This window comes from Adiantum capillus-veneris, chromosome 17 (assembly GCF_014529385.1).
Source record: "Adiantum capillus-veneris isolate H3 chromosome 17, ASM1452938v2, whole genome shotgun sequence".
NCBI lineage: Eukaryota > Viridiplantae > Streptophyta > Polypodiopsida > Polypodiales > Pteridaceae > Adiantum > Adiantum capillus-veneris.
The window spans coordinates 33,385,052-33,457,140 of record NC_140947.1 but is presented as its reverse complement, the minus strand read 5'-3'; the positions used below and the strand labels follow the sequence as shown (position 1 = coordinate 33,457,140).

Below are 72,089 nucleotides of genomic sequence, written 5' to 3'. Positions count from 1 at the left end.
CTGCATATGCTTTTTAAGAGAATGCAATTACTGTGCCAATGTTGTTTGATTTTGCAGTGACTGAAGAAGGCTAAGGACATTCATCTCAAATGCTCTTCCACCTCGACGAACCAGCTTCAACTCAATAGCTTCCGAGGACGGAATCTACATCAGGAAGGGGGGCATGTTAACCCTCACGGCACACGGACACCTGATCACCTACGACGGACGTGTATTATGTATTTGGTAGAGTCAGGTACCGGGCTTGTCGGACCAATAGGGAAAGGTAGAGTGATCGCCGATGAGAGGCGCACTTTAACTTGGACATTCAAGGGATTAGTTGGTTAAGCATGGGCGCCCAAGTGTGAATGGGGTGAGCTCCTATAAAAGCCAACTAAACCTAATTTTTACTCATTCTCTCATTTGTGCAATTGAAGAGTGCTCTTGCTCCATCTCCATCTTCTTCTTCTTCACCTCCTTGTGTGTGTGTGTGAGAGAGAGAGAGAGAGGGAGAGTGTGTGTGCGATCGAGCATTACGAAGGCACGACGGCGGCGAAGCGGTTGAGCGCGGCACGACTGCAGCTTCTTCTTCATCGCGGCGAGGAATCCACCACGAAGGCGAGCGTAGAGCGGTGAGTGACACACCCTTTGTTTTCTTGAGCTTGCTAGTTTAGGCTTGTTGTGTGCTTGGAGCCGTTTGTGGCTCGCATACGGTGTATTGGCAAGTCCCTTGCTTCGACAGTGCGGCAAGGAGCGCACACTAGTCTTCTCCCTACCCGTATGACCCTACACCTCCCTAGTCTTCTTGCAACCATTTTGTTTTAAAGAAATGACCCGCATGACCCTACCCCTCCCTAGTCTTCTCCCTACCCTCATGACCCTTCCCCTCCCTGGGGGTTGGTTGCTGCAACCAGTTCGCGGCGGCGCGGACTGGTTGCAACAAACAGACCGCCAGTGTTCAAGAAAATTATGCCTCCGCTTAGTAAAGGCCTGGCTTCCCTAGTGTGCGTGTAGTATAAATAAAAAACCTCAAGGTTGGCTCTCTACGTTTGAGAGTTCGGGCACATGGACCTTGTTGCCCTTCGGGCCTTCTTTCCTCGAAAGTCAAAGGCAACCTGATCAAAGCCCAATGAACCCCAAAACTCCAACCAGCATGCCGTACTTGACTGGCCAATAAAATGGAACCCGAGACCTGCCTTGCCGCAGCTGTGCAACGTAGATGATTTTTAAAAAAAAACAAAAACCTGTTGGAACCATTCCGCGCCGGCGCGGACTGGTTTCGGCAGGTTTCACAAGGTGAATGTACTGCTCATGACACATGAATTATGATGCAATAATCTCCTCTTCTTGCATTTTGGTGCAACGGCTGATGTAGCCGATTTTGCAACCACGTTGGCCGACATGTCGACGACGTCATTGCCAGCTTTACAACGTACCGGGCCAGTATTTTTACGATCAAAGCCCAATGAACCCCAAAACTCCAACCAGCATGCCGTACTTGAGTGGCCAATAAAATGGAACCCGAGACCTGCCTTGCCGCAGCTGTGCAACGTAGATGATTTTTAAAAAAAAACAAAAACCTACTGGAACCATTCCACGCCGGCGCGGACTGGTTTCGGCAGGTTTAACAAGGTGAATGTACTGCTCATGACACATGAATTATGATGCAATAATCTCCTCTTCTTGCATTCTGGTGCAACTGCCGATGCAGCCGATTTCGCAACCACCTTGGCCGACATGTCGATGACGTCATTGACAGCTTTACGACCTACCGGGCCAGTATTTTTACGATCTCCATTGGATCTGGGACTGTGTGGCCCCCGAGGTTTGCCATTGCCATTCCAAGTGAACTCCTTGATGGGACAAGCTGTGTTATTGCAGGGATAGTGCGACTGGAGGGTGGTCGAGGAGGAGCAGTTGTTGGAAGTATCGAAATCGGGTGTCGGTGCTGAAGCAGCGGTTGCAGGGAATGGGAACGGTGAGCGCTTTGAAGAATGTGAGGGCAGATGCCTTGCTCATCATCTCAACCGAGCCCGAATCGGGTCTAAGAACTTGATATAAAAGCTTCTTATCATGATGACCTGTCGACCCTGCTGTACAAGATGAGGCTGAGGCACTAGAGGCAGAGGCTCTAGAAGCAGGCCATGGCGCAGCCCCGCAATTAGGTACTATTGATGTCCATGCTGGCGCAGTCAAGGAGGGCGGGGAGCTGGCTACCATCGACATGAGAAACTGGCTGTAGAGGTCCACGGCCATTGATCAGCAGGTAATTAGGGGAAATCCTTAATCAGTAGGTAGCAGTGCCATACTTGACTGGCCAATGAAATGGAGCCCGAGACGTGCCTTGCCGCAGCTGCGTAACGTAGAGGATTAAAAAAAAACAAAAACAAAAACCTGCTAGAACCATTCCGCGCCGGCGCGGACTGGTTTTGGCAGGTTTCATAAGAGCAGAGTCGACTCGACTGAGAGGCTAGCGAGATCAAAGGGATAGGCTAGCGAGATAAAAGGGACGGGCAATAGACGTTGAAGTGCGAGGAAGAGCGTGAAGATCTTGCGTACTGAAGGCTTCAGATCTTGCTGGGCTGTGTGAGCAGGTCCGAGCCTGGGTTGATGCGGATGAGCAATGACTTGAACTGAAGGCTATGATAGAAGAGTGAGGCGGCCAGACCATGCATGGAGGCCGTGCCAGAAGTCGCCCACCAGGGGCGGCCAATGGAAGGGTCCAGTTGTACTTTGACTATCGTGCTATATTGGATTGCTGCGTCACCACCAACAGATTTTCGCCTACCACTGCCATCTCGTGGGTCTCGCGTGCGTCAGGCATGGGGTACTCTCTCACCAATTTTGGCAGCTTGGCTAGCTGTAGCTACTGTCTCTGATCCAAGCTGGCGGCCAGCGGCGGCAGGTGCTAATTTAGCTTCTGTATATTGACGAGGCTCATGAAGATCAATTAATGCTTCCTCATGCTGCAGCTCAACATGCTGCAGCGGCGCATCCATCAACTTTGGACTCATGAGCACCTACTCCAAGGCTTGGGAGACGTAGTCCTTACGTGCATGAGGCTTCTTGCCATAAAGAGAGGACGTTGCAGGATTCATGGAGGCTGATGATCTCATTGCTAGCTGCGAGCTCATTTTGGCAATGATGTGAGTAAAAGATATGAGTGTGGATATTGGATTATATGCATAGCTAGCTAGAGAATATAGGTAGGTAGATCTACTGCGATGAGCTCTCCTAAGCCGGCCAACTCTACTTAAGTACGTTACACAACATCCCTTAATTGCTTTGCGAGCCTGCCAGATTGCCGTAAAGTGTGCTGCTGCTCAGAAATAAGCATAAAGGGTTAACGTCACCATTCACCTTATTAAAGAGTGCGGCCTGTCGATCATGGGACTCTTTTGTTTGCAATGCTTGCTTTATAATTTCCCTTGGGGAGACAAGTGCCAATTCGGTCAGAGGCTGATTTGTTACATCCTATATTGCGCTTTGTACCACCTTCATGATTGCAGGATAAGGCATGGCTCCTCCTGATTTGTTACATCCTATATGTTTTTAGTTTTTTTGCACCCTTCCACTAGTGATCGACTTTTCGATTTGAGTTGAGTTGGTTCCGCGTTGCCCCATGTTGGTTTTATTGATGTGTATTTAGCTTTGTTCATGAATTCATTGGCAGTGACAAGCTCATGGGGCCAGGGAGTCATTTTCTCATTAGAGGGATTTGAACTCACACACAAGATTGCAATGGTAATTCTCATAAGCAAACCAACCAAACCGCTTCTTGGCTCTTAGCTTCCAAATGTACATATAAGAAAAGAAAACTTCTCAAAGCAATTCAATAAAATGGTGATGGAGGGGAGGCAACACTATTGTGATCGGTGCCATCATGCATGGTGAAGGCCAACTTGGAGGAGCTTGTTTTTGTCAAGCGTGAAACAAGGAATCACGTACTCTTGCATCTTGCCAGAGTACTGCACCTAGTGTTTAGGGGTTCTCATGGGGATAAATTATCTCTCTACACAAGATGTCGGCATCTGCTCCCTAAACGTCGCACTGCCCACAAGGCCCCTGCGCCAATATAGGGGTCTACTGGGAAATTGTATCTTTGTTATGGGTAATACACCACACCAGGGCTTTCCAAGAACATTTTTTCTAACGAAAGAAAATAAAGGCACACGGTGGGCACACTTAATAATTCTTTTGGCTCATAGGTCAAATTTGAAGCATTTGCTGGTATTTATACTAAAAAATTTAATATTTTACTAGTTTTCTTGAAGACAAGCTCGGAATGTACTCAAAATTTTTGCAATTTTAGCCAGTAAAGATACACTAGACCACAGTTTTCTTCAAACGCTTCATTGCACTAGCCATTTGTGGCCCTCATGTATGGAAGCTAAGAGACAATTCACAAGGTTATTGATTTGCAAATGGCAGCAAAGCAATTTTAGTTTATTTGGTGTGAGAAACAACGAGAACATGAACATATGATTTTTTAGATTTTTAGAAAATACTATTTTTAACCAAAAAGAGAGCATGTAGACTACGCCATGTTTATCATTTTTATGGTTTCCCTCCCACTTCACGCTTAAGAGGTGGAGCGAAAAGGAAATAGTAAGCTTTGATATTTGCTCGGATTTTAGTTCGCTTGAGAAATCTCGCTCGGGGTATGGTAAGACTCCTTGACTTGACCCAGGCTTGTGATTGGCTAGGCTTGAGAGAGCCAATGAGCAAAAAGCATGAGCCAGAATGACGGGTCAACCCAAGCAACTAGGAGGCTTGCTTGCAGGGTATATTCTCCCACACAGAAACACACATACCCTCTCTCTCATTGTGTGAAGTGCAAAGTGTAAGAGATCCATCTCCTTCTCCAAGCTTGTTGAGAAGTTGAGAGCCTACACCAACACTCTTGGCTATGGAATGCAAATCCAACCAAGAGCCATGCTCCAATGCTTAAGCTTGCCATCTTCTCCATCTTCATTGCTATGCTATTATGTATGCTAAGCAAGAAGAGTGATGATAAGTGAGGAACTATTTCTTTCTCCTATGAATGTTTCTTCTTCCTCTTCCTCTTCCCTACCCTCATTCCCCGCTAGCTCTCTCCACCTTTGAAGGTGTTTGAGGCCTTGGGGCTGAGGCCGGGGATGGTTAATGCTTTTACAAAGTTTATGTTGTGCTCGTGATGCATGAAGCTCCATCTTCATTGCATCACCTAGGTCACAAGGAACACAAAGATTGTATTGTACCAAGTCTCTCTTGATGGGAAAATCTATAAGACAAAAGCCTATTGGAGGGGGGCTGCACAAATTCGGTCCTCAACTATTGCATCACCTAGGTCACAAGGAACACAAATATTGTATTGTACCAAGTCTCTCTTGATGGGAGAATCTATAATACAAAAGCCTATTGGAGGGGGGATGCACATAAATATGGTCCTTAACTATTGTTAAGTCTCTAACTCTCTCTCTTGCAAAAGTATTATTCGTGCCAAATTAATTAAGTATTATGGTTATGTTGCTACCGCTAATTAGGTTCACCCTCTATGTTCTCAAAGTAGTCTCACAAAAATGCTCACTCTAATTCTCTTAATTCCGCTAATCTCAAAGTTCATAGGCCATTTCCATTACTCTGTGTGTGTGTGTGTGTGTGTGTGTGTGTGTGTGTGTGTGTGTGTGTGTGTGTGGTGAACATTAGGTGTGTGTGGAAATAATTCATCTTCAAGATTTTATTTTAAGAGTGCACATGCTTGAAGTGGGATCCACCCCTCCCTAATAAAAGAAAAATATTTTGATTCATTTTGTCTATTTTGATTCGTTTGGTATAATCAACCAAGTTGACTTGTGAAGTTCTCTACAATTGGAGTGCCACCTTCATTGGGCACATGGATCAAACCTTCTATAGTCAAAGGGACCCACTCATTTGCCTCACAAGGCGCCAACTTCAACTGCCCCATCGACTCCCAAGTTGTCCCAACCCCAGCCCCTTCTACCTCTTCAGAGTCGCCATCATCATCGACCTCATGGGCTGCACACTCCAAGCCTTTGTTGCCAACTTGCCTAGGATCTCCACTACTTAATTTTGCTGCTCATAGCCCACATCTCGTCCTCATTCTCAATAACGTCAAATTGACATGGGCCTTACTCCTACAACACATCAACACACATCATTTTCCCTTTGACACTTACATCAACACCCCTGCAACACGTGATGCATCGTCCACCTCTCCTAAGTGAGCACCCACTGTCGAATTTGCTTCACCTTGCACGCCTCAACGTGGCTGCCTACCATTGTCGCCAACATGTTCGCTTGCCAATTTGCAGTGTTATCAGCTCTCCATGCTAGAGTTTTGCCCATAACCAAAGCTGCCACGACATCAACACGCCATGAGCATCGTTTACAACCCTTCTTCAATTGCATTGCATATGTTTCCCTTGCATACAAGCTCGACCTCACGACTCAACCTCTCCATTGCTTTGCATGCTCACACACGATAGGCTCCATTTGGAAAAAAAGGTTCAGGTATGCCCTTTATTTGGCCCCCCTTCCCACAGCCTCACTGGCCAAAACCCCTTTTGCCTTAGGCCCTTACTAGGGACATTTTCCCACTATCAACAGCATGATCCCATTCCCAAAAGACCTCAACATAAAGTCATATCCCACGAGCTCTTAGCTCCAAGGGCCTTAAAGCCATTCGAACACCAAGGATCCATCTTCAAGTACCGCATAACGTTATTCTTGATATGCATGATTTACCCAATCTCAAGATTGTGCACAAAGATTTTTGTAAAATGTATGTGACACATGTGCGTAGAGGCACCACACACATAAAGATAGGACTAGACACTACCAAATATGGTAATACCTTCCCAACGCACACACGCGAGCACACAAAATGTAATGTATGTGTGTTTTGCACCATTAGCCAAGAATGTTGCATCCTTAACATTTTGGACCAATGAAGATCAAGTCGACCATGACTTGAAGATGAAGAAAACAACGACATCAACGATATGAAGATTAAACAATTACATAAACAACGTGAAGATCAAGACCAAAATCAACATTGAAGAGGACACACATGACGACCTCTTCACACACAATGAATGAATGAATGAGATTTGTACTACCTACGACTACAAGTGAACCTACTAAGCCTCACTTGTGAACCATAGCGATGCATCCAATAGAGAACGGCTATGATGTATCATGGGACATTGAACCATGGTGATAAATCAGGTTGAACCAACATGATGTATCATGTAGATGAATCGGGTTAGCCTAGGAGTACACCATAAAATGAACACCTGAACCAATTAAAAACACATGAAGTCTTTGTAAAACCCCAAGTTTGGCTTAAGGGGGTGATTGTTAGGGTAAGCCCTACTTGTGGCACCATTGCGAAAGCCCTCTAGCCATCTACAAAAAGATAAATGATGACATGGTCCAATAGCAAGAGGATACAACCTCTCTAGCCAATGATAGTAAAGCACTAAGCCTACTTAAGAGTCTATTCTCTAATCAATCAATTGCACTTTTGAATTCTATCAATTGTGTCTATACTCTCTTCCTTTATGCTCTTGCCCTTGGCTTAGCCCTAACCTTAATTAGCATTGCTTCAATGCATGAGCTTGCACATATTTTACATCCCAACAAGCTTGCTCAGCCATAGGCAAAATAGCTCTAACAACAGCAATCCTTGCAGCAAGATCTGCAACATCCTCAACGTCGCCTGTATCCTCATAACCAGGACCTACATCAATGCCATGCACAATGTTCCAAACACCCTTTAACACAAGGACATGTTGCATCATATAAGCCCACATAGGGTAATTGTCCCCATCCAGTCTGTCCTAGCAGCAAACATCTTGAACACATCTTTGTTGTTGTCAACCATGGTATATGTTGCACATGATGTGAAAATTTCTCAAAAAGAGGAGAAGGAAAGCGGCAACAACACGTGCTATATAGCACCAACCATAGAAGACCGTAAGGGACCTGTTATGCAAAAAACGGCACTGACAAAAATTTTGCACAAAATTACGAAATAGCCTGCATAGTACTATCTGTAGTGTGGACAGAGGCCAAAATGAGCCCGAATAAAAAATCTGAGCAGACTGAGCTCTTCGAGTATACCCAAAATATCTGTCAACCTACGATTGCTCGCCAAAGCTCACAGAAATTGAAGAAAGTGAGCAGGTGTGTGCTGGAGCTTCTGGCAACTAAGCTCGAGAGGACGCAACCTACTCTGATACCAATTGTTGGAATTAGGGTTGCAAGAAAACTCACACATCTTGGAGAAGACGAAGAAAGCTCAAGGTACACAACAACTATTACTTAGTGTGCAATGGAAAGATAGATAGCCCTAGAATAATGGGCATTGCGTATATACAATGCACGGGGGGGAAAACCTCGTAGTGAGTGAAAAATGCATCGATGGTCCGAAGTGTGTTCACACACATCACTACCACATGTATATGGTAACACAAATTCCCATCTAACTTTAGTCATACCCTTTTTGGAGGGATCCCCCTTTCATAAAAAGTTCCTGCTAACTTTGTGGACCTGATGCAACATTGATTTTGGGGGTTTCCAACATGAGATATAAGATAGTAAGGATGACACTAAATAGTGGTTAATAACCAAGACCCTGCTTAGAAGATTATACATAAACCCTTCCCATCTTTTGAGTTTGGCTTCAAACTCATAACCCACATCCACCTTTGCTTTAGACTTACAACAAAGCCATCAAGATACCAAGCATAAGAAAAGACACTCCTTCCACTATTTCCTGACAACCTTGGTTTCTAAGTTTAGCTAGAATGTATTTGATAGAGGAGTAGAATCCCATCTTTAAGTGTTTGATTACTTAACCCAAAATGGTGAAAAGGAGATCTAGACATTTCCCCAACTGCGAGATGGATTGATCATTGTTGTGAATTAAACCAATAGTATTGGCAGCAAACATCTGTAGGTAGATGTGATCCTCTTCAAGAAGAAGTATCCCTTTTATTTTACCTTGGTGAATCCTATTTTGAATTAGACTATTTTAACCTTTTGTGTGACAATAGCAAAAAGGAGAGGTGCCAAAGGGTAGCCATATTTGATCAGTTAAGTCTCCATCGACACATACTTTGGAATTCGCATTGTGAAGAAGGGTTAGTATTCCCAAAATTAAGTAAGGGCCAAGTCCCATATCTTTCAATGATGGAACTATGAAATCCCATTCTATAGTAACATAGGCTTTGCCAGAATCATCTTTTGGGATCCTCCTTGACATACACTATGCCTTCCCATAGTGCAACAATAACTTCCCACAAGAATCTATATTTGATCAAACCTTTTTGCTCTTTTGTATCCTAGTTTGAAGATGGAATTGTAGCCTTAATGCAATAACCTTGGCAACGATTTTGTAAGCACACGCCAACAAAGTGATGGGGTGCCGACCACCTATGGGTGCCTTATCTTCCTTTTTGTGTAGGATTTTAGTGTTGTTGTCTGTGAAGCGCACTATTACTCCCCACATTCGTTCAACGAAATCTGCAAAATAGTCTTGGGATATTCTATCTTGTTTTTATGCAATTCGCAATGAGGCTAAAATTGCATTGCTGTTTAAAGAGCTGGAGTCGAAGATTATGCATGAGGAAGATGATATGGACACTTTCCTTGTTGGTGTCAAGGATACCAAGGAGCAACTTATTTTTGCAGGTGAAGTCATTTCAGACAGTTCCCTTGTGTAGAGTGTTCTTGATGCCTTGCCAGATTCTTACCAGCCTTTTGCTAGTACTTGGAGACTTATGACCCAAGGAAATCTTGAAGTTTTCAAGTTTGATGCATTATGCACATTGCTATTTCAAGAGTCGCTTTCCAAAAAAAGAAGGACTAGACAGCGTGCAGTTGAACATGCCTTTATTGCTGCTCAAAGAAAAGGTGGTAACAGCAATGCAACAACTTCTTATGTTTCTTCTGCAAGTGGAGAATCACCTATTCCTAATGCTTTTGCTAGCAATAATTCATCTGGGAATTCCGGTGAAAAGGACAAAAAGAAGATGCATTACCACTATTTTAAAGCTAATGATTGTTTGATCAAGCAGTGTCCTAAGTTGAAGGCCAAAGAGGCTAAGAAGAACCAGGCTGGTGTCACTACTATTGCTGGCTCCACTACAAATGCAGCTATTGTTGAGTCTTCTGTGAAAGGAGATTGTGATGCTGATGTTGATGCAGAATGGGCTTTTAGTGCATAGTGTACCTATAATCCTGATGTCCAGGATGCATTAATGCCAGTTTCTGCAGATTCACATGTGTGGTATTTTTATAGTGGTGCTACAAAGCACATTACCTCACATTGTGATTTGTTCACCTCTCTTGAGTCTGTCCCTCATGGGAATTCAGTTACTTGTCCCAACAATGCCTCTTATCCGATTCAGGGAGTTCTTTCACACTTGTTGATGCATTGTATGTACCCAATATCAAGAAGAATCTTTTGTTTATATTTGCACTTGCTAGACTTGGTCTTGTAGTCAAACTTGTGGATGACACATGTATAGGACATGATCTCAGTTTTGGTGATGAAATTGTTGCATCTGGCATTTTATGTCGTGGGTTGTATAAACTCACTTTAAATGACAATTGTGGGCAAAATTTTGCAAATGCAGTTGTGGATTCTAAGGCTATTTCAGATGCAAAACTTTGGCATGCACGTTTTGGACATTTGAATTTTGCTAGTTTGCTGCATTTGTAGAAATCTGATATGGTTGCTTCTTTGCTGCCTCTTGAAGCATCTGTCAAACATGTTTGTGAAGGCTATATTTTGGGTAATATGCAACATTCTAAGTTTCCAAAGGATGGTTCAATTAGGGCCACATGCAGGTTGCAGCTTGTGCATAGTGATGTAAACTTCGTCCTTGGGCAATTACCTTTACTTCGTGACTTTTATTGATGATTACTCCAGGCATGCATGGGTGTATCCGTTTAAGGCAAAGTGCAAAGTATTTATGTGCTTCAAACAATCTCTGGCTATGGCTGAAAATGTCTCGAAATGTACTGTGGGCACCCTCCGTTTCGATCGAGGGGGGGAGTATATGTCTCATGAATTTAATGCATTTCTGACTAGTCTTGGGATAAAATACCAATGTACAATGCCTTATACGCCTTAACAAAATGGCATTGCTGAGAGAAAAAATAGGTCACTTACAGAAATGGCTCGATGTATGGTCAAAATTTAAGGTTTGCCACATTTGTTTTGGCTTGAGGCCATCATGTGTGCCACTTATGTACTAAATAGGTGTCCTACGAAGCTTTGCACTCTATTACTCCATATGAAGCATGGCATGATAGAAAGACTTCTATTGAGCACGCATTTTGGTTGTTTGGCATATGATTTGGTGCCACAAACACAACGCTGAAAATTGGATGGTAAGGCTGTCAAATGTTTTTTTTTTGGTTATAGTGTTGAAAGCAAAGGTTACAGATTGTATCATCCGCAAACAAAGCGTATTTTGGTTTCACGGGATGTTGTGTTTGTGGAAGATTCTGTTCAGCCCTTGCTGTCATGTACTAAAGACAGTAATATAAGCTCACATGACATTTATGACACTTTGTTGCCTCTTTTCAATGGTGGAAATTCAAATGTAAATTCCAATGAGGAAAATGTACAGCCTATGGGGATTTCTAAAAATGTTGCAGATCAGCCTGTTACGGATGCAGATATACATGATGTACTTGATGAGGTCAGGGCTGAAAGTGAGCAGGCTAGAGGTATGCCAAAATGGATGATGCAAACTTTGCGTGGACAGCCTATGGGGGTTTCTAAAAATGTTACAGATCAGCCTATTACTGATGCAGATATACATGATGTACTTGATGAGGACAGGGCTGAAAGTGAGCAGGCTAGAGGTATGCCAAAATGGTTGGTGCAAACTTTGCGTGACAGTAAATTGGATGCACCTTTGTCTAGTCGTACTCGTTCAGGTTCTCACCATGCCTCTTATGCATCAGATTGTTATGCTTTGGTTGTGTCTAGCTTACATGATGTTGAGGAATCTCTGTCTTTTGATGAAGCACATAATTCAGAATAATGGCTGCCATGCAATCAGAGTATGATGCACTTATAGAAAATGACACATGGGCTTTATGTGATTTGCCTCCTAGCAAAATGCCATTTGTACGAAGTGGGTTTACAAGTTGAAACGCAAGTCGGATGGTGAGATTGATTGATATAAGGCTTGATTTGTTGCAAAAGGTTATGCACAACAAAAAGGCATAGATTATGAAGAGACTTTTTCTCCCACTTGTCGTATGACTAATGTACGTTTTCTATGTGCATTAGCAGCTCATTTTGGTTGGGATGTACATCAGTTAGACATTGTTACTACTTTCTTGAATGGTGATTATTTGAGGAAGTTTATGTAACACAGCCTCATAGTTTTGTCAAGAAAGGACAAGAGGATAAAGTGTGCAAATATAAGAAAGCTTTGTATGGGTTGAAGCAATCCCCCCGTGCTTGGTATGAGAAGGCTGACACTCATTTGGTCAAACGAGGCTTTCGTAACAGTCCAACAAAAAGCACATTGTATGTAAAGCATGAGGGTGATGTACTTCTCATTGAGGTTCTCTATATGTAGATGATTTGCTGATCACTGGACCAAATGAGAGACATATTGCTAAATCTAAGGCTGATTTGAATGCTAATTTCAAGATGAAAGATTTGGGATTGTTGCATCATTACTTGGGTATATAGTTTAAGCAGTGTGATGGTGGAATTTCCTTGTGTCAGAAAAGTTACATAGAGACATTGCCATGTAAGTTTGGACTTGAGGAAACTAGTTTGAAATTGAGTCTTCATGATGCCTATGATCATGCCGATGTCACTCTTTACCACAATGCTGTTGGTTGCCTCATTTATGTATGAAACACGAGGCGAGATATTCAATTTGCAACCTCACAGGTCAGCAGATTCATGCATAGCCTGGGGTCTAAGCATTGGCAGGATGTCAAGAGGATTTTTGGCTACTTGAGTGGCAGTTTCCATCTTGGCTTGTTTTATCCCAAAGGGGGGATCATTGCCGTCAAACTTACATGCTTTTTTGGACTCGGATTGGGCTGGTTGTTTTGACACGCGAGTATCCACAAGTGGTTTTTGTTTCATGCTTGTTAGTTCATGCATATCATGGTTGAGCAAGAAGCAACCTATTGTGGACACTTCTAGTTGTGAGGCTAAGTACATGGCAGTCTTCACAGCTACGGTTGATTGTGTATGACTCAAACGCCTTATGGCTGATTTGGGTGTTGGACAGGACACTACCAACACTATCTCCACTGACAGTCAGAGTGCATTGGCAGTTGCAAGGAACCTAGTTTTTCATGCTTGCACAAAGCACATTGAGGTGCATTACCACTATGTCAGGGAGAGGCTCTCAGTAGTTAGGAGAGATCACCTTGGCTTATGTGACAACACAGGACAACCTTGCAGATCTTTTCAGAAAGGCATTGTCTTGTGGGAAGTTCGAAGCTTTTTGCAAAGCTTTGGGCTTACTCCCCTTTGTGAACTGATCATGTCCTCAAGGCATGGCACTTCCCTTTACTCTATGTGCCAACTCCTATTCATTGCATCACTCCAAGAGGGATTTGTTACCATATACATGTGGTAGTGATGTGTGTGAACACACTTAGGACCGTCGGGGCATTATTTCCCTCACTAGGAGGTTTTTCCCCCCGTGCATTGTATATACACCCATCATTCTAGGGCTATCTATCTTTCCATTGCACACTAAGTAATACACTCTTTGTTGTGTGCCTTGAGATTCCTTCGTCTTCTCCAACCTGTGTGTGTTTTCTTGCAACCCTAATTCCAACAATTTGCATTTTCCCTCAACATCAAGGAGGTTTAGGGATCATGGATATTTCAGAATTGTAGATAAGCTTATAGCAAAATGGGTGGTGAGGTAATTTTTCTCCCCATAGTGCTTGGGCACAATTAATTCATAGAGGCGTTATGCAATTTCCTTTGTTCGAGCCCTATTGGAAAGATCTCCCTTTTTTGAGTTTTTTTACTAGTTTATTTCCTATTAAATGCAAAGGATCGGAGTGTCAAAGTTTATTGCATCTCAAGTGAATATCCCAATATTTATTTTGGATTTAGGTATTTATTTTAATTATTTGTAAAATCTTGGGTAAGGAAATTTACCAAGGTAAATATATAAGCAAATCTAGCCCCCACTATAAGACATACTAATTCATTGCCAAGGTTGGTTGGTTTAGAAGTCTCTCTCTCTCTCTCTCTCTCTCTCTCTCTCTCTCTCTCTCTCTCTCTCTCTCTCTCTCTCTCTCTCTCTCTCTCTCTCTCTCTCTCTCTCTCTCTCTCTCTCTCGCTCGCTTCTTTCCTTGGTTCATCACTTCCGCATCATCGACGTTGACATGGTATCAGGGACTTGAAGGAAACAAGCAAGTAGTGAGAAGAGAAGACACTCCTCTCCTCTCCGTCCGTGGCGCTCCTTTCTCCCCTTCTATGGCGGTGTTTTTAAATCTCACTCTTGTGGTGTTTGTTGCCCTTTACCCCTTGTTGCCTTTCCCCTGCTAAAATAGTGCGCACTGCACCCATTGACTACAACATTCTAAAACGCTAGTCCTGCGAGTGTTTGACGATAGCTTGAACGATGACTAGTCCCCCTTGTGTTTAAAAACAATGTGCCCAACACCTGCTTGACGACGACGACCTCTTAACCGCATGCCTTGTGGATGACCCCCCCCCCCCCCCCCCCCCCCCCCCTTTTTTTTTTTGACCTAGGGCTATAAGTAGTGGGTGGTGGGCGGTATAGGGCAGTGAAGAGGGTGAAATTTGGCAGAGCCTTGGTGGATTGGAAGGAAGGAATTCTAGAGCCCTTTTGTACATAATTTGGTGGAATGGCTTGGAAATCGTGTGGCATTTTGGAGTGCGAGAAGGAATAAATTTTTTATTTCCAGATCTTGTACTTGCAACAAGGCCTCCCCTTGCTCGAGCACCATTGACAAGCTGAACGACAATAATTAATTACACTCATTGGAATTTGATCATGCAACTATGGTTCGCACATGAGGAGTACAAAATGGTGTCTAGGACACTCGGTTATAAATCACGAAGGAAAGCTGGAATTTGATGATCTCAGCTCTTTTCTCATTGAGGAGGCATCCACGTTAATCATTGAAGGCAAAATTTGAGTTTTTGACAAAGGTGCTGAAGCACTTGCTACTTCGAATTCGAGAAAGAAGTCCAATAGTCGTTGTTACAATTATGGGAAGCATGGTCATTTGTCTAAAAATTGCAGATCCACAGGCAAAGGCAGAAGCTCTACAAAGAACAAAGGCAAAGGCAAGCATGATGAGGAAAGCGGTGATAATGACTCAAGGAAGGACAATAAGGAGTCTGCTGGTGTGACCACACTGGCAATGACTCCAACCTTCCAACCCCCTTCTAGCCAAGTGGATGCCGTTGCCACGACTAGCTTCAGCGAGAGAGAGAGAGGCTCGTGAGTGGTAGAGAGGGGCAAATAGTGTTCTTGTGACATGCAAACCTGGACGGATGAGAGGGTGGTCTAATGGCCGCAAGGTGTGTAAAGAAAGAGGATGCAAGAGAGCTACACAAGACAAGCACAAAGCACACAGAGATGGAAAGCTTCTTCTTCTTCTTACAGAAAAGAGAGTACAAAATGACTAAGTGCTAAAACTGAAAAGTAGCACATATGTACATGCAGTCACTAAGTGTGAACTCGCTAGAAGCGTACTAGGCTGGCACTATAAGTGTAGTCCAACTGTAGAATCACTGGCAGAGATCCTCCGTGTCGGTCACCTAACACGCCAGTGAGTAAATGTCGTAAGCGGCCAAGACCCATAGTGGATGCCAGCTCAAGATGTAGAGCTCGACATCTCAACACTCCCCCTCGAGCTCTGCACTCCCAAGTCCTCAAGTAATGTGCGTAGCCAAGCTACCTCACACGCCGCAACTGCTGCACCTCTGTACTCGGCCTCTGTGCTCGATAAAGCAACCGTAGGCTGCTTTTTGCTGCTCCAAGTAACAGCAACACTCCCAAAAGAGAACATGAAGCCACTCGTAGATCTCCTATCAACAATGCTACCTGCCCTATCTGCATATGTATACCCATACAATGCTAATGGCACATCTGCTGCATAGAACAATGCGTAGTCAAGAGTCCCTTGCACATACCGAAGTGTGCTTCGTACTCCATCCAAATGTGGCTTCCTCGGAAGCTGCATGAACTGACTCTCCAAGCCTACTGTGTAGCTCAAGTCTGGCCTCGTGATAGTCAAGTAGATTCGACTACCCACAATCTTCCTGTACATCTTGACATCCTCAACAACATCACCCTTCTCTGCACTCAGCTTTGCATTCACATTCAAGGGAATAGAAATTGGCTTACAATCAGCCATACCATACTTTGACAACATTTCCAAAGCATATTGTCTCTGTGACAGCCATACACCCTCTAGAGTCCTGATCACCTCAATGCCAGGAAAGTAGCACAACTCGCCCAAATCTTTCATTCAAACTCTTGTTTGAGAAGACCCTTCACATGGTCAATCTCCATAGCATTGTCACCCACAATAATAAGGTCATCTATATATATGGTAATGACCACAATCCCCACATCACTCTCACGTACATAGAGTGAATGATCAGCATGAGCTCTCCTAAAACCAATACTGACAAGATACGTGGCAATCCTGTCATACCATGCTCTAGAGCCATGCTTCAAACCATACAAAGCTTTGAGAAGTCTGCATACATAATCTGGGTAACCTGGATCGACATAACCAGGTGGCTGATCCATATACACTTCCTCTTGCAACTCACCATTCAAGAAGACATTATTTACATCCATTTGATGCATAATCCATCCTCTAGAAGCAGTCACTGTTATGACAGCTCTCACAGTCGTCATCTTTGCCACTGGAGCAAAGGTCTCCTCATAGTCTATGCCATACGTCTGTGCATAGCCCTTTGCGACCAGCCTTGCCTTGTGACGCTCAATGTTACCATCAGCCTTATGCTTGGTTTTATACACCCATTTACAGCCAATAGCTTTCTTGCCACTTGGCAATGGCACCAACTCCCATGTGTCGTTTGCTTCCAATGCAGCCATCTCTTCATTCATTGCATCATCCCAATGCACATTTCCAACTGCATCCTCAAAACATGTGGGCTCCACATCCTGTATCACCTTAGCCATGTAGGCTTGGTGATGCGCTAGATACCCATCATAAGTCAATTTCTGAACTGGATTTCTGACTCTGTTAGATCTGCACGGTCCTGGGTCACTCCTTTGCCCTCTAGCATCTTCTTGTACTTTCCTTACACCAGGTGTCCTGACAGCCGGAATTCCAAATTCCTCATCAAGACTTTGTTCAGAACCATTTGAATCCATGTCTACATGTGAAAAACCTGATGATGCATCAGCCATAAAGGGAGGTTCATCAACCTTTTCCTTTCCTTTTCGTGATACATTCCCTGTACCTGCTGGTGGAGTAACCTGCGTACGTAGTCTACCATTCCATGGCTTCTCAATAGAGCCACAAGAAGAGGACTCTTGTGGTCCACTCAAAACCTGTGACTGTGGCCTCACATTTTGTACAACCACATCATCTTTTACATCAGCCCCAATAGTGCCATGTGCATTACTGTATCAGTTGCTCATCTCATCAAAGACTACATCTCTGCTCACTTGTAATTCTCGTGTAGTAGGATTGTAGCACCTGTACCCCTTTTGTTCAAGGGAATATCCCACAAGAATACATTTCTCTGCTTTAGGATCCAATTTCCTACGCAATTCATCTGGTACATGCACATAAGCTATGCAGCCAAACACTTTCAAGTGTGCCAAATCAGGCTTTGTACCTGTAATCTTTTCCTCAGGCGTTACATCATGCACCACAGCTCTAGGTGTCCTGTTCATAATGTACACAGCTGTATTTACAGCTTCAGCCCAAAAATGATGAGACATGTTCTTCTCATTCATCAATGCACGTGCAACCTCTGCAATGTGCGTGTTTTTCCTTTCTGCGACCCCATTCTGCTGTGGAGTATATCTGCATGTAAACTGTCTGCGTATACCATGCATTCGCAGAAATCTAAAAAATCATTGGAGAAGTAATCTCCCCCTCCATCTGACCTCAATGTCTTGATTTGCATATCTGTCTCCTTCTCAATCATGACTTTGAAGTCTTGAAAGTGACCAAACACTTCACTTTTGTTACGCATGAAGTAGACCCATACTTTCCTTGTATGGTCATCAATGAAAGAGACGTAATACCTGCAACCATGTATACTTGCAGTATCGGTTGGACCCCAAACATCTATGTGCACCACCTCAAGTGGCTTTTTACATACATTGCGCTCATGTGGAAATGAGCCCTTTGACTGTTTTCCAAACTGGCATGTTGCACACACTTTATGCATACCATCCACCTTGAATTTGGGCAAACCTTTTACAATCTGTTTTGATTGTATGCTGCGCAATCTCTGCTCATTGACATGGCCAATGCGTTTGTGCCAAATGTCAACATCAGCCACAACACCTGTGCCCTGTGCAAATAATGCAGCTTTTACCTCAGGCATGTCTACATTTAGCGTAAACATTCTGCCCACACATTTGCCCGCTGTGATCAGCTTACAGCCATTCTGGAAATCTTCTACATAACAGCCATTGGGATTGAAGCGAACCTGCAAACCCTGCTCAACCATTTGTCCAACAGAAACAAGATTCTTTGTAATGTTTGGGACATGAAGTACATCTGCTAAGTACTTTGATTTCCCACTCTTCGTATTTAGAGGTATGTCCCCTACATGAGCAATGGAGTGAGCTGTGTCATCTCTTGTCTGCACATAGCCTGACACATCTGGTTTGCGCATATCTCTAAACCACTCTCCACGAGACATCATGTGATTAGAGGCACCTGAATCCACATACCAAACATCATCTTGGGTGGAATTCTCTGTAGTCATTGTATTCATTACATGTTGCATAACAAACATGCGCTCGTTTTTGCTGTCATCTGCATCTCTGCAAGTAGATGTATAGTTGCCATGTTCTCTCTTTCCACTTGCTTTTCCCTTTGGACAGTCACGTAACATGTGACCTCTTTCACCACAAGTCCAACATTCTCTGATATCTGCAGTATGTTGCTGCCTGCTTGATCCTGCACCACGACCTCTTTGACTCCCCCTGCCTTGAGACTGGTTTCCCCTACCACCTGTATTGTTTTGATTTGATTAACCTTCTTGAAATTGGCCCCTGCAACCCCTTGGGCCTCTACCACGACCTCTACCTCTACCTCTGTTGGAGTTACAATAGAAGGCCTGTTCAAAATTATTTCTGCCATGAGAAGAAGATGTGCCAAGGTTATTCTCCTCAAGAATAAGCATAGAAATCAAATCTTGGAACACGAGGATGTCGTCTCTTGTATTCATGGAAGACCTGAAATGTACATACTCATCTCCTAGACCATCCAAGCATGCACGGACAATGTCATCGTCTTCCACTGAGACTTTAATAGATCCAAGAGCCTCGATGATACTCTTGATCTTCAAAGCATAATCATTGATGGAGAGGTTGTTCCTCTTAACTTGATTTAGCTCCGAATTTAGTTGAAGCTTCCTGGCCTTGGTGTTCACCTCGAACACTCTGCCTAAGTTTTTTCATGCAATGGCGGGGGTTTCAGCATCCTGTAGATAGCCCATCATGCCATCTGTGATGCTCATAGAAAGCCAATACATCACTTTGCTCTGGCTTTGTTGCCAGTCCCTCAAGGCTTTCCTTTGTTCTACTGTAGCATTTGCCTCAGGAATCTCTGGTTCCTTTTCATTGTCTCCTTCTACATAGTCCCAATAACCTTTTCCTTTTAGGAAATTTGTTATTCTGAACTTCCATACAGGGTAGTTATTTTTCTCAAGCTTCTCAGTGACAATCTGACTGAAACCGTCAGACATCTTGAAGCACTAAGACAAAATAGCTGCAATCTGCAAAAACTTGCAAATCTGCTGAACCAGCTATCGTGGTACCTGTAACGCTTTCTACACTCAACGAGTGTCCACAATCAAGCGTACATACAACCAATGTACTTGTACCGTAAATCTCTGTGTACTACACTTTGGAGACCTGTTCAGAAACTTGTCGTGGATTGCGAACGAAGGGATTGTGATGCTCTTTCTCTCTTAGCCTCTCTTGCCTGCACCAGGCTCTAATACCATGTAAAGAAAGAGGATGCAAGAGAGCTACACAAGACAAGCACAAAGCACACAGAGATGGAAAGCTTCTTCTTCTTCTTACAGAAAAGAGAGTACAAAATGACTAAGTGCTAAAATTGAAAAGTAGCACATATGTACATGCGGTCACTAAGTGTGAACTCGCTAGAAGCGTACTACGCTGGCACTATAAGTGTAGTCCAGCTGTACAATCACTGGCAGAGATCCTCCGTGTCGGTCACCTAACGCGTCAGTGAGTAAATGTCGTAAGCGGCCAAGACACGTAGTGGATGCCAGCTCAAGATGTAGAGCTCGGCATCTCAACAAGGTGGAGTGCGCTCCGCCCTGCTGGCTCAATAGTTGATGATGTGGCATACACGTTTTTGCTGGCCACTTGCCAATGAAAGTCCACAACCCACCTCTTCTAGCCAGCGGGTGTAAAATTGGCTGTGCCAATGAATGCATTGCAACGCAACTCATTTTGTTGTGATCTGGTTCTCCTGCCAACGATGATGTGTTCCCTTCCTCATGTTCTCTCAATTTCAGCCAACCAGCAGGCAGCTTTCATTAGGCCCCTGTCACACTGGGACGGGCGTCCCTCGCTTTTTGCAGGGTGCCCGCCCTTGGCTGTTATCACACTAGACCTAGTACAAAAACCTACGTAGAGGGGCCTTGGCCAAGTGGTACAACGTGGCTTCCTTGCTGCTTGTCAGTGTTCAAACCCAGTCGTATGTGCTCGTACCATAGCTTTTGAAACTTGGCCGAGGTGGGAAGGCCGCCCCTCTGACAAACCCCAACGGCCATCTTTCACTTTTCAGAGAACCAATGAGAGCGCGCCATTTCAGCATGGCCATCCTCCCCCGTCCTAGTGCATGACACCAGCCTTAGCTCTCCGATCCGACGACCTTCCTCTAGCTATCTACAATTTATGAAAAATGAAAACTTGCCCTGCCAAATGCTCTCTCTTGCAGTGAGCACATCATTGAAAAGGCTCCGGCCGGCTTCATTTTTAATGACGTGGTAGGCCCTTTTATGTTGGCCGCTCGCCGAGAGGAGTTTGGCCTCTCCCACTCCAGCTAGCCAAACCAAATATGGTTGGCCAATCAAAAGCGTATAAGCGCAACGGCTTCTCATCCCTGTGCCGGCTAAAGCGCTCATATCCAGCAGCTGCGTTTCGGTCCTCCACACCTCTTGTAGGATTTTTGACAGCATCACGAGCTCGCTTCAGCCTTCATCCAATTAAAAAGGTGTCAAGGTATTTGATTTGAACCCCCCCCCCCCCCCCCAACACACGGAGCCACGCTTTGCTTGGGGATTACACACACACACACTTATGCTTTTCCAGAGAATGTCTTTTGTGCATTTCTTACACACACAATATTGCACCTCAAGCTTAATTGTTTAGTTTAAGAGTACTGTGTTATGCATTTCCAGAAGAAAAAAAAAGAACTAAATAGAGAGCATGTATTTCAATAGATTGTCTTTTGGTTTAGAGGAGGGTCTCCCAATAAGTGAAATGCATGTATTCCTTCTTGTGTCTATGAATGGATATTTGCAGGCCATCCAATGAGTCACTACAATGCACGCATCCCGAAGTGACCTAGGGGTGGTCAACGAATGGGTAGAGTTAATGAGGGAGGGTTAGACAGCCAAGAGAGTGTTCCTTCGAGAGAGACTAGTGGGTTGGGTGGTAACGAAACAATGTTTGAAACCCAAATGAACGAAGACCTAAGGTTTATGCAGTTGCTTCAAGAGGATGGTTGGGGGGGCTCATTGAGTGAGGGTCGGTCAATTGAGAACATAGGATTGAGCCAGCCGACCATCCCTTTCCAGCCGAGTGTTGTCCCGAGTGTTTCCTTCATATGCCCAAGACCCCAACCTACATTAGTTTCACCGTTGATTCCCCAAGGCTTCAGGCCTCCTCGCATGGGGGCTTCTATGACCATGCCCGTATTGAATGTTAGGCCTTCTCTTCTGTCCACTGTCCCATCTATTGTTCCATTGCGTCCTCCTGTGGCCTCATCTAGTGAGTCGACCAAGGGGGCTAAACGCCCTCATGTGGCGATACCAATGTGGGATGAGACCGCAACATCGACCTTGCTTAAACACTATGAAGATCGATGGTCTCATGTGAACAAAGGCAATTGAGACCGAAAGACTGGGACGAAGTTACATTGCAATTAAACAATGAGGTAACTGACACCTTTACAACAGAGCAGGTCAGGAACCGCATAGACACTCTTAGAAAAAATTATAAAAAAGAAAAATCTAAAACAATAACCATTGGGGGGGTAAGGTCCACATGGGAATACTTCGAGGTGGTCGACACTTTGTGGTCATCCACTCCACGATGTGTGGGGATTCCTGGAGCCTTTGATAGTGCTAGCTCGCAAAGCACTCATGCAGGGAGTCAGGGCACTCAACAGGGAGATGGCTGCAATGATGGAGAGGATGAGGGGGAGGGAGAGATTGGTGGGGAGACAGGGGGTGAGGGTCGAGGCGAGGGTGAGACTATTGTAGAGGAGACTGCGAGTGTGGTAGGTGCAGTGGATGCGGGGGATGCAACACGAATCCCTCAGGTCGATAACCTTCCTGGAGTTAAAGCACAAAAAGTGAAAGAGCCCAAACGCACATCGCTAGGATCTATTGCCAAAGTGCTCGAGGAGCGGATGAAAGGGATGGCTCAAACAATGAAAGACCGCGAGAAGGAGCGGGCTGCCCAAGAGGAAAGATTGTTGAAGCTCAGGATGGACGATGAGGCTCGACGAATGGAGATGTACATAAAATTTCAAATGGACCTCGCAAAGATTGTCACCAAACCCAAGGTACTTTACTAATCGCCGTAAATTATTTGGGATGGGAGATTCTACCATTAGAAAGTACACCAACCTTATCATTAGGGCACTCACCACTCAGGAGATGCTTGTCCGGACCCACTTAGAGACGCCTTCGGGAAGGCAATTAGCAAAGATCATAGAAGATTTTCAAGACATTACGAACCTACCGAACATGTGTGGTGCAGTTGATGGCACTCACATAAAGCTTGCACGTAAGCCTCATGGCGACTTTTTTCCTACACAGTATGTTAGTCGCCATGGATTCCACATCATTCTTCTTCAGGGCATTGTTGACTCCAGAAAAATATTTTGGAATGTGGTTTGTAGTGCACCAGGAGGCACACACGACTCCACAGTCTTCAAGGGGTTTGCAATATATGCTCAAATGAAGCGGAACGAGGTTTTGAATACGCCTCTTCTAGAAGTGAGCGGCTTGAGAGTGAGGCCGTATATTGTGGAGGATTCAGTGTATAAGCCATCGAGTTTTCTTGTCAAAGCTTATAAATCCAAAGGTGGACAAGACCTGCCACAAAAGAATGTTTTTGATAGACATATTGCGAAGGGTAGGATTAAGGTTGAGAATGCATTTGGTATATTAAAAAACCCATGGCGCATTCTCCGCGACCTCAATGTAAATCTTCCTTTGCTCCCTTGGTTATTAGCGCTTGTTGCGTATTGCATAATTTTGTGCAATTGAAGGGTGAACCAGAGCCGTTGGAGCAAATCGACCCACAGCCCAATGCGGAGGAGGCCTTGAGGTGGCGTGCGATGACGCGTCAGCGCGCAGCAGGCCTTAGAATGCGCACAACACTATATACGGATTTCAATAGGCGAATCGCGCAAACTTGAGAGCGCGAATCTTTATGTGTACATTGATTGGATGAATCAAACTGACTTGTTTTTTTGTGTGTTCTGTAGGAATAGTTGGATCTGACGGTACGCTTTTTTATTTTTGCATTGTTGCATGTTTCTACGTGTGTGCATACTGTATCATGTGCTTGATTCATATACTTGTTTTGCGTTGTTTTATGGCTTCATGTTTTTCACTGTTTGTTTGTGTGTGCTGTTTGATTGACGTATGCTTGCATGGCATTAAAAAAAAAAAAAGCATTATATCCTTGAAAGGCTTGGGCAACCTTCGAGGAGAATGTGTGCATGGCCTGTGGAGGGGCTAGGTTCAAATCCTAGGTGATTTTGACGGAATGGATTCCCCCGTAGCACGCGTCTACGCAACTACAAAAAAAAAAGAAACTCAATAAATATTTTTTAGGGAGATCAAGGGCTTATTGTCTCTGTACGGCCACTATCCATGTGTTCAAATCCTCCGACGGCCTGACGGTCGGCGCCCGTCGGCTATCATGTGCTCAATATCATCGGCCGGCCGGAGTATATTTTTGGAATAAAGGAGCCGTCGTACGGCAGCCGTCCGGCCTCATGTGCTAAGTCTATCTGTCTCTGTCCCCTCGGCAAGTCGGGCAGCAGCTGTTGCCACCTCTGTGCAGCTGAGGCTTGTTAAATTGTTTTGGCTGGGACGATGAACGGGCAAGAGGTATTAGATCATTTTGCGGAGAGGCTGATGAGGTTGGAGGCCAGCGGCGTGCTGCCTGCGGCTGAGGCCGTCCTGCGATTACCTTCGCCGCCCCTAGACCTCGATTCTTTCACCTCTTCTTACCAAGGGATTCCCGTCCTTTTTCCTGCTTCCTGGTCGCCTACCTTCTCTGACCTCTCTTCCACCCTCACAGATTGGCTTCGAGATAGCTTGCAGGTCGGTACTGTCTTTTTCGCACTACACACAGCGACCCACAGAGAGCTTTTGTAATGGATTGGGCTTTGTTTTTTGAGAATCAGTCAGGTTGAAGTTTTCAGGCTTCAATACAAGCAATGGGATGAGCCATGGCAGTTGGAAGAGAAGACGGACAAAACTGCTTTATGCAAAGGCTACACTTTACATCCAATACCAAAAAGCTACACAGAGATAATGGATTTCAATGCATTCATGTCAGAGTCTTCTTCTCTTTACACAGCCCATGAGAGCGAGCTCTTGTATTTAACTTGGAGATCTCTCCCAAAGCATGGTATTCCAAGCTCCATGCCAGAGGGATTTTGCCAATTTATTGATACCATTATTTGTCCTATAACAACACCCAGTTTCATTGCTACTGAGACCATAAAGCAGAGGAATGTGTGGATGGGCAGCCTTGTCACAAGTAGGATTCATTTTGATGCATTGGACAACCTGCATGTGTGCTTGTCAGGAAAAAAAATCGTGCATTTGTACCCTCCATCAGAGCTGCCAAACCTTTATCCAGAGCCGTGGAATAAAGGTTGGTTTCAACAGCACATTGTAAATTTTCTTGTGTTATTTTCTCTTTATCTCTAATATCTATGCTATCTGGGATTTTTGGAGGTTTGACGGAGGCTGTATTTTATATGGGTCATGCAACGTAGAATCTAGATGTCTATTCGACATGAAGCGAGTGTTTAGCACTTTTTCAAGGCCACCTGGCATCACACTTATATTGCAAGCATTTAAACCATCGTGGAGTATCTATTGAAGATAGTTTAGGTGGAGTGGGAATTATTTTTGCTAAATACAAGTTCGTGTTGCCTATAGGATAACATTTGCATACTTACAGCTTCCTTATTAATATGTTTACTGTGTTCACTCTTTTCTCTAATAAGATTATAGAAATCTAGGTTTCTTTAGCATGTTGCTGTTTATTTGGGACCTGGTGATAGGAAATCAGTATCAGATCGTCGTGCAAAAGTTTCGTCCTACAAATACTGATTGGATGATTATATGCATGGGCTTGGCCTTCCATGTGCAAAGGTGTAACTCTTCTAAAGCATGTAGAAGATTGCAAGTGATGGGATATTCACTTTATATATGCTTCTCAGTTTATCATTTCTCTTTCTATTGATTATCCCACTCTTAGAAGGTCTTTCTCTATGTATTCAGAAATGTAATGTGCAACGGAAGTAATCGATGGTGAATGCATAGGATTTTGCTAGTTGCATACTTAAGGTTCCTTTTACTGAATGAGAGAGTTCCTTTTACTTAATGAGATATGTGCAAAGACTAGAGAGAAAAGAGAGAATGATATTGTGAGTGAAGGTTCTGTGAGAGAGAGAGAGAGAGAGAGAGAGAGAGAGAGAGAGAGAGAGAGAGAGAGAGAAGACTGACAACAGATGGGGTTCCAAACCCCCCTCCAAGGTCCCCCCTCTCTATCGTTAGAGAGGTAATTGCTTTAGATTGCACAAATGTTGATACAATGGTTCTAGATGCTGAGATGCTTGACGGATACTGCGGTAAATGCTTGGAACTTGAGAGGCTAAGTGCAGAATGCTGAAAACGCTAGGGAATTTGACTTGATCTGCAATTTGCTGGCGATCATGGGGGCTGGAATCTGGGTTGCTGAAAATGGTGATGATTGGCGGCTGAAATGCTGATGATCGGTGGCTGGAAACACTGATGATGGGGTGCTGAAAACGCTGGAATGCTGACCTGATGCTGGAGCCTGGCAATGAGGGCTGAAAGTACTGGCTGAGGCTGAGGGTGGAAAAACAATGGCCAAGGCTGAGGCCAAGGGTACTGCTGAATTGCTGGCGCTGAAAAACGCTGGACTGATGGTGCTTCTGGTCCTGATACTGCGGTATCTGCAGAAGATACTGCTGCTGACCACTCCAAGGGAATGCATCAGAATTGAGCGTAAAGGCATAAACTAATGGTATCCGGATCATTTCCCAACTCTAAAGTGCTCCACCCTTGAGGAAAGTATCCGAAACTTGCACCTCCGGTTATATATCACATGCCAGAATCTCCAAGCTGCTACGAAAGTCCAAAGAATGGAACAACGGAGGCTACCTAGAAATTAACTGTCCCCGATGACAAAGAATCAAAGAACTGCACCAACCACCATAATGATGAACTGCAAACTATATCTAAAGAACTTCATCAGAACGGAGAAAAACTGCTACTGGATTTTATTTGTCTGGAACACTGTTCTAGAGAATATCACCCCACTTTGAGAGTGAATCGGGAACTAACATCCAACAGAAAAGAACGCAAATCAATATTGAGACTGACAAATACGGCAAGATCTAGAGAACCTGCACCCAAGCTCTGTAAGAGAAGAATAAGGTGCTATCAAAAGCTACCAAAGACTGTTAATCCTGTCCGCTACACATGGAACCCCTAAACTTGTAAGGAAGTAGTCCCATAAACTAACTTTACTGTTGGCTCCACATCACTCAAACCATGGATAATTGCCATAACACTCCAACAGTCTCTACCTGTGTAATTGGATCACCCAAGGACCAAGGTAGGTGAATTTGAAAGGAAATATACCCATGGAACCTGGAACCCAAATTTGGGAGAACGAAGAAGGTTGTCTACACACTGTAAAGAATGCCATGGCTAATTGTAACTGGTTTCTAGACCGAGAAGGACCATTATCCACCTATATAGTAGAACATGCCAATCTAGGGATTAGGGAAGTAGGTTCGTCGTGAATGCTATAGCCTTCGGGGATCAATTTGGCAGACGGGGCATAGGAACTACTGCCCGGAGGCACTATGAAGAGCAACCGTCACACCACATATCCGAAAGACGAAGCAACCATCGAAATGGCTAAAGAAGAACATCTCCAAGATACTAATTGCACTATGGGATGAAGCACAAGAATATGAGCCCTGAGTTATCTACATAAGCAATCCATATAAGGGAAAACAGAGCTTGGCTATCTGGTCTCTCCTGTAGCGTTGGGGTCCTGTTAAAGTTTGGAGCATCTCAAGTGAATAGCCCAATGTGATCCCATTTTGGCTTTAGGTATTTATTTTACTTATTTGTCACAGTGTGGGTAGGTAGCTATATAAGCACACTTAGCTCCCATTGTATTGTCATCGATTCATTGCCAAGGTTGGTTGGTTCAGGTGCTTCAAATTAACGACTTGCTAACTGTCCGCCGGCGTGCAAGGACTTGCCCATGCCTCCCACAAGGTGCTTGAAGATGGACCAATAAGGTGACCTCGAGGATGATGATATTTATGAAACCACACCTAAATTGAAAGCGACATTTAGGTGGAGGTGTCACGAAACGGGAGCGTACACGAGCACTTAGAAAATCTGAAAATTATAATTCTTTGAAAACATGAGAGAAGGGAGAAGATCGACACAGTATTGGGGACCAGAAGATGGGCTGGTCCCCCCCGGTTAAGAGTATTCTTTTATTCAGAGAGAATTCTTATACAAGCACGAGAACCCGAGGAAACCCCTCCGTTCTGTAATAACCCCTCCGTTCTGTAATCTTAGACCCGAAGGTCGTGCTTTCTCGTAAAGGGCTTGGGCACAAGGCCGTTCCTTCCCGTAAGGGACTTAGGCGCGAAGCCGTACTTTCCCGTAAGGGACTTAGGCGTGAAGCCGTACTTCCCGTGAAGGGCCTTACCGTAAGACGGGAGATTCCCGCAAAACAAACCACATACACGCGACAACAATTCGTATGGCGAATCCACAATAGATACCTGTCGCTCTTGTGCGGGAAAAGCGACTTCCGTGCTTCGTAGTCTCGCGATCTCTTGCGGCAGAGTCTTCTCTTGCTGATGTTGGTACCTCCCGTGAGTGAGGGCATGTGGTGCTTTTATAGCTCCCTGGCCACGGCACGAATAACTGCTCGCGTAGAGATCGCGGCCGTTTTTTTTTTAATTTATTTGCGCTATTCTACCCGAAATAGGGAGAGATAATTCGCTGGCTGGTTTTGTTGCTTTATCTTCTAAGTGGCTGCCCACTTATTAAGTGGGTGGCCGGCATATTTTAAAATTGGTCTGAACCTGCCCAAAAACTCAATAAAACCTTATAAGTTAAAATCAATGCATTTAACAACACTTCCCAGGCGTCCCTGGATGCAACCACATGCACGAATGCAATGCAAACATAGATTCCTCGCGGGAAAGCGTCTGCCTTCTCGCGATTGTTCCTGCTTTTCGTAAAAAGCTTCATTGAACCCATCTTTATTCTTGTGCTTGCGTTCTTACGCGTATTTTCTTACTCAGTTCGGATTTCCTCCTTAGCCTACGGGATGCCCCCTTACTGATGCACCCGTCACCCATCATGTGACGCATCAGGGGCACTCGTAACCCGGCCCTTTCCACCGAACTTACGGAAACTCCTTCGCGATGTTTACCGTCACCCATCAAATGACACATCAGAGTTGTCCGTTCTTGATGGCAGTTCCTATAGCTACAATCTTTTAACAGTTCTTAGTGCACATAATAAAATATCCTAAAAAAGAAATTAATCATTAAAAATAAGAAAATAGTCCAATTAGCAACAGGAGGATTCGAGAGAGCACACTATCTCCAGGTTCTGTCAGAGCAAACAAACTTTCTAGAGTCAAAGATGACTTAATGTATGAGAAGGTACAGTGGATGATTAAGCCGGAGTTGAGCCTTTTGAGGGGTGACATTGAAAAAGAGATGTATGCAAATGTAGAGACTTACAAAAAAGCTATGTATGCAGTATAGGAAAAGAGTTGGACAAAGAGATGCTTGGTAAGCGTTATCTAGCGCCCCCCTCCCTTCCCTATTTCTGCCGGCAAGGTGGCCTCTATTCTTGCTGGCTGCCAAGAACTTTAAAAAGCAGAATCTCTCTCTCTCTCTCTCTCTCTCTCTCTCTCTCTCTCTCTCAGTGCCCCCAGAAATCCCAGCGTTGGTAGCAAGGGGTGGAGGAAAAAGCTAGAGCTAGCTACAAGGAGATGCTGCTGCAGATTCTCAGCCCCACAGACCGCCGGTGATGCCCATGGCTGCCCCGCGTGTACTAGATGTCGCCAAGACTCAGTGCGCGAGTTCCATCGCGAAGAAGTGTCTACAGAGAATTTCCATCGCGACAAGTTGCTAATTTTCCTATGTTTTCAGCCCATAACCGTCGTAGACGGCGTCGTAGATGGGGCTGATTTACAAGAAGGAACCGGAGAGCCTCTTCTGTGTGTAGGATTGGAAGAGAGGATCCTATGTGCATGCAGAGATTGCTGTTTTTCGAGAACCAAGTTGCGTTCGAGCGTCAAGACTTCGAAGGTAAAGATTTTCATGATGTGATCTTTGAGTGTTTGTTTGTAGGTGTACTTCCTCTTCACGAGGGAGTAGGAGCAGAGGAAGGTATGAGCCTCTGCAGGAGAAAAAAGCGCTCTGAGAAACGAGAGCCAGATCAGCCCAAGGGTTTCGTACTCGTGTTTGAGAAGTAGATCCACGGGTCCGAGAGAGGTAAACTCTCGAGATGTGATTCGGAAGTTGAGATTCCCAAGGGAAGGACTTCGTGTCCAGGAAAGCCCATCTACATCAAGGATTGCACTAACTCCTATGGAGGCTTTGGATCAGATGTTTATGGAAAGGAAGTTAGAACGCGAAGCAAGAAATGTAGAAAGAATAACATAATTTGATCGTGAATGCAAAGAAAGAAAAGCAGAAATGGAATGCAGACACCTAGAAAGAAAAGCAGAAATGGATCGTAGGCACGCAAAAGACAAAGCAGAAAGAGAAGTAGACAGAAAAGCAATATAAGAACAGAGCGACCAACAAAACACAGAGTTCTGGCGACTCTATTCTCAAGTTCAAGCACAAATGCAAGAGATTTGGGGAAAGGAGACTCTCTCAGTCTCTTCTTCTCCAAAGCATGACACACAGGATTTGCATAATTGTGTGAAGCATGATGATGATTTGATTGACAATGATAAGCACAATGATTTGCATGATGATTTGGATGCCAATGACAAGCATGATGATTAGCATGATCAAGATATGATTTCTCACAAGCATGATGTTTTGCATGATCAAGATGTGATTTCTCACAAGCATGATGAGTTGCATGAAGAAGATGTGATTGTTCACAAGGATGATGTGTTAGTTGATGCTTTTTCTAGCAAAGCTAACCTTGTTGCAGATTCAATCAATCACGAAGAATCGATCTTGGCACTCGAGCCTAGGTTCAAAGAAGCATCACAGGAAGTATTATGTGTTCGCATGATTGATACGCACGCATTGTTCGAGTGTTTCATTCGTGACGGTTTCCTGTATTTTAGTCAACATCGTTATGTGATCCCTTTTCCTAGGCATGACATATTGTATGTTGAGCACGTTTCTCTCATGGATGAGCACGAATGTATGCGGATTTTTCGTGAAAAGCTGAAAAGTATGTATGTAAGGAAGTCACATTCCATGTCTCTTCCTTGGCATGACACAGTTTCCGAACGAGCACATGAAAGTGTGAGCACCAAGCATGGGCATTTCCGTTGTGAATTGCCACAGTTGATTGCTCTAGATCAAAAGAGAAAGATTCGATCTCATTGTTTGCATATGTTTGATAAACGGGTTGTCACTCCGTCTCTATGTTCATCTACATTGCATACACAGTCTTTAGCAAAGACAAGATTTTTTCCATTCACTTTACATGGAATGGGTATGTTCATGGTTTTGTGTTGGAAATGGTTTCAGGAATTTTCAGCCATGGAGATTCTTGAAGAAGAAAGAAGCATTACTCTAGACGAAGTTGAAGCATCGAAGGAGCCACAGAAGACTTTGTCGCTTTCGGCGCGGCCCAAAGAAGAAAGCGTTGCAGACCTTTATGAAGTTCAAGTACCGCACGACCCACACATCAGAGTGGGCCGGCGAAGAGTCCCTTCCAGGATTTCGGATGCTATTGGCGATCTCCCTCGACGCCATACAGTTCGGTACCAGTACCTCACTTTGAAAAGGAGGGGATGTCACGTGACACATCCAACCCTATGTCCGTGGACAAGCTACAGTATAACAGGGTTCAGTCAGTCCAGTCAGTCTAGATTAGAAGTGATATGGCACTTTTGTGAGTCTATTCGTAGATCGTGCATGCCGAGTCACTTGGTGTAGATGCATATTGTCACCAGCGTGTGACTACTATCTATCCTTTTTGTTGATTTCTTTCTTATTATTTATTTACTTTCACTTTTTGGAAACACCCCTCGGGAAATCTAACTGCCCTACATTGCATAGCTAGTGTGGAACTGCCCAGAGGGAGTCCAGGCCTGAGGGCAAGAGAGCACTAAGGTTGGACAAGGACTATGGTTAGCCAAAGTGGGGTCATTGACTAGCCAAAGTGGAATCCTTTGCTACAGAGGCTACATTTCAGTTTTGGGTGTGGCTGCAGTGTACAAAGGGGGTCAGATGACCTAGAAAGATACAATGGCAGCATCTCCTAAAATTTAGGGAACTGCTATTTTGGGACCTGAAAATGTGTTCGCGTCATTACCTCCGGTATGACTAGAGGAACATTTTATTGCTCTGCTGCAAAGTCAACTGATGCACCAGTTGAGATATTTTTAGCCGGGAATGCCCAAAGTCGGAAAGTGTGCCATGTGGCACTCTGTGAGCATTCTGCTACTCCTGGCTAGAGAGGGGGCGCCTAAAATGAGAGAGGAGGCTTATTTTCTCTCTGTCACTGGTTGAGAGCTTCAATGGAGTGCTTGCTTTCCCTCCTATGTACAGTGCGGTGCCAGGAGTGATGTCCTGCACGCTACGCACTGCCCTCTCTCTCCCCTATGGCAGTATGTTATGCCCCACTAGTGGGCTTTTCAATTGACCAATGTACAGTTGTGTGGGTTCATGCGCGATTGCCGAGGCAAGAGCCTCTTGCACAGGTACTGGATTAGCTAGCGGCTAATCCCCCCGCAGGTACAGGTGAATTCGGAGAGGTTTCACGCCAGAAATCTTGTCCGATTCAAAGGGCAAGTAGCCCTACAGGTGCGGGAGCTCGAGGACTTGCTATGGATGCGACCGGCACGCGAAACGGAGCCCGAAACAGTAAATTACAGCCTGCTGTGTATTTTTGCAGGTTTAGGGTTTTGGCCCTAAACGGTCCCTAATACCCCCAGGAGTTCAGGGACGCGAGGGGACCGTTGTACAGGTGATCTGGCGCATTTTCGGGGCTGAAAACAGAAAATTCAGCGTGCTGCAGATTCTCGCCAGGTTTTGCAAAGTGCCCGTATGCGTCGGGAAAGTCAGTCAATGCGTGGGAATACTGACTGTGAAGGGTCCTAGTACAGTTATGCTGCCAAAATCGGGCCGGAACAATTGAAATTCAGCCAAGTTTGTGCGGGGCAGCTTGTAGGGAACCACAACGTTTATTCCCTCTTTTGAACAATAAAGAAATACCAAAAGGGGCGCCTAAGTTAGGGGCCAATCTGGTGTCGGTCTACTCATACAGGTGCAATCTAGCAGCCTGTATCCCTCTCCCCTTTGTTGTGTTTTGAAAGTACAGGTAAAGTGGACGACAAATTAAATGGGTGAAAGCAAATAAGGTTTAAGTTTTTAAAGTCTACTGCCCTTTCTGGATTAAACAGGCCGGTTATACATATCCTCTGGTTGCACACAGCATGATCATAAGCATTCCCATCAGAATCCATCAGAATCAGTCAAGGGAATTTTTCAGTGCATTTAGCCTATTTTCCCTATTTTTGACATTTTTTCACTTATTAATTTAAGTGATTTCCCAACAAAAGTAGGCAGGGCAATTTTGCTAAGTTAATATATAAGCAAACCCAAGTTAGCACTTTCTGGCAGAAGAGGCAGCAGGAGCACATGCTCAACAGACACCTTCTCAGCAGAACCCCAGCAGGAACCCTTTGCGTTTTTGGTTCCCCCATCCTCGCCACACATCAGCCCAGCGTTTTTCCCTTGCAGTCATCGCCAGCAACTCCAGATCCCTGGCGTTTTTGCATCCCTTCAGCACCTTCACCATGCCTTGGTGTTTTCAGCCATGATCGCCAGCAGATCCCGGACAAGTAGCGTTTTTCACTAACGCTAGAGAGGCAGCCAGCGTTTTTGGTTTTCAGCCTTTTTCGCATCAGAACAGCAGCGTTTTCAGCATTATACACAGTAGCAGATTTAGCCTTGAAGCCTTGCAGAAGAACCCCATTTTCAGCCCTCGAAGACGCAGCCAAAACAGTCATTTTCAGCCACTGAAACAGTCCCGAATTTCAGCAGATAGAAGACCACAGATTTCAGCCCTAAAGTCGTCGTCGTCATCACCGTCGTCGTCATTGGCATAGTCCCAGGTTGCATCAGTCCATTGCATCGTCATTGTACCACTTTGTGCAATCAAAAAGTAGACCACTCTCGCCGACGAGAGTGGGGCCTTCGGAGGAGGGTTTTACGTCTCTGGTGTCGTATCTCTCTTCTGTCTATCTCTCAGTCTCTTACACTTGCACGCACAGTGTCCATTCACTTGGTTCGTGATCATAGCACTTTCCATTAAGAACGGAAGGTTCTCTCTTCCATAAGAACTAAAAGGAACCTTGAGCATAGTTCGGAGCATTCATCTTGAGCAAAGCGCAAACATTCATTCTGCTGCACCTAACACATATTGACCAGGGTGGTCTCGTACGGTCCCGTACGTTTTGTACGCGTACGATGATGTACGGTACTATTCGAACTAAATTTTTTTATGATCTACGATGACGTTATGTAAGTTCAAATTAAAAAAAACAAATAATTCTAAAGTCTAAGGATTAGGCCTTAAAGAAACCTGACATTTGTATAGATTACAAGTTACAATACTATAATGTAAAGAGTCAAGACTCAAAGACTACAGAGAATGAGCATTACATAAACCAAAATGATCATTGATAAGTAGAGAGTCAAGACTCAAGATGATACAAAAAAGTGGGGGGACCAAGGGCTACAAAGTACTCAAAAAGTGGCACACCATAATATAGAGACTAAATAGTAAAGTCTAAAGTAACTAGTATAAGAGCTTCTAGTCACTAGTGCTCTCATCATCTTCCTCTTTTGAGCCTTGCTCATCAACATTATCCTCTTCCTCACAAGAGTCGAAGGATGACGGCTCATAATCTCCATCACTAATGAGGTTGCCTTCATCATCATACTCTGGCTCTCTAGGTTCTCTATCCTCCATAGTGATGGCCGCCACACGAGCCGCTTCCGGAGCCTCGCCGCACATAGGTCCTAGGAGCCTCTGTGGGTGTTGTTGATGCTCTGCCTCTACCTCTTGTAGCCCTGGCACCTCTGCCTCTTGTAGCCGATGTAACTCCATGGATGACGACCTTCTTGCGTGATCGTGTGCGAGAAACCCGGCGATCAATCTCCTCAAGCTCCAAGTAGAGCTAACGAAATATCATTTGCTCCTGAGGGTCTTGCTCTTTGTTGACGCTCTTTACAATGTCAATCGTGAGTGTGAGCTTATTCACGTTGACCTATTTGACATTTACAACATTGGACAATGAAAACATAATTAGTATATTCAAACTAATTATGCTAGACTAGAGTATAGAAAATGGAATGAGTCGTGATTATAATTTATAATTTATATTTGTCGAGCCATAGGCATCTCATGCATAGAGCGCAACATGCGTAAATTGGAGCGAACTGCACCAACCTACACAAGAAGCATTTGTGACAAAAAGAGTTAAAACTTAAAAGTTAAAACATAGGACTCATTGGCAATTGCTCAAGACATAAAGGCTCGATTTACGGTTTTACCTCAAGAATGGCTTGACGGATGTGCTTCCAAATGAATGCCCCGGTCACTTTCTTCCCTCTCGAACCCGCATCCACCGCCCATAAGAAGTACGTGCCAAGAGGACAAGAAACAAGAATGTTGATGATGCCCCTCTTCTTGCGGTCGCTCCATCCGTCGAAGAGAATAAAGCATCCATACTTTGCCCAACCCGCACGTACGGGCTCAAGTGACTTGTCAATCCTTGCCCTCTCTTCATCTAGCTTCTTTGTTCTTATGTCGTGGTATGACACACCTGTCCACCCTTCGTATGGACCAACCGCCGCAATCGCTATGATCATCCTCTTCCATCGCTCCAACCGAAGAATGTTGAAGGAGAGATTGCATTCAATCACCGTGCGGGCAATCTCTATTTCCGCGATGCTTTGTCTCTTCTTGAGGAAAGACAAGGGGCCGGAGCATCCACCCACCGATTTAGCAAGAGAAGCTTGCTTTGCCATCTTTGGAGGCTGGCCACCATCACTCGAAGACGCCTTGAACTTCTTGGACTCTTGGAGATGGCACCACCATCACATGAGGCCGCGGTGGCACCGGTAGCCATGGACATAGTTGGAGAGGCCTCTTCCTCCGAATGGGAGCTATCAACATCCTGCGACACGAACTCATCTGAGGTGACTCTACCCTTGCGTGTCTTCATTGGAAGATACTTTCTCTTGCATTCTGCAAGGATATCTTCGGGGATATTAGGACATGGGCCCGCTTGTCCTCCCATCTTTGTCAAGTGGATGATGAGACGGGTGACGGAAGAGGTCATACCTTTTGGGCAATATTTGCACCACCACTTGCAAGCGTTTTGCTTGCCCCCCACCCGCTCAAAATATCGGCAATGCTTCTCAAAGGCTTCATGAAGAGGAGGCGACATTATGTAGTATGTAGCTAGCTAGTATGATGTTTGATATATCAATAGATTAGAGAGAGAGAGAGAGAGAGAGAGAGAGAGAGAGAGAGAGAGAGAGAGAGAGAGAGAGAGAGAGAGAGAGAGAGAGAGAGAGAGAGCACTTGGAAGGATGGGGTGGGGGTGGGAGAAGGAGACCCAAGGGAGCTTGAGGGGGAGAGACCCAAGGGAGAGAAGATGGAGATCTTGAGCCTTGTCACTTGAGAGCTTCAATGGGAGAACATGGATGATGAGAGCATTGAGAGGCTTAGGGCTAGAGCTTGTACAATGTAACTTGTAAGTTGTGTTGGAGAACAAGGGGGAGGAGTTGCTTAAATAGGAAGAGGAAGAGCACGGGAGAGGGAGAGCGTAAGGCATTATGCATGTGAGAGGAGAGCATGGCAATGGCCCACGGGCATTGGCGCATGGTTGCAAAACGGCTCCCTAGACGCTCACTGTAAACGTTCAAAAAGTGCCAACGGTCATAAATGGCTAGAAATTTTGACCAAACGGAACGTACGAAACGGACAACACGGGACGAAACCGGCCGGATGGAACGGAACATTCCGTACGACGAATGAAAACTACCCTGATATTGACAGAGATATTGAAGGATGCAGCAGTAAAGGCATACCCACACACTGAGCCTGGGCAACGTCGACGTTCTGGGAGCATACCCCAGAATAGATGGTACATTGAGGAGTGTAGAGAGATGAGAGCCCGACTTCAAAGGGAGGTACTTCTAGGAGTCATCAATCACAAGCAGTCACGGATTGCTTCTCGACGTTTGGTGCCACGGAAGAAGAGGGCATTTCTAGCTCGATAAGAGCAGGATTTATAGGAGCTGTTTTTGAGCTAGGACTCTGGCGAGGCATGGCAACTCTTCCATGGCATTCCCCCCCACCAGTCATCACTTCTATGGAGGTATGGGGTCAATATGCATCATCTCTCTACACAGTCTTGGGGCAGCCAAATCTTTCGGATCCACCAGAGCCATGCCCACACACATGTGCTTTCTTTACCGTTGAGATGGTAAAGAAGGCTATTCACAGGATGAGGACCAGGAGAGCATATACTCATGATGGCCTAGTAGCATAGCATTTTATACATGCCAAAGGTCTGCTTGCAGAGCTTCTAGCAGTGATATTTAAGAGTGCCTTGTGTGAGGGTCTACTTGATACATGAAGTTTGTCTCCTATTGTATCTATTTTCAAGTCAAGGGACCCTATGGAGCGTGGGAACTATCGCACTATCATGATTGGACACACATTGGCACGGTTGTACGCATCCACCTTGAGCAGCAGTTGAGTAGATGGGTAGAGAGAAAGGGTGTATAGGCAAAGGGACAGGCGGGTTTCAGGAGAGGTTTCTCTACTCTTGATCATATTCTGATACTCAGAGCCATTATTGAGGGGAAATTACATGGGAAACGGCTCTATTGTTGCTTTGTGGATTTCCGCAAAGCCTTTGATACAGTGCCCAATGTAAGGTGCAGCGGAAGTGAATGTTGAACTTTGCTCAAGATGAGGCTCCGAACTGTGCTCAAGGGTTCCTTTTACTTACGGAAGGGAGAGCCTTCCGTTCCTTTAGTGAGAGAGTGCAATGGACATAAACAAATTGGTGAACACTGTGAATGAAGGTGCTGAGACTGAGAGATAAAGAGAGAAGAATACGACACCAGACAAGCTGTCAAACCCTCCTCCGAAGGCCCCACTCTCTATGGCGAGAGCGGTCTACTTATGATTGCACAAATCTCTACAATGCTTGGACTTGCCGACGATGTCGACGACGATGAGGACGACGACGAGACGGGCTGAAATCTGAAAATGCTAAGGGCTGAAATCTGCAAATCTTTATTTGCTGAATTCTGATTCTATGTCAATGACGATGTCGATGACGACGCGCCGAAAACGCAGATGCTGAAATCTGCGTTTTCTGGGCTGAAACTGCAAACGATGGATCTGACCGTGCGGTGAGGATCTACTGCGGGAAGGTGAGATCTGCGAGGTTTGGGACTTCTTCTGCGGGTATTGACCGCTGAAATCTGAAAACACTGGTGTTGTTGATGTCCTTGTCGCGAAGGTCTGCAAAAATGTTGCGGTTGATCTGCAAACCAAAAATGCTAGGGGCTGAAATCTGTCCTTGCTGATGGAACTGTTAACGGTAGGGCTGATCTGCTGTTTTGGGGAAATCTGCTAACGCTAGGACTGATCTGCTGCCTACTGTCGTCGGGAATCTGCAATTGCAAAAACGCTTGCTGATCTGATGCAAAAACGCTAGGTTCTCAAATGGCTGAAAACGCTAGGTCTACTGCGGGTGTTGGTCTTGCTGAGAAGTTGCCTGTTGAGCAAGGTGCTCCTGCTACCTCTTTTGCTAGAAAGTGCTAGCGCTAGGTTTCTATATATACAAACTTAGCAAAATTGCCCTACCTTGTTCCCAACAAAAGTCAATTAAAAATAATAAGTGAAAAATGTCAAAAATAGGGAAAATAGGTCTATGCACTTAAAAAATGCTCTTGATGGGTTCTGACTGTAATCTGATGATCATGTTGTGTGCAACCAGAGGATATGTATCTACTCTAAGTGTCTGGACATGCACGGTCTGCGAACAGACTCACAAAAGTGCCGGATCGCTTCCTATTCTAGACTGACTTGAGTGAACTGAACCCTGTTCATGCTGTAGCTTGTCCACGGACACATAGGGTTGCCCACTCTGATGCGTGGGCTAGGCGATACTTGAACTTCATAAAGGTCTGCAACGCTTGCTTCTTTGGGCCGCGCCGAAAGCGACAAAGTCTTCTAAGTCTTCTTCGATGCTTCAACTTCGTCTATAGTCATGCGTCTACCTTCTTCAACAATCTCCGAGGCTGAAAATTCCTAAAACCACTTCCAACGCATAAACATGAACATACCCATTCTATGTAAAGTGACTAGAAAAAATTTATGCTTTCTAAATGACTGTGCATGCAATGGAGACAAAGTGCCAAACCGTTCATCAAACATACGCAAACAATGGAGTCGAATCTTGACTTTCTGATCTAAATCAATCAACTGTGGCAAATCATAATGGAAATGCCGATGCTTGATGCTCAATCCTTCTTGTGCTCTTTCTGATACCGTGTCATGTCAAGGAAGAGACATGGAATGTGAATTCCTTGAATGCAAACATTTCATCTTTCCATGAGTAATCCACATACATCCGTGCTCATTCATGAGTGAATCGAGCTCATCGTACCATATGTCATGCCTATGAAAAGGGATCACATAAGGACGGTGATTAAAATACAGGAAAGCATCACGAATGAAACATTAGAACAATGCGTACTGACAAATCATTCGAACATAGAATACTTCTTGTGGGGGTTCTCTGGACCTAGGCTCGTGAGCCAAGATCGGTTCTTCCTGAGGGGGTTCTTTGGACCTAGGCTCGAGAGCCAAGATCGGTTCTTCTTGAGGGGGTTCTTTGGACCTCGACTCAAGAGCCAAGATCGGTGCTTCATGATTGATCGTCTCTACAATGAGGTTAGCTTCACTAGAGAAAGTATCAACTACATCATCCTTGTGGACAATCACATCATCTTTATGCAAATCATCATGCTTGTCAGAAATCACATCTTGATCATGCAAATCATCATGCTTGTCATTGTCATCCAATTCATCACGCTCATCATTATCATTCACATCATCATGCTTATCATCATCCAAATACTGTGTGTCATGCTTAAGTTCACGAGGAACTTGGGTTCTTGCGGGTCTTGGTTCTTGAGTTCTTGAGTTCTTGAGGTCTTGAGGTTCTTCTTTCGCTTGCAATTTGTGTTAGAGAAGGATCTTCTTTTCACCCGAGTTCTGCTCTTTTTCGCGGGCGCACCCCTTGGCGGCCTTGCGCTCACACCAAGGTTGCTTTTTCCCACCTCACGCTGATTGGCCGGCCGCTAAGTGCACGGTCCGCTCTCAATGAGTGAAAATAGGCACAAGGGGAGGCTGGACAAGCCCTTCTTTCTTGGGATTCCTGTCGCTCTTCAAAAACACGATTAGGAATCGACACGCCCAAGAAATTTTGGATTACGCGTAACCGCAACAAGCAAAAAAAAATATTCTTGTGGTTCTTTCCTTGAGTGATACAGAACACTGCCAAAGCTCTGATACCAATGTAAGTTTCAGCGGAAGTGAATGTTGAACTTTGCTCAAGATGAGTGCTCCGAATTGTGCTCAGGGGTTCCTTTTACTTACGGAAGGGAGAGCCTTCCGTTCCTTCAGTGAGAGAGTGCAATGGACACAAACAAAGTGGTGAACACTGTGAATGAAGGTGTTGAGACTGAGAGATAGAGAGAGAAGAATACGACACCAGACAAGTTGTCAAACCCTCCTCTGAAGGCCCCACTCTCTATGGAGAGAGCGGTCTACTTATGATTGCACCAAATCTCTACAATGCTTGGACTTGCCGACGATGTCGATGACGATGAGGACGACGACGAGACGGGCTGAAATCTGAAAATGCTAAGGGCTGAAATTTGCAAATCTTTATCTGCTGAATTTTGATTCTATGTCAGTGACGATGTCGATGACGACGATGCGACGACAACGCGCTGAAAATGCAGATGCTGAAATCTGTGTTTTCCCGGCTGAAACTGCAAACTTCGATGGATCTGACCGTGCGGCGAGGATCTACTGTGGGAAGGTGAGATTTGCGAGGTTTGGGACTTCTTCTGCGGGTATTGATTGCTGAAAACTGAAAATGTTGGTGTTCATGATGTCCTTGTCGCGAAGGTTTGCAAAAACGCTGCGGTTGATCTGCAAACCAAAAACGCTAGGGGTCGAAATATGTCCTTGCTAATGGAACTGCTCAAGGTAGGATCCGTACGTACATACCTTACCGTACGGAACAATATGTCCGTACAGTACAGTATCGCACCGTACAGATCCGTACTGTACAATCTTTTTTTTTTTTTTGTTGGAAAAAAAACCGAGCGGGTTTGCAAAATTGGGTTCGCCATCAAGTTTTTGTGTGCAAATTGGCAAATCATGATCAATGTGAACTTTCAAGTTCTCTGTAGTAACTAGTTTGTTGTGAAACTTCAAAATTATAGGTTGTGTATATTTGAGTTGTATCTGTTCTTGTCACTTCAATGTTGATTCATTGAATGTCGAGCAAGGAGTCACGACTTGCTTCTGGTATTCGTATGATAGCTTTCCCTTGGTTTGTAGAATAGTGAACTAACATGCTTGAAGTGATACTTATGAATTTTTTAATCAAGTATGGACCGTATTGTAGGTTTTTGGCTTCAAGAAAAAAAAAAAAAAAAAAAACGAATTTTACGTACCTTACAACTCTATCCATTCGGTACTACGTATAGGACGTCCCTAATATGTACCATACCTTATGTACCTTACCACCTTGGAACTGCTAATGCTAGGGCTGATCTGCTGTTCCAGGGAAATCTGCTAACGCTAAGGCTGATTTGCTGTCTACTGACGCTGGGAATCTGCAATTGCAAAAACGTTGGCTGATCTAATGCTTGAAAATGCTAGGTCACTGCGGGTGTTGGTCTTGCTGAGAAGTTGCTTGTGGAGCAAGGTGCTTCTGCTGCCTCTTCTGCCAGAAAGTGCTAGCGCTAGGTTTCTATATATACAAACTTAGCAAAATTGCCCTACCTAGTTAGGAACAAAAGTCACTAAAAAATAATAAGTGAAAAATGTCAAAAATAGGGAAAATAGGTCTATGCACTGTAAAAATGCTCTTGATGGGTTCTCACTGTAATCTGATGATCATGTTGTGTGCAACCAGAGGATATGCATCTACTCTAAGTGTCTGAACATGCACGGTCTGCGAACACTCACAAAAGTGCTAGATCACTTCCTATTCTAGACTGACTTGGCTGAACCAAACCGTGGTCATGCTGTAGCTTGTCCACAGACACATAGGGTTGGATGTGTCACGTGACACCCAAAGCTAGATTGATGCGCAGAGTGCAGGAGATGGGGTGTTAGGTGCAGTGGAATGATTGTTTGCGCTTTGCTCAAGATGAGTGCTCCGAACTGTGCTCAAGGGTTCCATTTAGTTCTTATGGAAGGGAGAGCCTTCCGTTCTCAAGGGAAAGTGCTATGATGACAACAAAGTGAATGGACACTGTGCGTGCAAGTGAATGAGACTGAGAGATAGATAGAGAAGAGAGATACGACACCAGAGACGTAAAACCTTCCTCCGAAGGCCCCACTCTCGTCGGCGAGAGTGGTCTACTTTTGATTGCACAAGTGGTACAATGCGTATGCAATGGACTGATGCAACTTGGGACTATGCCGATGACGATGACGGTGATGGCGACGACGACATTAGGGCTGAAATCTGTGTTTTTCTATCTGCTGAAATTCGGGACTGTTTCGGTGGCTGAAAATGACTGTTTTGGTTGCGTTTTTATGGGCTGAAAATGGGGGTATTCTGCAACCAACTAGGGCTGAATTGTCTGCTGTCCAAGAAGGCTGAAACCGCTGCTGTTCTGCTGCGGAATGGGCTGAAAACCAAAAACGTTGATGCTCCTCTAGCGTTAGTAGAAAACGCTGGCTTTGCTGGGTCTGTTGCTAGTGATCATGGTTGAAAACACTAGGCTGTGAAGGTCTTGTTGGCGAGGATGCAAGTTGAAAACTCCAAGGGAATCGAGTACTGCTAATGATGCGGGGAACTGCTAGGAACAGAAAACAGTAGGATGCTTGAGGGTGTGGCGAGGATGGGGGAATCAAAAATTCCTGCTGGGGTTCTGCTGAGAAGGTGCCTGTTGAGCATGTGCTCCTGCTGCCTCTTTTGCCAGAAAGTGCTAACTTGGGTTTGCTTATATATTAACTTAGCAAAATTGCCCTACCTACTTTTGTTGGAAAGTCACGTAAAAATAATAAGTGAAAATAACCAAAAATAGGGAAAATAGGCTAAATGCACTGGAAAATTCCCCTAACTGATTCTAATGGATTCTGATGGGAATTCGATGATCATGCTGTGTGCAACCAGAGGATATGCATCTATGCTAAGTGACTGGGCATGCACGGTCTACGAATAGACTCACAAAAGTGCCAGATCACTTCTAAATCTAGACTGGCTGAACCCTGATCATGCTGTAGCTTGTCCACGGACACATAGGGTTGGATGTGTCACGTGACATCTCCTCCTTTTCAAAGTGAGGTACTGGTACCGAATTGTATGGCGTCGAGGGAGATCGCCAATAGCATCCAGAATCCTGGAAGGGACTCTTCGTCGGCCCACTCTCATGTGTGGGTCGTGCGGTACTTGAACTTCATAAAGGTCTGCAACGCTTGCTTCTTTGGGCCGTGCCGAAAGCGACAAAATCTTTTGAATCTCCTTCCTTGCTGCAACTTCGTCTAGAGTCCTGCTTCTTTCTTCTTCAAGAATCTCCATGGCTGAAAATTCCTGAAACCATTTCCAACACAAAAACATGAACATACCTATTCCATGTAAAGTGAGTGGAAAAAATCTTGTCTTCGCTAAAGACTATGTATGCAATGTAGATGAACATAGAGACGGAGTGACAACCCGTTCATCAAACACATGCAAACAATGAGATCGAATCTTTCTCTTATGATCTAAAGAAATCAACTGTGGCAAAACACAATGGAAATGCCCACGCTTGGTGCTCATACTTTCATGTGCTCGTTCGGAAACTGTCATGCCAAGGAAGAGACATAGAATGTGACTTCCTGACATACATTCGTGCTCATCCATGAGAGAAACGTTCTCAACATACAATATGTCATGCCTAGGAAAAGGGATCACATAAAGATGCTGACTAAAATACAGGAAACGATTACGAATGAAACACTCGAACAATGCGTGCGTATCAATCATGCGAACACAAAATACTTCTTGTGAGGGTTCTTTGGACCTAGGCTCGAGAGCCAAGATCGCTTCTTCCTGAATGATCGAATCGTCCTGTGGGGATTCTTTGGACCTCGACTTGAAAGCCAAGATCGGTTCTTGGTGATTGATCGAATCTACAACGAGGTTAGCTTCGCTAGAAAAAGCATCCACTAACACATCATCCTTGTGAACAATCACATTATCTTCATGCAACTCATCATGCTTGTGAGAGATCACATCTCGATCATGCAAATCATCATGCTTGTCATTGGCATCCAAATCATCATGCTTAGCAATATCATTCAAATCATCATGCTTATCTTTGTCATCCAAATCATCATGCTTGTCATTCAAATCATCATGCTTATCATCATCATTCAAATTCTGTGTGTCATGCTGTGGAGAAAAAGAGACTGAGAGAGTCTTCTTCTCGTGAATCCTTTCACTCTTGTCCTGCATATTAGCAATGAGAGATGGAGAATGAACAATGTCCTCTCCATGAATGACAATAGGAGAATCACTTTTGGCATTGAGAGTTATAGTGTTAGTTTTAAAATCCATGAGAGCGTCATTATCACGAAACCATCGAATGCCCAAAATCATATCACATCCTAAGAGAGGAGAAACAACAAATCTTCTAGTGAAGGCAGTTTGTTGAATTGCAAACAACACATCAAGGCACTCCTCTGTGATGAGAGCGTTCATACCGGGACGAAAGCCAGAGACCTCGAAAGGAGATCTCGGACTAACTTCGAGGCAGACTCTCTCAACAAGAGAGGAACTGATCACATCATGCATACTACCTGGGTTGAACAATATGACAAAACGGTGCCCCGACGTACGACCATAACATTTAATGAGAGAATCATCAATGGGAGGGTCATGAGAAACTTGGGACACACTCGTGTTATCATTAATTGCATTGACAGAGGAAGTGGGTTGTGTGGATTCCTTAGATTCATTCGATTCAAGCTTAGGACATGTTCTTTTTATGTGACCCTTAATGTGACAATGAAAACAACGACATTCCTTAGAATAAGTGCTTTGCTCTTCTGACGTGATGTATCCTCCTACAATTCCTTGTGCTACCTTTTCATCTGGAGTAAGCTTAGGTTTAGCAATTGTGTTAGCCTTACCCTTAGATTCATTGGAAGAATCCTTTTCTGAGAGACTGTTGGAAGAGTTACCATTCTTACCGTTCTTACCGTTCTGAGAAGTCTGCGAGGTACTTGTGGAAGTCTTGTTCTCCTTAGGCTTTCCCTTGTTGTGCTTCATCTCCTGTGCGGGAGCAATCGCTACCGCCTTGTTGAGATCGATTGGATTGAGAACCTTGACATCGTACTTGATATACTCGTCCAATCCAAAGAGAAAACCCTCTTTGCGCTCATCATCCGATTTTCGTAATTGAGTGCCTAGCTGCAAAACACGATTAGAAAAAGACATAACCGGCATACCATTTTGCTTTAGAGAGCGCCAATCGTCCTTCAATCGTGCGAGGTACTGAGGTGGCATAAACCGCACCTTGAGCTTGTCTTGGAAATCAGCCCAATCGAAGGAAAGGGACGTGAACGCGTCGGCTTCCTCTAGGTGCGCGGCTAGCTGTGCCTCTTGCCATGCGTGGTACCAATTAATGGCATCATCGGCAAGGTACATAGTTGCCATCAAAACTTTGCTATTTCCTATCTTCTTAGTTGTCGCAAAATAAGCAATAAATTGATGCAACCAAGAATGAATAACCGTAGCATCCATCTTACCGTCATACTTACTGAAAGTCAACTTCTCTGTGACTGGATGGTTGGAATCCGCATCGTGGCTTGCACCACTTGAGGAACTCCCACGGTCTTTGGGTGGTTCGGTTTTCGAAGCTAGCGCTTGTCAAAGCAATTCTTGAGTGCGTAGCTCTCTTTGAACTTCACGCTCGGTCTCCAAAGCCAATCTTTGAGCTGCCTCGTCCGCCTTCCTTTGTTGTTTTCGTTCTTTGCGTGCGTCACGCTCGCGTGCTAAAGCAAGGCGATTGTCTTCTTGTTGTGCGGCAAGTCTTGCGTTTCTTTCGTCGCGCTCACGGTCCTGAGCAAGGCGATTTGCTTCTCGTCTATCCATCATGGCCATCATTTGCTTGACCATTTCCTCCATAGGGTTTGGTACACTTGGTGGCGTAGATGGCGAAGGGGGAGGGTCGAAAAAGTCTCCTGGTGGGGAAAATTCTTCGTCGCCTCTTTCATGCTCATCACCTGTATGCGAAGTATCCATTCCGCTTCGGGTGACGACCATGCACTATGATCTTTGGTTCTTAAGTTCACGAGGAACTTGGGTTCTTGAGGGTCTTGGGTTCTTGGGTTCTTGAGGTTCTTGAGGTTTTCTTTCGCTTGCAAACCGTGTTTGAGAAGGATCTTCTCTTCACCCAAGTTCTACTCCTTTCCCTTGGCGCATCCCTTGGCGGCCTTGCGCTCACACCAAGGTTGCTTTTTCCCACCTCACGTCGATTGACCGGCCGCTAAGTGCACGGTCCGCTCTCAATGAGTGAAAAGAGACACAAGGGTAGGCTGGACAAGCCCTTCTTTCTTGGGATTCCTGTCACTCTTCAACAAAACACGATTAGGAATCCACACGCCCAAGCGAACTTGGGTTCTTGTGACCTCAACAAGCAAAAAAAATTCTTGTGGTTCTTTCCTTGAGTGATACAGAACACTGCCAAAGCTCTGATACCAATGTTAGGTGCAGCGGAATGATTGTTTGCGCTTTGCTCAAGATGAGTGCTCCGAACTGTGCTCAAGGGTTCCTTTTAGTTCTTATGCAAGGGAGAGCCTTCCATTCTTAAGGGAAGTGCTATGATCACGACAAAGTGAATGGACACTGTGCGTGCAAGTGAATGAGATTGAGAGATAGAGAGAGAAGAGAGATACGACACGAGACGTTGTAAAACCCTCCTCCGAAGGCCCCACTCTCGTCGGCGAGAGTGGTCTACTTTTGATTGCACAAGTGGTACAATGCGTATGCAATGGACTAATGCAACTTGGGACTGCCGATGACGATGACGGTGATGGCGACAACGACTTTAGGGCTGAAATCTGTGTTTTTCTATCTGCTGAAATTCGGGACTGTTTCGGTGGTTGAAAATGACTGTTTTGGCTGTGTTTTTATGGGCTAAAAATGGGGGTATTCTGCAACCAACTAGGGCTGAATTATCTGCTGTCCAAGAAGGCTGAAAACGTTGCGGAATGGGCTGAATTATTTGCTGTTCTGCTGCGGAATGGGCTGAAAACCAAAAACGTTGATGCTCTTCTAGCGTTAGTAGAAAACGCTGGCTTTGCCGGGTCTGTTGCTGGTGATCATGGTTGAAAACGCCAGGCTGTGAAGGTCTTGTTGGCGAGGATGCAAGCTGAAAATGCCAAGGGAATCAGGTACTGCTGATGATGCGGGGAACTGCTAGGAACAGAAAACGCTAGGGTTCTTGAGGGTGTGGCAAGGATGGGGGAATCAAAAACGCCAAGGGTTCCTGCTGGGGTTGTGCTGAGAAGGTGCCTGTTGAGCATGTGCTCCTGCTGCCTCTTCTGCCAGAAAGTGCTAACTTGGGTTTGCTTATATATTAACTTAGCAAAATTGCCCTACCTACTTTTGTTGGAAAGTCACGTAAAAATAATAAGTGAAAATAACCAAAAATAGGGAAAATAGGCTAAATGCACTGGAAAATTCCCCTAACTGATTCTAATGGATTTTGATGGGAATTCTGATGATCATGCTGTGTGCAACCAGAGGATATGCATCTATGCTAAGTGGCTGTGCATGCATGGTCTACGAATAGACTCACAAAAGTGCCAGATCACTTCTAAATCTAGACTGACTGAACCCTGATCATGCTGTAGCTTGTCCACGGACACATAGGGTTGGATGTGTCACGTGACATGGGGGTACCCACAAAGTTGATTTGGGGGATCATTGCTCTATACAGGTCAATGGTGGGGCATGTTTGCACTTGAGAGGGGATTTTTGATTTAGTTCACTCGACTATCAGGGTGAAACAGGGCTGCCCGCTATCTCCTGCACTATTTTCTTTTTCCGAGAAATAGATCCTTCTATTAGTTAATGAAAACTGCCCATAGGGCTACATCCACCTCTGCAAGAGAGGGCTACAACAAGCATGATGGGGAGACTCCCAATGAAAAAACAGCATATATACAATGAGGCTAAATCAAGAGATGGGAGGAGGGAAGAGCCACACAGGTGGACAGTAGTGCCATATGGCACCCCCTAGACTATGGTGTAGAAAGGCCCAGGGCACCAGAGTCGAAGCAAAGCCTCTCGGCGCTCCCGCATGCGGTCGGAGCTACCCTGTAGTCCCTCAAGCTGTCCTCTGAGAGTATGGATCAGCTCTAGCCAAAAGTCACGAACAGTCTATGCTGGTGGCACAGGGCGAGCCTCAAAGATGCGGAAATAGCGGGCCCGCTAGATGAACCAAAGTGCCAGGCCATTGATGAGCTCCTAGCACTCCTCTCTCTCACTGCACCACTCCTGTGGAGTAAGCTCTGTAGCAGGTTGGACTGTAGGTCGCCCCCCCTACATCACTATCATCCTGCTGGTGGAAGATAGCTCAAACTGAAGTGCCGGGCCGGTGAGTGTGGACGAGGCCACTGGCCCCCAAGTGTACTGTCGAGCTATGGAGAGAGTAGGCATCAACCGAAGAACTCGTAGCTACACCTACTGGACCGAGGGACAGTCCCAAAGACAGTGATGCTGACTCTCCACCAACTGGTCACAGGCTGCACATGCAGCCGAGAGACCACTATGCACAAGCCAACTCCCTATTGCCGTGGCTATGTGTGCAACCAATCACTGAAACAAAGTGACGCGCCTCGCCTGTCTGGAGTCCCGCAGCCTCTACCAAAAGTCTGCCAAGAACTCGACTGTGAGGCCCTCCTCCTGCCAATGACGTGCTGCAGCGGGGCGGGCCTCTCTCTGTGCTGCAAGTATATGACGTCCAAGCCGAACAGTGTACTGAAAGATAGGGACTCCTGGGCGGTCTGCAGAAGAGAATGGGTCCCTCCATAGCCACTCACCAGGATCCCACTGTACTTGTGCCCGTGGACAGCACTCCCAAGCCCATAGCCTCCAGTGTCCTGTCTCAAGAGCTGCTGGGTCAGGGTCTATGACGCAAGTCCTCCCACAGATGCCCACAACTCGGATCCTCTGGAAACAACACTCTGCTACCTGCGGGGCCTCTACTGCAACTCTCTGTAATCGTCCCCCACCCTGAAGCTCGAATAACAGGGCTGGGACAGTCTCTGAGCAAGCCCTGACTGAAATGAGAACCTCCAGTCGTGTGAAGGCTCCCATCCACCGGGGTGCTACTGGCTCGAGAGGCGTGAGCCAATCAGCTGGAACTGACTCTGAGATGTCCTGACACATGCTCTGAACCCCTCTCATGCCCTGTAGCTGGACAACCTGCACCTCCTCTGACAAACCTGTGAACTCTAGCCAGTCACCTAGAGAGCGCGCTGGACCTGCTGCCATGGGACCCCAAGAAACATGAGGCCGACTCCCAACCAAGTGGCCTCTCTGAGTGCTAACCATGGGGTTCCAGACGAGGGGCTGCCGTAGGCGCTCCTCCGTGCACGTCGGCTGTCTCTACTCTAGGCCACGCCGTAAGAGCTCCCAAGATCGAAGCAAACTCATAGCGAAGCGGTCCTCCAATCTCCTACTCAAACCAACTCGGCGCAACTCTGTGAAGATCCATCTGGTCGAAGGTTGCCAAGGGCCTCCTGACTGAGGCACCCTGGCACGAAGCCTCTGCAGCAAGAACTCCTTCCAGGGCTCCTCGCCTGGAAGAAGTCCTCTGACGATGAACTTCCGAAGAAGGGCTCTGCTCTGCTGTGCTGGATCAATGATCCCAAGCCCTCCCTGAGAACAAGGAAGTGTCATGACCGACCAAGCCACCTTGGCTCGGGCAATCAGAGTGTCACGACCTGACCGAAGGAAGTTCCTGATCAGCCTCTCAACGTGACTGATACAAGAACTCGAGAAGATCCAGCAAGAAGTGATGTACCACATAGTCGCCAACAACACCTGGTTGGCAACTACTACTCTAACAGCCAACGAAAGTCGTGCTGAGCTCCAATGTAACAGCTTTCTCCTGATGGACAGGAGAAGAGGAGCAATCTGCTGCTCGGGGGACAAGTCCTAACCAACCTGACAACCCAAGTACCGAACTGCAGTCCCTGGGGGAATCCACCTCAAACCCTCTTCTAGCATCCAATCTGGCACAGGAGCACTGCCAACCGAGAAAGCCACTGTCTTTCTCCAGTTGATCAGTGCGCCCGATGCACAACAGAAGGTCTCCAAAGCCTGCTCACATCTGTGGAGATTGGCCTCCTGGCCCTCTAAGTACAAGACTGAGTCGTTGGCAAATTCAGCGTCCAGAAGCTCATCCCCCCGTATAGGCAGTGCTAAGCCCCTCAGACCAACCTGCTGTGACACCAAAAATCTGCTCATCGCCTCCGCATAGAACAGAAAGAGAAAGGGGGCAAGAGGACAACCCTGTCTGACCGATCGTGTGAGCATGAAGCGCTCACCTCTACCTCCTGCCAAAAGCACCTGATTGTGAGCCTGTCTGTACAAAGCTGACACCCCTCTGATCCAAGCATGTGAGAAGCCCATCTTGCGTAGAGTGCCCTCTAGAAAGTCCCAGTCAACTCTGTCGTATGCCTTCTCAAAATCGAGATGAAGAATCACAAGGTCCTCCCCACGGAGCCGTGCAAGGGCAGAAGCCTCCCAGAAAGTGAAGATGTTGTCAAGGATACTGCGCTCCTTGACAAAACCTGTATGAGTCCCATGTATAAGGCTCTCCAAAAGTGGCTGAACCCTCAAACTCAGAGCTTTGGCAAGAATTTTGTAGGCTGAGTTGAGGATGGTGATGGTGCGCCACTGTCGAATCTCATCCAAGGAGTCACCCTCCTTTGGAATGAGGTAAATCAGGCCCTCACTCATGCTATCCGGCATCACTCCTGTGTCCAGAATGTACCAAAAGGCACTACAAAGATCTGGGCCAAACAGGTCCCAGTACTCCAAGAAGAAGCTCGGAGTCAGCCCATCCTCACCTGGACAGCTACCACGAGGGAGGGCCCTAAGAGCCGTGTGCAACTCCTCAAGTTGAAGAGGCATCTCTAGCCTCTGGCGCATCTCCTCAGTCACAAGACAAGGCATCTGTGCCCAAACTTGTTCTCTGCATGCATCCTGCCGCTCTGACTGGGGCTCAGCCGACAGTAACTCAAGGTCAAAGTCAGTAGCAACTGCACGCATATCCTCGGGCTCACAAACAACTGACCCATCGGGTCTCCTCAATTGATTGACCTTGGCATGCGAGTGCCGAGGTCCCACCGTTTCAAAGAAAGCACCTGTCACTCTGTCACCCACCTGAGTCCATTGAGATGCCTGATGGTGAAAGGCAAACTCATGACGCCTCTCCTCTGTGCAAGCAAGGTCCTGTCGAGCCTGCTCTAGTTGCTCCTCCAACCATGGACTGTCTGGATGCTGCTCCTGCATCCTCTGTAGTGAAGCAATGCCTCGTCTGAGATGCTGCTCCTCTTCTCTTGCTGCAGCCCGTCGAGCCAGAGACTCCTGTAGAAAAAAGTCGCTAAGCTGAGCTAGGCCTAAGGCCACTCTGTCTGCAGGTGGAGCCTGGGTGTCCATCCCCTCTGTCCAGAGAGCCTCTACCCTCTCTCTGAGTGCTGAGTCCAACAAGACCTGCTCTGGGATGCGAAGCATCGTGCTCCCACTCCTCTGCCTGTCTGCCACTGTGAGGATCACTGGTGCATGGTCCGAGAAGGATGTCGCTGCCAGGATGCCCATTGATCCCCCCAAGTCACTGAAGTGGTCACTAGTGTAGAAACGATCTATCCGCGATAGATTCACTCCTCCCACTCTGCGGTCCGATCTAGAGAAGGCAAGACTCTCTGAAGGCCTCACAAAGCCAGAATGTTGCCATGTATCCGCGACCCTCAAAGTCATACACAACCTCTCCCAAGCTGCTAACTCGACTCCATGCATAGTAGCATGGCTGCCTCCGATCCTGTCAGGGGGGTCCTGCAACATGTTGAAGTCCCCTCGTACACACCAATGGTCAGCCTGTGGCAAAGAATCAACAATCTGTGACCAAAACTCTGCACGAGCACTTGCCACATTGGGCGCATAGATGTTCAGGAAGCCCACAAGGCCACCCTGAACCTCCGTAGTAATCCACTGAGCCCTGCCTGGCACAATAATCCCTCTGCCCACAATGGCCTGCTGCAATGAGTCCGCAATAGTGATACATACCCCACCCTGGATGCCTCCACGTCCAAAAGCAGCTGACCAAAAGGTATCATATCGTCCACGCAAAATCTGACCACATCGCCGAATGCGGCTCTCAGACAGATGGTGCTCCTGAAGCATAAGGAGATCAATCTCTCCTCCCACAAGGCAACGCTGAAGCTCCTGACGCAATCGGCCCCACTGTCGCTGAAACTGGGGCCCACCTAATCCCTGCACGTTCCACGAGACGATCCTCATGGGGAGCGAGAGAGAAAGACGCTGCCGCATGAGGAGTAATCCGCATCCGAGCGTCCTCTTGATAGGCGAGACTGCAGTGAATGCCTAGCCCAAGCCCAGGCAGAGTGAGCCGTACGTAAGGCAACCTCCTCTGTCCAGGAGTCCTCATGAATGTATACATAGCAAGGCAAACACTGCGTATCAGCAAAAAAGTACACCACAATGTGCCTACATCCTGCTGAGTCTGGGGGTGTCACCGCAAACTTGGCCAGTGGCCACAAAGTTTGCAGCAAATTTGTAACTCCAAGTTCTCCCATGTGGTGAGAGAACTCGAGAACCTGTGTATGCAACCATCCCACCATTGAGTTCAGGGACCACTTTGTCTCGGTCCTACCACAGAGGGGGAAGGAGAAACCACCTGTTGAGTCTAGGGTCTCTGTCCCCCTAGCGGCGAGGAACAAAGCATGGACCCTGAAGCAGGCTCCCTCGTGGTCTGCCGCGGAATTGCCGAGAAAGCGAGTGAACCCGTAGTCGAAGAAATCCCAACGGCGTCGGAGGTCTATGGTCGTCAGACTATGAGGGATAGCTGCAAGGGAAGATGTATGAATCTGCAGAGGGGGCCGCAAGAAGGGCTGACCCTCTCTCGCTAGGCGACTCGTGGCAAAGGCGTTGCGAAGCGATCTCCTAGCCGTCGGCGAGGGACCAGTCTCCTGAGTCGACTGTGGTACTGGAGCAGGAGGGGGGGGAGAAGGAGATGGGGGGGCGGAGGGGAAGAAAAGTGGGGTGGGAGGACAGAGGTAGAGGGGCGAGGTGGGGAGTGGACGGGAGCAGAGGGCGGGGGGTGGATGAGGAGGAGGAGGGGAAATCTGTAGGTGGGGTGGCTGGCGAGGGTGAAGCGGAGGTGGAGGCTGGCGTAGGGGGCTCCTCTTGCTCAAGAGGACCAAAGCGGTTCCCCGTGGGAACCCACTGCCGCTGAGTAGGCACCTGAGGGCCACTCTGAGTGCTAGGTTGTCGCTGTGGCCCTTGGCGTCGGCGGCCACGGGCTTGCTGCCACCCCTCTTCCGCTGGAGCCCCAGGCTCGGAGGGTGGCTCTGAATCTCTGCGCTGTGCCGTTGGTTGAGGCTGCGGCCCAGCCTTGGCAGGCTGAGGCTGAGGTGCAGGTCGTGGCCTCCTCCGTGGACAGGCCTTCGCTAGGTGGCCCATCTGTCTGCAAATGAAGCACTGGTTCGGGAGACCCGAGTACTCCACACTTTGTCTAAACCAACCCCCACTCACCCGAGGCAGAAGGATGACCTTCGGGAGCGTGTGGGTATCTCTGACCAAAACTCGAACTGAGGGGATGCCAGCCGCCTTGGCAGCTACTGATGCTGCCGTACGAGGTGTCTCCAGGACAGTCCCGATGGCGGAACCAATCCTGGAGAGAAGTGGTAGGTACTCCCTCTGTAAACCCGGAAAGCAGACTGAGATGGGGATGTCTGCCTCCTCTACTAGCACATCCGAAGTCGGGTCAAAACCATGTCGCCACTATCGAAAGTGGGCGCGCGATGCTCGGATGGCCAGTGGACTCATAGCTATGACCTTGGAGGCCATCTCGGAGGTCTCGAACTCAATCTGGTAGTACCCCCGTCCGAGAATCTGGACATCCAAGATCTTGCCCACCTCTGTGAGAAGGCGGGCCTGGAGAAGGTCTCGCAACTCTCCTCTGCTAGGTCGGGTGCCGAGAACCTTGCAGATGACCGAAGTCGCCTGCAAACGCTCTACCTCTGCGGCAAGGCTCGCTTGCTCTGTCGGCGAAAGAGCAAGTCGAATGGTGGGCTCAGCGGGGTCGGGCGAGGGGGCTTCAGGCGAGTCCCTCTGTGGCGAAGCTGGAGCCTCCATCTTTGTCTACTGCTGTGGCGTAAGAAGAAGACGGCGGGCGGAATCTGCAACTTGGCACTCACAGCACTGCCCCAAAATGGACTCAATGCTGTAGGTACCAACTGGAAGGAAAAATAAAAGCAGGCGGGTCGGGGGGGGGGGGGTAATGCTGGAGCGCTGGCAGCAAAGGCGGAGGCGGCAGCAGGCGGGAGTGACTGCAACAGGGGCAGGGCAGCTGGCGGCAGAGGCGGAAAAAGCGGGCGGGGCTGCAGCAGCAGCAGTTGCGCGCGCTGCTACAGCAGGGTTAGGGCAGCGTGTGGGCGAGCAAGCAGTGAGGGGGGCAGCGAGGGCTAGCAGGGGGGCAGGCGGGCAGCGCTGGGGGGGGGAGGGGGGAGGGCGAGAGCGTAGCGACGGGGATACAGCAACAGCGAGCTCAGTTATATCACAAGCACAGAAGGTCCTTATCTCCTGCACTATTTGGTATGTATGTGGAGGAGGTTTCTGACTACATTGAGAGGGATGGTGATAGAGGAGCACAGCTGGCAGGGACATGGATCCCTCTATTGTTTTATGCTGATGGTATTGTGTTGATTTCAGACTCCCCAGAGGGTATGCAACATCACTTAGATGCTCTGTACACATTTGCTCATGATAGTGGATTGTCTGTTAACATGGGGAAAACCAAGGTTATGGTGTTTAACACCACACCACAGTGGGTTAGACGGTGGAGTATACAGATGCATACACCTATCTTGGAGTAGTCTTCATTGGACCGATATTTTCTTTGAGGAGAGCAACAGAGACTAGATTGATGAGAGCTTATGCAGCCTTGGGAGGTTTGGAGAGGATGTGTTTGCAGGTTCAGTTTCAGGGATCTCGAACAAAGCTCTATCTTTTTGACACTCTAGTGGCTTCAACTATGCTTTACAAAGTTCAGATTTGGGGACCCTCAGTGGACCATCATGGCATAACTAGTAGCATTGATGGATGGAGATGTATGGAGAGGCCTTTAGTCTCTATGATCTCTCGGATGCTTCGGGCTAAGCCCTCAGTGACACATGAGATTATTCGAGCCGAGCTAGCTGCCCCCCCTCTCGTGGTCGAGGCACTTACTAGATTAGTATCCTTCATGCACAGTTATGGGACCTCCCTAGAGATAGATATGCTCGGCTAGCCCTTGAGTCATCACATGATATTATCATGGATAGACTGCCTGCGTTCGAGTACTCCTTGGATGCACCCTCCCTATCTCTCACACGGACAGAGATGATGAGATCACTAGACTCATACATCAGGATCTGATTCAGCTAGATACCAGGAGCACATGGATACAACCGACACAAGAGTTCGTCACGAAGAGATGGATATGTGATCAGACCAGGCTATATGGACACTCATTTTATCCCATGGGATACGATGTGCTATTGATCAGATGCGCACATCATCGCATCAATTAGAGATTGAGACTGGCAGATTCAAGAGAGTACCAGCAGAGGCCAGGATTTGCTAGTTGTGTCATATAGAGCCAGAGACAAAGTTACATCACACTTTTCATTGTCCGGTATACTATGAGATACGATGCCGCTTTCATTATCTATTCAGAGAGGGCTTTGGACCGTTGGCTAGAGTCATGAGATATCAAGATCAGAGATGCCTCGGGTTGTTTTTGCTAGAGCTGCATAGACAGAGGGAGAGTCACTTGAGGAGATCAGGCAGTGGGAGACATTCATAGAGGGAGATCACTGACTTCTTTAGAGCAGGGACTCAATAGTCAGATGAGCAAGCTTCACAGCAGAATTCAGAGCTCATCTATACCAGAGGTATATTAGTTGACCGAGCCATTGAGCTTGGGAGAGCTAGATGTCCACATCTACGAGGGCGACCACGGGTTGACAATTTGACAGAGGCTCCATCAGAGAATCAGGACTATTCTAGCACGACATGGGAGACATTCAGTACGACTATTCACAGAGGCAGATATTGACGATGCTCTTCAATGACCGATGCAATACTGTCTCGGACAGCACCTGATGCCGGGCATCCTCGGGCATTGATGATGATGACGTGATGGTACTCATGGTAACATGGTTTTGCGGATGGCTTGCATCAGTTTATGACTTGCACTGTATTTTTTTGTCGATCCTGTGCTTGTTTTCTGATTCATTTAGATACACTTAAAACTGATTCAAAGAAGTAAACTAGCAGGGATGAGTTGTAGCAATAAGCTTGCATGGATTATTTTATACCTGTCAAGTTTGATTTGTGTAGCAATGAAACTGAAGCAAGTTCTGGTATTTCTAACACACACAGGTCAATGTTAGGTTCTGATTAGGCTCATGTAACAAAAATTGTTGATTATCCTGTGGTGAGGGTGAGAGCATTTTTTTTTTTTCCTGTTTATAAGATTCCCTTTGTAAACAGGCTTGTTGAACAACTTCTCTCAGATTGGGTCAGCAATTCTTTCAAATCAGAGAGAACATCCTCGTTATTTCAGTTGTAAGCGCTTTCGAGTTGAGGTATGAGAATACTCAGGTTACGTCATGTTAGTTTCTCAGCTCTATTTTACCTTTGAGCTGGTTGTTTTGCATCAGTTGAATGCTGGGGAGGCAATCTTCATTCCCGTGGGCTGGTGGCATGAGGTATTAATCCCTATTTGTTCCTTTCCATATCACATAAAATTTCTTTTTTTCCCCCTAAGAAAAAGATCCTTCCATGAGTTAAGAAAGCTTGTCCAATGGGCTACAATTTGCCCCTCCTAGAGAGGGCTACATCAACATGTGGGGAGACTCTCCCAATGAAAAAACAAGATATGTACAATCATGACTAAATCAGGAGATGGGAGGAGGAAACAACCACACTGGTGGACGGTGCTGCCATCTAGGTGCGCCATGAACCATGGTGAAGATGGGCCCTGGGCACCAAAGTCGCAAGAAGGCCTCGCGGTGCTCCCCCATGCGGTCGGAGCTGCCCTGGAGTCTCTCAAACTGGTCTGAGTGCTTACATAATATTTCTTATTTGCGGGAGACTCACATTTTGCCATCGGTGGCCCTTTTTAAGCTCAACCTTCTTATGTGACTTTGCTGACATCAGCAGCTGGACATTTGCAATGCTTTTGCTTTGCACTATCTAAAACACCCCCCCCCCCAAGCCAACATTTGGCAGCACCCTCTAGCTAGGGCAACACCCGAGGACATAGGTTAGCATCTGTAGAAAGAGCATCCTATAGAAAGTGGCCTCTCCCTCTCATTGGCGGGCTCTCCTCTAGCACATTGCTAGTGGTTGTCACTGGTTGGCGTCCCAAATTGGCCCTTGGCCTCTATTTATAATTGGCAGGCCACAATGGTCCTATTCACTTCTTTTCATTTTGACGTCTATTAGACACCAAAGTGATTGCAACCACAGTGGCGAAAATGATCTTGCCAGTGGTGGCCCAAAAACCTGTACGGTACTGCAACACGTCCAAAGTGCCCCGTCAATAGCCAAGTTCTGTCAATAGGAAAACTGGAGCCAACCCTGCCCCCTCAACAGTAAGGTGAGAACCCGGGAATTATAGCAGCTGACAAACCGCACCCCAAGAGACAGCCTGTATGAACACCCAGTCTATAGAGCAAGGCACAAACTGCACGCCAGACCTTCAGAGCTTGAGGGCAAAGACATTAGAAACACTGCAACAATGCCGAAGTGAACCGAAATCGCAAAGAGCTGAACTTAAAGAGAGAATACTACACTGTAGACAAGAGACATGGAGTGGTGGAGTTTTATTCCGAGAAGCATTGGCCCCTCAACTACGTGCCCGTCACCAATATTCCTTTATTCCATTAAGACTGAAGTCATTGATAGAATCTTGGAGAGCCACACCCTCCCTTTGAATGCTCACAATGTCGCAGCCCGCCTGGCTAATTGAGATCCTTGGCCTCTCTTTCATAGGCACATGTCCAAGAGCAATCCCCAAAAGTGACTTCAAACATCACAGCTACTTGTATAAGTGCAAAGCACCAACGCCTGTAAAAATAGATGCTCCAAGCACAAGTTGTCAACACTTTCATAACAGATGCCCAAAAGCAAGCCCAATCTCCACATGCCACTTCAATACGTGTGTACGACTGCTTCGTGATTTGTGCCACGTTTCAGGATGGTTTCAGGCTTGAGTCCAATCCGGCTTTGACTCTTCTCTTCTCATCTGAAAAGTGATGCCACGTCATCATTTTGTGACATATCCCCCCCCCCCCCCCCCCCCCCCCCCCCCCCCCCAAGTCCCCTTCTTCTTAAAGAAGAGTAATTACTCTCGATTACGCCCGCAAAACATGCATAAAACCAAATCTTCAGTAGCCACTGCTTTCATGCAGACATGTCATGTAAGGTGCAACGGAAGTGAATGTTGAACTTTGCTCAAGATGAGTGCTCCGAAGTTCCTTCTTCTTATGGAAGGGAGAACCTTCCGTTCCTTTAGTGAGAGACTGCAAATGATCACAAACAAAGTGGGTAAACACTGTGCATGAAGGTACTGAGACTGAGAGATAGAGAGAGAAGAATATGACACCAAAAAAATTGTCAAACCCTCCTCCGAAGGCCCCACTCTCTATGGCGAGAGCGGTCTACTATTGATTGCATAAATCTCTACAATGCAATGGACTTGCCGACGATGTCGACGGCGACGAGACGGGCTGAAAACTGAATGCTAAGGGCTGAAATCTGCAAACCTTGTATCTGCTGAATTCTGACTCTATGTCGGTGACGATGGTGATAACGACGTGCTGAAAACGCAGATGCTGAAATCTGCGAATAGCGGGCTGAATCTGCAAACCTTGGTTGATCTGAACGGTGCGGCAAGGATCTGCTGCCGGAAGGTGAGATCTGCGAGGTTTGGGGGCTGTGGTATGGAGTCTAGTCTCTGAAAACGCAAAACGTTAATGCAAATATGGTACTTGTCGCCGAGGAACTGCAAAACGCTAGGTTGAATTGCTGTCCAAAAACGCTAGGGCTGATCTAATGTCTTGCTGCAAAAACGCTAAGGGATCTGCTGTCGCCCGGTTGATCTACAACTGCAAAACGCTGGGGCTGATCTGCACTTGAAAAAAATCTTGGCTCTTGGTGGTTGAAAACGCTAGGTTGCCTGCTGGGGGTCTTGCTGAGAAGGTGCATTGTCGGACGCCTGGTCCCTGCTACCTCTTCTGCCAGAAAACACTAGCGCTAGGTTTTCTTATATACATGCTTGGTCAATTTATTTATTTTTTTTTCCGAGAAAAAGATCCTTCTATTAGTTAATGCAAGCTGCCCATAGGGCTACATCCACCTCTGTAAGAGAGGGCTACAACGAACATGATGGGGAGACTCTCCCAATGAAAAAACAGCATATATACAATGGGGCTAAATCAAGAGATGGGAGGAGGGAAAAGCCACACAGGTGGACAGTAGTGCCATCTGAGCACCCCCTGGACCATGGAGTAAAACGGCCCAGGGCGCCAAAGACGAAGGAAAGCCTCGCGGCGCTCCCGCATGCGGTCGGAGCTGCCCTGTAGTCCCTCAAGCTGTCCTCTGAGAGTATGGATCAGCTCTAGCCAAAAGTCACGAACAGTCTCTGCTGGTGGTACAAGGCAAGCCTCAAAGATGCGGAAACAACGGACCCGCCAGATGAACCAGAGAGCTAGGCCGCTGATGAGCTCCCAACACTCCGCTCTCTCACTGCTCCACTCCTGTGGAGTAAGGTCTGTAGCAGGCTGGAGTGTCGGTCGACCCCCCTGTATCACTATCATCCTGCTGGTGGAAGATAGCTCAAACTGAAGTGCCGGGCCCGTGAGGGTGGACCAAGCCGCCGCCCCCCAAGTGTATTGTCGAGCCGTGGAGAGGGCAGGCATCAGCCGAAGAACTCGTAGCCACACCTGCTGGGCCGAGGGACAGTCCCAAAGACAGTGTCGCTGACTCTCCACCAACTAGTCACAGGCTGTACATGTGGCCGAGAGACCACTATGTACAAGCCAGCTCCCTACTGCTGTGGCTCTGTGTGCAACCAACCACTGGAACAAGGTGACGCGCCTCGGCTGTCTGGAGTCCCACAGCCTCTGCCAAAAAGCTGCCAAGAACTCAACTGTGAGACCCTCCACCTGCCAATGACGTGCTGCAGCGGGGCGGGCCTCTCTCTGTGCTGCAAGTATATGACGTCCAAGCCTAACAGTGTACTGAAAGAAAGGGACTCCTGGGCGGTCTGCAGAAGAGAATGGGTCCCTCCATAGCTACTCACCAGGATCCCATTGTACTCGTGCCCGTGGACAGCACTCCCAAGCCCATAGCCTCCAGTGTCCTGTCTCAAGAGCTGCTGGGTCAGGGTCTATGACGCAAGTCCTCCCACAGATGCCCACAACTCGGATCCTCTGGAAACAACACTCTGCTACCTGCGGGGCCTCTACTGCAACTCTCTGTAATCGTCCCCCACCGTGAAGCTCGAATAACAGGGCTGGGACAGTCTCTGAGCAAGCCCTGACTGAAATGAGAACCTCCAGTCGTGTGAAGGCTCCCATCCACCGGGGTGCTACTGGCTCGAGAGGCGTGAGCCAATCAGCTGGAATTGACTCTGAGATGTCCTGACACATGCTCTGAACCCCTCTCATGCCCTGTAGCTGGACAACCTGCACCTCCTCTGACAAACCTGTGAACTCTAGCCAGTCACCTAGAGAGCGCGCTGGACCTGCTGCCATGGGACCCCAAGAAACATGAGGCCTACTCCCAACCAAGTGGCCTCTCTGAGTGCTAACCATGGGGTTCCAGACGAGGGGCTGCCGTAGGCGCTCCTCCGTGCACGTCGGCTGTCGTTGCTCTAGGCCACGCCGCAGTAGCTCCCAAGAACGAAGCAAACTCACAGCGAATCGGTCCTCCAGTCTCCTGCTCAAACCAACTCGGCGCAACTCTGTAAAGATCCATCTGGTCGAAGGTTGCCAAGGGCCTCCTGACTGAGGCACCCTGGCATGAAGCCTCTGCAACAAGAACTCCTTCCAGGGCTCCTCGCTTGGAAGAAGTCCTCTGACGACGAACTTCCCAAGAAGGGCTCTGCTCTGCTGTGCTGGATCAATGATCCCAAACCCTCCCTGAGAACAAGGAAGTGTGATGACCGACCAAGCCACCTTGGCTCGGGCAATCTGAGTGTCGCGACCAGACCAAAGGAAGTTCCTGATCAGCCTCTCTACCTGGCTGATGCAAGAACTCGAGAAGATCCAGCAAGAAGTGATGTACCACATAGTCGCCAACAACACCTGGTTGGCAACTACTACTCTACCAGCCAGCGAAAGTCGTGCTGAGCTCCAATGTAACAGCTTTCTCCTGATGGACAGGAGAAGAGGAGCAATCTGCTGCTCGGGGGACAAATCCAAACCAACCTGACAACCCAAGTACCGAACTGCAGTCCCTGGAGGAATCCACCTGAAACCCTCTCCTGGCATCCAATCAGGCATAGGAGCACTCCCAACTGAGAAACCCACTGTCTTTCTCCAGTTGATCAGTGCGCCCGATGCACAGCAGAAGGTCTCCAAAGCCTGCCCACATCTGTGTAAATTGGCCTCCTGGCCCTCTAAGTACAAGGCTGAGTCGTCGGCAAACTCAGCGTCCAGAAGCTCATCTCCCCGTATATGGAGTGCTAAGCCCCTCAAACCAACCTGCTGTGACACCAAAAATCTGCTCATCGCCTCCGCATAGAACAGAAAGAGAAAGGGGGCAAGAGGACAACCCTGTCTGACCGATCGTGTGAGCATGAAGCGTTCACCTCTACCTCTTGCCAAAAGCACCTGACTGTGGGCCTGTCTGTACAAAGCTGACACCCCTCTGATCCAAGCCTCTGAGAAGCCCATACTGCGTAGCGTGCCCTCTAGAAAGTCCCAGTCAACTCTGTCGTATGCATTCTCAAAATCGAGAAGAAGAATCACAAGGTCCTCCCCACGGAGCCGTGCAAGGGCAGAAGCCTCCCAAAAAGTGAAGATGTTGTCAAGGATACTGCGTTCCTTGACAAAACCTGTCTGAGTCCCATGTATAAGGCTCTCCAAAAGTGGTTGAATCCTCAAACTCAGAGCCTTGGCAAGAATTTTGTAGGCTGAGTTGAGAATGGTGATGGGGCGCCACTGTCGAATCTCATCCAAGGAGCCACCCTACTTTGGAATGAGGTAAATCAGGCCCTCACTCATGCTATCCGGCATCACTCCTGTGTGCAGAATGTACTGAAAGGCACTACAAAGATCTGGGCCAAGCAGGTCCCAGTACTCCAAGAAGAAGCTGAAAGTCAGCCCATCCTCACTCTGTCACCCACCTGAGTCCACTGAGATGCCTGTCGGTGGAAGGCAAACTCATGGCGCCTCTCCTCTGTGCAAGCAAGCTCCTGTCGAGCCTGCTGTAGCTGCTCCTCCAACCATGGACTGTCTGGATGCTGCTCCTGCATCCTCTGTAGTGAAGCAATGCCTCGTCTGAGACGCTGCTCCTCCTCTCTCGCTGCAGCCCGTCGAGCCAAAGACTCCTGGAGAAAGAAGTGGCTAAGCTGAGCTAGGCCTGAGGCCACTCTGTCTGCAGGTGGAGCCTGACTGTCCATGCCCTCTGTCCATAGAGCCTCGACCCTCTCTCTGAGTGCTGAGTCCAACAAGACCCGCTCTGGGATGTGAAGCATCGTGCTCCCACTCCTCTGCCTGTCTGCCACTGTGAGGATCACTGGTGCATGGTCCGAGAAGGATGTCCCTGCCAGGATGCCCACTGATCCCCCCAAGTCACTGAAGTGGTCACTAGTGTAGAAGCGATCTATGCGCGATAGATTCACTCCTCCCACTCTGCGGTCCGATCTAGAGAAGGCAAGACTCTCTGGAGGCCTCACAAAGCCAGAATGCTGCCATGTATCCGAGACCCTCAACGTCATACAAAACCTCTCCCAAGCTGCTAACTCGACTCCATGCAAAGTAGCACGGCTGCCTTCGATCCTGTCAGAAGGGTCCTCCAACATGTTGAAGTCCCCTCCTACACACCACTGGTCAACCTGTGGCAAAGACTCAACAATCTGTGACCAAAACTCTGCACGAGCACTCGCCACATTGGGCGCATAGATGTTCAGGAAACCCACAAGGCTACCCTGAATCTGCATAGTAATCCACTGAGCCCTGCCTGGTACAATAATCCCTCTGCCCACAATGGCCTGCTGTAATGAGTCCGCAATAGTCATACATACCCCACCCTGGATGCCTCCAGGTCCAAAAGCAGCTGACCAAAAGGTATCATAGCGTCCACGCAAAATCTGACGACATCGCCGAATGCGGCTCTCAGACAAATGGTGCTCCTGAAGCATAAGGAGATCAATCTCTCCTCCCACAAGGCAACGCTGAAGCTCCTGACGCAATCGGCCCCGCTGTCGTTGAAACTGGGGCCCACCTAGTCCCTGCACGTTCCACGAGATGATCCTCATGGGGAGCGAGAGAGAACAGATGCTGCCGCAGCAGCAAGACGAGCTATCTTCGAAGCAGGCTTGGATGGGGAGTAATCCGCATCCGAGCGTCCTCTAGATAGGCGAGACTGCAGTGAGTGCCTGGTCCAAGCCCAAGTAGAGCGAGCCGTGCGTAAAGCAACCTCCTCTGTCCAAGAGTCCTCATGAATGAATACATAGCAAGGCAAACACTGCGTATCAGCAAAAAAGTACACCACAATGTGTCTACATCCTGCTGAATCTGGGGGTGTCACCGCAAACTTGGCTAGTGGCCACAAAGTCTGCAGCAAATCTGTAACGCCAAGTTCTCCCATGTGGTGAGAGAACTTGAGAACCTGTGTATGCAACCATCCCACCACTGAGTCGAGGGACCACTCTGTCTTAGTCCTGCCACAGAGGGGGAAGGAGAAACCAACTGCTGAGTCCAAGGCCTCTGTCCCCCTAGCGGCGAGGAACAAAGCGTGGACTCTGAAGCAGGCTGCCTCGTGGTGTGCTGCGGAATCGCCAAGAAAACGAGTAAACCCGTAATCGAAGAAATCCCAGCGGCGTCGGAGGTCAAAGCTCGTCAAACCACGAGGGATAGCTGCAAGAGGAGATGTCTGAATCTGCAGTGGGGGCCGCAAGAAGGGCTGACCCTCTCTCGCTAGGCGACTCGTGGCGAAGGCGCTGCCAAGAGATCTCCTGGCCGTCGGCAAGGGTCCAGTCTCCTGAGCCGACTGTGGTACTGAAGCAGGAGGAGGGGGAGAAGGGGCTGGGGGGGCGGGGGAGAGGAGAAGCGGGGTGGGGCGGCAGAGACATGGGGGGGGCGAGGTGGGGAGTGAGCGGTAGCAGAGGGCGGGGGAGGGCATGAGGAGGAGGAGGGGAGATCGGAAGGCGGAACGGCTGGCGAGGGTGAAGCGGAGGTGGTGGCTGGCGTAGGGGGCTCCTCCTGCTCAAGAGGACCAAAGCGGTTCCCCGTGTGAACCCACTGCTGCTGAGTAGGCACCTGGGGGCCACTCTGAGTGCCAGGCTGTCGCTGTGGCCCCTGGCGTCGACGGCCACGGGCTTGCTGCCACCCCTTCTCCGCTGGAGCCCCAGGCTCAGAGGGTGGCGCTGAATCTGTGCTTTGTGTCGCTGGCTGTGGCTGCGGCCCAGCCTTGGCAGGCTGGGGCTGAGGCTGGGGTGCGGGTCGTGGTCTCCTCCGTGGACAGGCCTTCGCTAGGTGGCCCATCTGTCTGCAAATGAAGCACTGGTTCGGGAGACCCGAGTACTCCACACTCTTTCTAAACCAACCCCCACTCACCCGAGGCAGAAGGATGACCTTCGGGAGCGTGTGGGTATCTCTGACCAAAACTCGAACTGAAGGGATGCCAGCCGCCTTGGCAGCTACTGATGTTGCCGTACGAGGTGTCTCCAGGACAGTTCCGATGGCGGAGCCAATCCTGGAGAGAAGTGGAAGGTACTCCCTCCGTAAACCCGGAAAGCAGACTGAGATGGGGATGTCTGCCTCCTCTACTAGCACATCCGAAGACGGGTCAAAACCATGTCGCCACTGTCGAAAGTGGGCGCATGATGCTCGGATGGCCAATGGACTCATAGCTATGACCTTGGAGGCCATCTCGGAAGTCTCGAGCTCAATCTGGTAGTACCCCCGTTCGAGAATCTGGACATCCAAGATCTTGCCCACCTCTGCGAGGAGGCGGGCCTGGAGAAGGTCTCGCAGCTCTCCTCTGCTGGGACGAGTGCCGAGAACCTTGCAGATGACAGAAGTCGCCTGCAAGCGTTCTACCTCTGTGGCAAGGCTCGCTTGCTCTGCCGGCGTAAGAGCAAGTCGAATGGTGGGCTCAGCGGGGTCGGGTGAGGGGGCTTCAGGCGAGTCCCTCTGAGGTGAAGCTGGAGCCTCCATCTGTGTCTACTGCTGAGTCGAAGAAGCGGGCGGCGAAGAAGAAACCTGCAAACAAGTCAGCCAGGCACTTTTCCGAAGAGAAAGTGCTGCCGAGCCAGGTGCAGAGGGCCTTCGGGAGCGAAGAGGACGGGGGGGGGGGGGGGGGGGGGGGTGATGAGGAGACAGCGAGGGCGAAGAGGGCAGCTGTGCAATGTGCGGGTGCACAAGCAGCAGCGAGCGGGGGGGATGGAGCGGGGAAGGCAGAGCGAGAGGAGGGCAGCGGGCTGCGGCAGCTAAGGGGCAGCGCGCAGACCAGGGGGGGGGCAGCGGGCTGCGGCAGCTAATGGGGCAGCGCGATGCTTGGTCAAATTTCCCTACCCAGTTTCCCAACAAAGTCAGTTATTAATAATAAGTGAAAAATGGCTAAAATAGGGAAAAGAGGTCTGTGCACTATAAAAATGCTCCTGATGGGTTCTAATGGTAATTTGATGATCATGCTATGTGCAAGTAGAGGATATACATCTACTCTAAGTGCCTGGACATGCACGGTCTGCGAACAGACTCACGAAAGTGCAAGAACACTTCCTAAGCTAACTGAACCGAACTGAACCCTAGTCATGAAGTAGCTTGTCCACGTACACATAGGGTTAGATGTGCATGTGATGCTTGCTTCTTTGGGCCACGCCGAAAGCGACAGTCATCTGTGACTCCTTCAATGCTTCAACTTCGTTGATAGTCATGCGTCTACCTTCTTCAAGAATCTCTGAGGAGGAAAATTCCTGAAACCACTTCTAACACAAACACATGAACATACCCATTCCATGTAAAGTGACGGGAAAAATTCTAGTCTTCTTTAAAGACTGTGCATGCGATGTAGATGAACATATAGACGGAATGCCAAACCATTTATCAAACACACACAAACAATGGAATCGAAACTTGTCTTTCTGATCTAAATCTATCAACTGTGGCAATTCACAATGAAAATTACGATGCTTGATGCTCAATCCTTCTTGTGCTCGTTCTAAGATTGTGTCATGCCAAGGAAGAGACATGGAATGTGAATTCCTTGAATGCAAACATTTCATCTTTTCATGAGTAATCCGCATACATCCGTGCTCATTCATGAGTGAATCGTGTTCATCGTACCATATGTCATGCCTATGAAAAGGGATCACATAAAGACGGTGACTAAAATACAGGAAACCATCACGAATGAAACACTCGAACAATGCGTACTGAGTAATCATGCGCATACACAATCTTCTTGTGGGGGTTCTTTGGACCTTGACTCGAGAGCCAAGATCTGTTCTTTGTGATTGATCGAATTTGCAATGAGGTTAGCTTCACTATACAGTATCAACGAAACCATCATCCCATCACATCTTTATCCTGTAATTCATCATGCTTGTGAATAATCACATCATTATCATGCAATTTCTCATGCTTGTGAATAATCACATCTTGATCATGCGAATCATGTATGTCGTGCTTTGGAGAAGAAAAGACTGAGAGTCTCCTTCTCCTTATTCTTTTTAATCTGGGCCTGCACATTAGAAAATAGCTGGACCAACTCTTGCATGTGTTGGGCTCTCTGCGCTTCACACTCTTACTCCAAGGCCGCTCGTCTATCTTTGGCCGCCAAGCGCGCTTGCTCACGCTCGCGCTCCCAGGCTAACCGTCTCTCTTCGCGCTCGCGATCCAATTCGGCTTTTCTTTCTTTGTGCTCGCGTTCCAATTCTGCTTTTCTTTCTTCGGCCGCCAAGCGTGCTTGCTCGCGCTCACGCTCTAAGGCTATCATTCTTTCTTCGTGTTTACGATCCAAGATTGCCTTTCTTGGTTCGCACTCGCGCTCCAAGGCGGCGCGTTGTGCTTCTCGTTGTATCATCCTGTCCTTCATCGTCTTGACTAAAGCTTCCATAGGATTTGGTGCAATCCTTGGCGTAGATGGGGATGGTCGGAAAAACCTCCCGGTGGGGAAAATTCTTCTTCGCCACTTCCATGCTCATCACCTCCATGTGAAGTATCGATTCCGCTTCGAGTGATGACCATACACTGAAGTCTTGGGTTCTTAAGTTCACGAGGAACTTGGGTTCTTGTGGTTCTTGGTTCTTGAGGTTCTTGAGTCTTGAGGTTCTTGAGTCTTGAGTTCTTGAGGTTCTTGAGGTTCTTGCACCCCTTGGCGGACTCGCGCTCACACCAATGTTGCTTTTTCCCACCTCACGTCGATTGGCTGGCCGCTAAGTGCACGGTCCACTCTCAATGAGTGAAAAGAGAAACAAGGGTAGGTTGGACAAGTCCTTTCTTGGGTTACCTGTCACTCTTCAAAACACGATTAGGAATCGACACGCCCAAGTGGACTTGGGTTATGTGTGACCGCAACAAGCAAACAAAAATCTTGTGGTTCTTTCCTTGAGTGTTACAGAACACTGTCAAAACTCTGATACCAATGTAAGGGCAGCGGAAGTGAATGTTGAACTCTGCTCAAGATGAGTGCTCCGAACTGTGCTCAAGGGTTCCTTTTACTTACGGAAGGAAGAACCTTCTGTTCCTTTAGTGAGAGAGTGCAAATGATCACAAATAGCAGCATGTGCGAACGGACTGCTTGGAAGGATCGCGCGCTTGCTACTGCTGTACTTCTTCGCTCCCCATCGCTACCCCCACCCCCCCCCTCAGCGCTGCCCGTCGCTGCTTGGCCTCCCAGCTGGCTGCCTCCCGCCTGCCCTCAACCCCCGCTGCCTCCCCTCGCGCTGCCCTTGTCCGCCCGCCTTCAGCCCCTGCTGCTGCCCCCACCATCAGCCCCAGTTGCCGCCGCCCGCCCTCAGCCCCACCTTTTGTGCATTGCCTACCCGCTTGCCACAGCCTGCCAAAAAAAAGAAAAAGAAAAATCCCCCCCCCCCCCCCCCCGCCTTGGCCCGTTCGTCCACCAATTGGGGTCCTTCCCTCGGTTACTCCTTGCAGTTCGGCACTTTCGGCAGTGCTTCAATTCCTTGGAGCAGTGTTGACGCACCCAATTGCAGCGCCATCCCGTCGTCCCCTTCTTACTCCACAGCATTAGACACAGATGGAGGCTATAGCTTCGCCACAGAGGGACTCGCCAGAAGCCCCCTTGCCCGACCCCGCTGAGCCCACCATTCGACTTGCTCTCTCGCCTACAGAGCAAGCGAGCCTTGCCGCAGAGGTAGAGCGATTGCAGGCGACCTCGATCATCTGCAAGATTCTCGGCACCCGACCTAGCAGAGGAGAGCTGCGAGACCTTCTCCAGGCCCGCCTTCTCGCAGAGGTGGGCAAGATCTTGGATGTCTAGATTCTCGGACGGGGGTACTATCAGATCGAGTTCGAGACCTCCGAGATGGCTTCCAAGGTCATAGCTATGAGTCCACTGGCCATCCGAGCATCACGTGCCCACTTTCGACAGTGGCGACATGGTTTTGACCCGACTTCGGATGTTCTAGTAGAGGAGGCAGACATCCCGATCTCAGTCTTCTTTCCGGGTTTACGGTGGGAGTACCTACCACTTCTTTCCAGGATTGTCTCTGCCATCGAGACTGTCCTGGAGACACCTCGTACGGCAGCATCAGTAGTTGCCAAGGCGGCTGGCATCCCCTCAGTTCGAGTTTTGGTCAGAGATACCCACACGCTCCCGAAGGTCATCTTTCTGCCTTAGGTGAGTGGGGGTTGGTTTAGACAGAGTGTGGAGTACTCGGGCCTCTCGAACCAGTGCATCATTTGCCGACAAATGGGCCACCTAGCGAAGGCCTGTCCACGGAGGAGGCCACGACCTGCACCTCAGCCTCAGCCCCAGCCTGCCAAGACTGGGCCGCAGCCACAATCATCGGCACAGCGCACAGATTCAGAGCCACCCCTCGAGCCTGGGGCTCCAGCGGAGGAGGGGTGGTAGCAAGCCCGTGGCCGTCGACGCCAAGGGCCACAGCGATAGCCTGGTACTTAGAGTGGCCCTCAGGTGCCTACTCAGCAGCAGTGGATTCCCACGGGGAACCGCTTTGGTCCTCTTGAGCAGGAGGAGTCCCCTACGCCAGCCTCCACCTCCGCTTCACCCTCGACAACCGCTCCCCCTTCAGAGTTCCCCTCCTCCTCTTCATCCTCCCCCCGCCCTCTGCTCCCGTCGCCTCTCCACCTCGCCTCTCTACCTCTGTCGCCCCACCCCGCTCCTCTTCTCCCCCGCTCCCCCTAGCTCCTTCCCCCCCCCCCCCCCCCCCCCCCTCCTGCTCCAGTTCCACAGTCGACTCAGGAGACTGTTCCCTCGCCGGCGGCTAGGAGATCTCTTGGCAGCGCCTTTGCCACGAGTCGCCTAGCGAGAGAGGGTCAGCCCTTCTTGCGGCCCCCTCTGCAGATTCAAATATCTTCCCTTGCAGCTATCCCCCGTGGTCTGACGAGCATTGACCTCCGACGCCGCTGGGACTTCTTCGACTACGTGTTCACTCGCTTTCTCGGCGACTCCGCAACAGACCACGAGGCAGCCTGCTTCAGGGTCCATGCTTTGTTCCTCGCCGCTAGGGGGACAGAGGCCTTGTACTCAGCAGTTGGTTTCTCCTTCCCCCTCTGTGGTAGGGCCGAGACAGAGTGGTCCCTCGACTCAGTGTTCGGATGGTTACATACAGAGGTTCACGAGTTCTCTCATCACATGGGAGAACTTGGAGTTACAGATTTGCTGCAGACTTTGTGGCCACTGGCCAAGTTTGCGGTGACACCCCCAGACTCAGCAGGATGTAGGCACATTGTGGTGTACTTCTTTGCTGATACGCAGTGTTTGCCTTGCTATGTATACATTCATGAGGACTTTTGGATAGAGGAGGTTGCTTTACGCACGGCTCGCTCTGCTTGGGCTTGGGCTAGGGACTCACTGCAGTCTCGCCTATCTAGAGGATGCTCGGATGCGGATTACTCCCCATCCAAGCCAGCCTCGAAGATAGCCCGTCTTGCTGCTGCGGCAGCATCTGTTCTCTCTCGCTCCCCATGAGGATCGTCTCGTGGAACGTGCAGGGACTAGGTGGGCCCCAGTTTCAGCGACAGCGGGGCTGATTGCGTCAGGAGCTTCAGCGTTGCCTTGTGGGAGGAGAGATTGATCTCCTTATGCTTCAGGAGCACCATTTGTCTGAGAGCCGCATTCGGCGATGTGGTCAGATTTTGCGTGGATGCTATGATACCTTTTGGTCAGCTGCTTTTGGACCTGGAGGCATCCAGGGTGGGGTATGTATGACTATTGCGGACTCATTACAGCAGGCCATTGTGGGCAGAGGGATTATTGTACCAGGCAGGGCTCAGTGGATTACTATGCAGATTCAGGGTAGCCTTGTGGGTTTCCTGAACATCTATGCGCCCAATGTGGCGAGTGCTCGTGCAGAGTTTTGGTCACAGATTGTTGAGTCTTTGCCACAGGTTGACCAGTGGTGTGTAGGAGGGGACTTCAACATGTTGGAGGACCCTTCTGACAGGATCGGAGACAGCCGTGCTACTTTGCATGGAGTCGAGTTAGCAGCTTGGGAGAGGTTGTGTATGACTTTGAGGGTCTCGGACATGGAAGCACTCTGGCTTTGTGAGGCCTCCAGCCAGTCTTGCCTTCTCTAGATCGGACCGCAAAGTGGGAGGAGTGAATCTATCGAGGATAGATCGCTTCTACACTAGTGACCACTTCAGTGACTTGGGGGGATCAGTGGGCATCCCGGCAGGGACATCCTTCTTGGACCATGCACCAGTGATCCTCACAGTGGCAGACAGGCAGAGGAGTGGGAGCACGATGCTTCGCATCCCAGAGCGGGTCTTGTTAGACTCAACACTCAGAGAGAGGATAGATGCTCTCTGGACAGAGGGCATGGACAGCCAGGTTCTACCTGCAGACAGAGTGGCCTTAGGCCTAGCTCAGCTTAGCCACCTTTTTCTCCAGGGGTCTCTGGCTCGCCGGACTGCAGCGAGAGAGGAGGAGCAGCGTCTCAGACGAGGCATTGCTTCACTACAGAGGATGCAGGAGCAGCATCCAGACAATCCATGGTTGGAGGAGCAGTTACAGCAGGCTCGACTGGAGCTTGCTAGCACAGAGGAGAGGCGTCATGAGTTTGCC

At 47.7% G+C, this 72,089-nt stretch overlaps 1 protein-coding gene across 1 annotated transcript; it reads left to right on the top strand.

Moving 5' to 3' along the window:
* Positions 1-22,323: 22,323 nt before the first annotated feature.
* Positions 22,324-58,898, top strand: LOC147437030 (uncharacterized). The gene is made up of 7 exons (XM_086486444.1): positions 22,324-23,028; positions 23,120-23,614; positions 24,717-24,805; positions 24,889-25,364; positions 57,129-57,223; positions 57,299-57,346; positions 58,839-58,898. Exons 1-7 carry the CDS (start codon positions 22,324-22,326, stop codon positions 58,896-58,898), a joined length of 1,968 nt encoding a protein of 655 aa, XP_086342570.1.
* Positions 58,899-72,089: the final 13,191 nt, after the last annotated feature.

Bases quoted from the DNA above. Each gene is read 5' to 3' on its own strand.
- LOC147437030 (XM_086486444.1), top strand. From the start codon at position 22,324: ATGGTCTCATGTGAACAAAGGCAATTGAGACCGAAAGACTGGGACGAA. The intron at 23,615-24,716 runs GTTGAGAATGCA...CTTCTTACCAAG, and splicing joins TTGCGAAGGGTAGGATTAAG to GGATTCCCGTCCTTTTTCCT. The intron at 57,224-57,298 runs GTATGAGAATAC...GTTTTGCATCAG, and splicing joins GTAAGCGCTTTCGAGTTGAG to TTGAATGCTGGGGAGGCAAT.